Genomic DNA, 72,089 nt, shown 5'->3' on the forward strand with positions numbered 1-72,089 from the left:
TCCTCTCCACCTCCACATAATTTTGGAGGGATGTCACCTCCCACCACCGACTTAGCTCCTTTTTCCTTAATCTTTCCAGGGCATTTCCTTTTTGTTTCATCGATGTTTGGGCTGTAGATGCAGTATTTCCAGACTCATTCACCCCCACTCACAGTGGGTGTTTTCTTTTTGAAGATTTGTTCCGCCGAGGCTTCCCGCCCCTTTAAGAACTCCATTGCCCAGAATGCTGTTCAGTCTCCAGACTGTCTCCGTACCTGAGCGTGCTAAAGATCCCAGTGATATAGCGCGCCCTGGCAGTCCTGCACTCTCCGTACCTCCCTCTTGACTTCTGCTGTTTCTGCTCGGCTTGGCTCGGCTGAGAGTAGTGCGTCGAAATGCAAGGATCACATTGCTGATATATATATATCAGCAATGTGATCCTTGCATTTCGACGCACTACTCTCAGCGGGTGCTCTGCGTAGGGGCCGGATCCAGGCCCTGCGATCACTTTCTACAGCCAAAGACGCGGCACTCCAGGAGGGGGTATATTTCAAAAAGGTTTATTTAGACAAAAGCTCAACCAACGCGTTTCAGCCTTCACGGCCTTGCTCACGGTCAGTGAGTCCTTTCTCTTTGCACTAATTTATACACCCATATGGCCTTAATGAAGCATTATGGGTAATGCAGTGTGATTCAAATATAATAAAGTTTTCAATATATACAAAAAAGGAAACTATAGTGAATCACAAGAAAAATAATATGGAACAATCTAAGTAAAGTGTCAGGCAAGAGTATTTTTGTGATGACACATTCATTGTAATATTCCTAATATCGCGTATAGTACGCAATTATTTAATCACCAACATTAAAGTGAAAATATTAAGACAGGGGAAAGTGGCGGAGAGCATATATCGGGGAAAGGGGTGTTAGGGGATTCAAGAAAAAGAAAGTTTAAAGTTTGGAAGTGAAAGGTCAAAATGGAACAGAAACAGAAAACTAAGGTATCTATAATATATAAGCAAAAAATAGGGAAACAGGGAAGGCACTGTTTAAAACATGCCTATTCATTTCACTGCGCATAAGGGACAGGTTTCATCCTAATACACACAATCACTCTTATTTCAGTACCCTATCTTACAGTTAGCATTGTTTACTATGATGATGTTTGTTCTTAAATATTTTAAAGTACTTAGATACCATAGGGAAAGAAAATCTGAAAAGCAGGGGGGAAGAGAGAAGGGAAGGGGGGTGAACAAGTATAAAGGGAATAGAGAGGAGTAAAAAACATTCTAACACATGTGGGGACTCATGCTTAAAAACACTTAGAATACAGTGAAAACACCTACATACACTAGGGAACACTATGAGTTGGCATACCCCTGTGATTAGCATGACCTCCTCTGTAAGGCCCTAGTACATAATAGGATTAAAACTACCTCTAAGTGCAGAAAGGCCCGCCCCCTCCCTTCACCACTGTGCAAATGTGCCCCAAGGAGCGTTTTAAGTTGGGGGACTAAGTCCCCTTGAATCCCGAGGGTTTCTGGTGTCCAACTAGCCCACCAGGTACCTCCAGTATGCACCACAGAGCTGCATTGCAGAGAGGTGTAAAAAGGTGCATAGCCTGGACCACCTCTCTGCAATGCAGGACTTTGGCAGTTACTGGAGGTACCTAGTGGGTTAGCTGGCGCCCACGGGCCCTCAGGTTTGAAGGGGAATAAATTCCCCAACATAAAATACGCCACAGGGTGTGTATGTACACATGTCACCTCAGGCCTCGCCCCCTCCCTGTACCACTGTGCAAACACGCTCTATGGCACTTTTTAAGTTGGGGGATTAAGTCCCCTTGAATCCTGAGGGTCACTGGGGTCCAACTAGCCCACAAGGTACCTCCAGTAAGCGCCACAGAGATGCATTGCAGAGAGGTGTAAAAAGGGGCGCGGCCTGGACCACCTCTCTGCAACGCAGGCCTCTGGCACTTTCTGGAGGTACCTGATAGGCTAGTTGGCCCCTAGGGGTCCTCAGGATTGAAGGGGAATTAATTCCCCAACTTAAAACACGCCACAGGGCGTGTTTGCACACATGTCACCTCAGGCCCTGCCCTCTCCTTTTACCACTGTGCAAATGTGCCCCATGGCCCGTTTTAAGTTGGGGGATTAAGTCCCCTCTAATCCTGAGGGTCCCTGGGGTCCAACTAGCCCACCAGGTACCTCCAGCAACCACCACAAAGCTGCGTTGCAGAGATGTAAAAAGGAGGCGTGGCCTCTGACCACCTCTCTGCAACACAGATCCCTGGTGCATATTGGAGGTACCTGGTGGGCTAGTTGGCCCCCACAGACCCCCAGTATTCCAGTGGAATTACTTCCCCATCAGGGGGCGCGTTTGCAGAGTGCTGCTTTGAGGGGGTGCGGCCTCTGGCAGGATCCAGAGATTTTTTTAATTATCTTTTTTTGGAAGGGGGGCTGTGTGGCCCCTCTTCTTTTTATTTTTTGGGCCCTGGGTACCCAATCCCCCAGGGCCTGACCCCAATTAAAAAAAAGTATATATATATTAACGGGAAGGGGGCCGCATGGGCCCCCCTCCCATAGCCAATTCCGGGCTCTGGGGTCACCATCCCCCGGGGAATGGCCTAATTGTTTCTTTTATTATTTTGGAGGGAGGCTGCGTGCCCCCCTCCCTGGCCACTTCTGGCACCGGGGACCCCATCCCCGGGGCCTGGCCACCTCATTGGGGACCATGGAGGGGACCCCAATTCCCCAACAGTCCCTGCTGGCTCCCCGCGTCCTGCAGGAACTGGCTTTGCTTTTCCACATGGGGAGCTGCTGACATGCAGATCCCCGTGCAGTGTCCTGGGGTGGGCACCACAGGACACTGCATGAGCAGTGGGGGTGGCGATCCCCAGGACCATCACTGGCTCTAGAAGGGGGGCCGCGGCACTCCTCCCATTACATGCAGACACCCGGGGCCAGGGGTCCACCACGGACCCCCAAATTAGCACATTAGTGCCCTGGGAGGTGGTGGTCCCCGGGGCATGTTGGGGGGCTTCAGCCCCCCACACAGGTGTTTTTTTTTTAAAGCCCCGGGGCTGGCGGTCCCCAGGGCAGCGGGGGGGCATGTGCCCCCGCAAATTAAAAAAATAAAGCCCCAGGGTTGGCGGTACCCTATGCTTGGGGGCCCTTGAAGTCCCCACACATTTGAAAATTAGCCCCCCACACTTTTTTTTTCACTGGCCCCAGGACCTGGCCCACCCGGGGGCTAAATATTAAGGAAGCGCAGGAGCCCACGCTTCGTTTTTTTTTATTTTCTCGGCCAGATCCGCGGATCCTCCTCGGATTTTGCGAATTTTTTTTGTAATGCTTTTTTTGGCCCTGGGGGTCCTTGTGGGACCCCCTGAGCAGGCCTAGGGTGTTTCTATCCTGCCCCCTTTTCTTGTTTTGCGCGTTTCTTTTTCTCTTTTCTTGTGCCTCGGTTCCTGGTTTGAAGTGTTGACAGCCAATTAGAATACAGCGTGTGATCGGCAGGGTGCGCGGTTCCTCCGTGCCTCTATATATCAAACATTTTATTTTTTTATTTTCTCAGCAACTACTGAACAGATTTACACCATTGAAAAAAAAGAGTTCTTTCTGAGTCACAGGCTACCTTTATGCCAAATTTGGTGTAATTCCGTGCAGCAGTTAGAGCTGTAGCAGTGTCTAAAGTTTCCTATGGGAAATGCATTTTTCAAACTATATTTTTTTACTTTCTCAGAAACTACTGAAAGGATTTACACCATTGAACACAAAGAGTTATTTCTGAAACAAGGGCTACCTTTTTGCCAAATTTGGTGTAATTCCGTTCAGCAGTTTGGGCTGTAGCCGTATTTAAAGTTTCCTATGGGAATTAACATGGAGAAAACACGTTTTGGGACCCCCATTTTTTCCCAGCCCCTGCTTGCTGAATCACCCTGAAGCTTCAAAGATGGGAGCGGACTCGAGCGCCGCACTAATTTTGAAAGTTTCGTTAAGATTCGTCAACCTAGAGTCAGTAATCTTTGGCGGGGGGCACTATCAGACTCTCCCAGGAAAGAAAGGCAACATATTGTGAAAAACCCCTTCCTTCCACATTTGGATGGTGGAACCCATCCGCACCCCCCAGGAACCTGGCTGGGCTCTAGCGACTGGGATGTGAAGAGTAGAGGGCCAGTCCTGTGAAATCTGTGTAGAGTGAACGAAATGCCCTTGTTGGAAATAGCCAAACGGAGAGCCGTGGCGTGAGGGCGGTGAACACAGCAAGCATGGGGCTTGTGAAGATATGGCCCCTTTGAAGACCCTCACGGAAGGAGCCTGACAGGGATGGTGCATTGTGAGGAGGGCCTGTCTCTGAAGGTCCGTGTACAGAGAACCGAGACATGCCCTGGTGGGGGATGGCCAAATAGGGGTGATGACATGCAGGCAGGTTGCTCAGCAGAAAATGCCCTTTCCGAAGTGGACAGGGGCTCATGATTGAGCTAAGATCTCCAGCAGCCCTAAGTGATCACACTATGGAGTGTGGTTTGGCAAGAGGTATTGTAGAGGGATATGGGCCTACCTTATTATGGTCCATGTATAGAATTCGGGTGTCCTGGCGAGAGTGTAAAGTGCGCGCTTGGACAGGCTATAAAAAGGAAATCAGCTAATGACATGATTACGTATGGAATGTCAAAAGCTCCTGGGGTCATTGGAGTTGTAGGTTCATGTACAGATGGCTGTGTGAAAGAGGGAAGAAATCTGGCAGGAGTTAATGCATAGTTGGGGATCATCCAAAAACAGAATTGAGCTGAGCCAATAGTAAAATCTGGAATGCTGGCAGGAAGAAAGGGAACTGTCCAGAAAAGACCCAGACCTGGAATTTAAAGTTCCAGAGTGGAAGTAATGGTGCAAGAATAGGCCATCGGGTAGGTGACTCCGGAAGGGCTAGATGAGTGTAACCGGTTGTCTCAGAGGGGGTCCTATCAGTCTGTGGTTGACTGTGTGCCCTCCAGGTCCAACAATGTGCTGGGTGACATCATCTTCTAAGCGGGTACACCATGTTGTTGTGGGTGTGTAAGACTGGTGTAGATTGTATCTCTTAATGTCCCAAATTGGTCCAGGGAATGTCATCGTTCAGGCCCTGTTTGTAGCAGCAGAGCCTAAAGAATAACTGCTGTTCCCTGCGGAACATGACTGATTCATGGGTACCCACCGTAGGAAGGTAGTCAGGCTTGTCTATGACTACCCATTTGATTTCATCTTCTGTATGGCCAGCGTCTAGGTAGTGTTTTGTCAGCTTGGTGTTATATTTTTTACATCTTATTGAGCTGCAGTGTTCCACTATCCTCATCCTGATCTTGGAGGTAATCATCTCCACATAGATTTGTTTTCATGGGAACCTTAAAAGGTATATGACTCCTTCTGTATTGCTGTTGGTTATGGTACAAAGTTCCCATGGAATCATAAGGCCTAGGTCTATCTGGTGGTAGAGCTTGTGTAAGTGCAAACCGAGCAATATCCACAGGAATAGTGGCCTTTAGCGGGTGGGAGTGACCATAGAGTGTTCTGGTGTACCTTGCGGAAAGAATGAGGGGGTCTCTATTGGAGTGAAAATAGATGTTTAGGTGACAGTTTGTCCCCTGTGCTGAGGATGGGGAAGTTCTTGATTATTGCCTTGATTATTGGTGGTGTTGGTTAGGTGACTGTAAGTACTCACACAGACAATCCTGTCCATAGGGCATTTAGCAGGGGTACAAACTGTTACCTAAACCACTATTTGTACGCAAACGCAGCAGGAATACCCTAACCAAATGGCTGCCATAAGGAAAAATATAAATGTTTTAAAATTACAAATATTAGTATAAAAATGCTAGCACGTGTAGCACTATTGGTTAATTAGCCTGGGCAGGCTGACATGCAAGGCCCGACTCCCCGTACCGCACAATGGGTGCTACCCCAGAACACTTTTGGGCTTTTTTATAACAGTGCAGTAGTTTTAAAAGCACTGCAGAGTTCTTTGTATATCCAAAAGTTTTCAGGCAACAAAAAATATGCCAATATAACTCTGGTGGTTAATTTACCTGCTGGAGAGAGATCTGAGTTTTTAATCATCTAAATTAGCGCAGAGGGTTAATATGCCTGCTGCAAAAAGCATGTTCTATAGTAGTCACAGAACAGTATTGTTATGGGCATAGCTCAGTGGGTTACTGCTGTTGTCACAGAGATCCTTTTGTTACTGTGCAGTTCATAAGCTACGGTCGTAAACTAAGTAAGAAAGTTATGTTTTTTTCCCAGTCTTTCATTACCCTAATTTTGCTTAAAATGGTTTGTTTGTGTAGAAATACATTCTTATTAGTAAAGTCAACCCTAACCACTGTGTTACATTCTGATTCCCGGTTTTGTGCTTCCCCGGACCGAGCACTCTTAAGAAATGCCTACCAGTATGGATAACATGATTGCACCTTGCAGTCAGTCCTCTCTGTCTTATGTAACATCTTCTATACACTGATTTACACAGGCATAGTTCATTGTATGTGTGTGTGATGTAAAATGATCCGAGACCCTATACTGGTATTAGAGGTGCTGTAAAACAAATGAAATACATGTGAGTGAGGGGCTATGGAGAGATGAGAGGCACTGTTGAAGGGGGATAGTGAGGGAATCATTGAAGAGCCACAATAAAGATTGCCGTGTCCTGGTACACTGTAAGGTCATGCTTTAAAAACGAATACAATTGAATATGTGATGTAAAATGTGTTGTAGAATGCACCTTTTTGCCATTTTTCCTCATTTTCTTGGGAGGAGAACCCTCAATCCCCTTTGAAGTGGTCAGGGTCGCTCGCTGCGCTCGCTTGCTAAGCACCATATTTGGGCTGATCTGGCAAAATTTGCCAGAGCAAGCTTAGGTTCCCAGTCTGTCTCTGCTGACATGGGGCCACTTAGCATCTAGGCCTTTCCAGTTTATAGCTATACCATTTTATTTAAGCTAAAGGTCTTGTTAAGCTAGTATAAATTCAGAACTATAAGAATATGTCTGGATGAGGTACCAACCCTTACATGTAACAACAGTTGGCATGTGCAGTGTTTCCTAACCATAGTGCAAACAACAATTGACAAGTATTGACAAAGATAATCATTTGGGATTTTCGTAGTGCATGCACTACGACACAGGCACACATGCACAGATACTTTCATACCTGCAAACACAGCAATATTGACACAGGCTCACATTTCAATGCACAAACAGGCATTAATGCACACAGATCACACTCACGGTGAAGTGTAGTTCCTGAATCCCTGATAGACTCTGGCCCTGGGAATAATAAACACTATAGTTGTGGCATAGGACTGAGGTCAGTATGCCTCTATTGAGTACATTAAACGTAATTACTTGTGTGTGACAGCTAACTCAAAGGTCACTAGAAAGTTCTCGAATAAACAAGAAGGGATTAGTTTCTGACAACCTCATAAATATGACAACTTTGTTTCCCTTAGAATCGGAACAGTCTCAGAATCGTGGAAACAATAGATAACAGTTTCACTCCGTCAATCGGGCATGCTTCGTTTCTACAGAGTTTACACAGAAATAGGTAGACGGGCATTTCAATAAAAAGGGTTTATTGAAAAGTCTTATTTCTCATGCAAGAGATATGAACTGCTACAATCGAAAGACAGAATGCGAAGTATAATACGTACAGTGTTAGCAGTAAGATAAAATAATACGGCAATAGCATGGTTTGTAGCTATGACATATATTCATAAAAATACATACATAAATAACAGAGGCTAAAATGTGAATACTCGTATGGTGCTTCTAGCTGGTTCTACCACAGTGTACCTAACCTAAGTGTAGTACGAGGTAAGAAGTAGGTGCTGTTTTTCTATAGTCTAGTTTAGCTATAGTTAGGAATGGTGTTGCCAAGATTTGCCAAAAGTCCCTCTAGGTTCTAGTCTGCTCCAAACCTTAGAATGAGAGAGGTTGGAATCTCTTTCCGGGTCTCGATCTCTAACAACCTGCAAGGGGAGTCAGAAACACTGGAGCCGGATTCTCTGCAAGGAGGATGACAGCGTCTGGTCAGTGTGTCAGTCGGGGACTCAAATTCCTTCCGAACTTGCCGTGGCGAGCCGTGCAAGTATGCAGCCGTGACTTACCATGGCAAGTGAAGGTATATTTATATCTTGAATGTGTTTAGGAATACCAGTATTGACGTAAAAGTCAGGCAGAGGAACGTCATGAATGTACCCCTAAGGAATAGATGTTCATGCGTAATAAATTAGTTCTTGTAGAAATCAATAATCCAAGCAAGCGGTGGTCCTAAAGGCTTAAGAGTCTGATTTTCCAAGAACTCGTTATGAGGTGGATGGATGGGTGTAGGGGGCCATGCCTGTATTTAGTAAGCATGGATAATGGCTAAATAAGGATTGGATTTCTATGCCTAAATAAGGGCAATGTGAATTGTGCCTATATAAGGGCATAAGTCGGGCAACCTATATACGGTATCGAAATCAACACACAACAACAGTACCCATGCAGATAGGCAATCAGTCATACATGCATAATACATAATGTAAAAAAGTACCTTAACGCTACCATAGTCTCTTGCTGCATTGCGCTCTTTCTGATTCTGGGCACAGGCTCCCAGAATGCACAGTGGCCAATCCTGACGCTGCATGAAAGCAGCATCAGGATTGGACTCAGTACCAGCAACTTGAGCTCCCGGGCAGACTGGGACCCTGTGCCTGCTCTCTCTAGCCCCAGCAACACAGCTGGGGCTAGAGAGAGCTTTATGCACATGAGGTGTTTGTCCGGCATGAGACGGCTGGCCAAACACCTCATGTGCAGTGAATGGAGTGCCCCCCCACTCCCCCACCAGCAGTGTCATCCCCTAGACCCGCCCCGAAGACTTGTCAGAGTCCTGAAGATGGGTGTAGGGGATTAAAATAAAACACTAATAAAACGCATTTAAAACCCGTTTTATTATTGTTTTATTTACTGGTGGTGGTGGTGGTGGGGGCGGCGCTCCTTCACTCTAATGCACCAGCCACCACTGGGAGCCTAATGGAGAAGAAGGCAGGTATAAGGAGAAGGGGACGGGTTGATGAGGATTAGAAGATGTAAGGGCCAATATCAAGGGGGATAAGGACGCCTCGCTGGAGCCTGGAGTTTGAGAAAGAATGCTGTGTCGGTAGCTCTGTGCTCTCCTTTTTGTTTCCGCACAGGATATGCATACCCAGCATGCCGAGGCAAACATCCAGTCCTCAATACCACTATGTGTTGTCACTATGGGTTGCTTATATTAACATTTATACAGGTGCAGCAAGAATGGTGCTTGATACTGGCACCCTCTAACCCTCCTCCAGATGACGCTTCTCTGTAGCACCCCTGGGGCCCAGTCGAGCGGAATTGCCAGCTCTGGTTTCTGTTCCCAGTTCACCCCTGGTTCACCTTTTCTCTATCGTCATACATATTCTATGCCATTATTTGTGGATATCTGGTGGGTTGCAAAAGTCCAAGCAATGAACAAAGATGCTTTTAAAAGCTGTATTTATTTTGACACATTTACTGCGCTTCAAAAACTGAGGTCAAATGTCAGCCTAGGTCGTCTGCTGCTTACTGGGAGAGCGAAAGGTAAGTATGTAGGATTTCATTTTTTCAAAGCAGGCAACCAAATGTAAATACTAGTAAGTGAATTGTTTGTGCACATTCAACTGTTAGAAAAACAAAGATGAAGTACATTTTTTGTAATTCTGAAGTGCGCTTGAATCAGAGACTTTAGTAGGATTCAAACATATCTAAACACTTTGGTAATGTACAAATAATAAATATTCACTAAAGCCAGATTTCCACACATTATAATGTGTCAATATAGTTTTATGAGTAAAACTGTATGTCTGTGAAACTTTATTGTCCATTTTAATGGAAACGGTGCTTTCTGTAAATGACTGTACGCTACCACATGATGTGTTCGTCACATTTAAAATTGGCTGCCGTATGTCATATTTTAGTTAGGTGGGTTGCGAAAGATTGTTGCACTAAAAAGTGGGCCATGGTTCTAAAGCGCTTGAGAAGCACTGTTCTTTAAACAGCCATCAACTCCTCTTCAATGATATAAAAATAAACAAGAACTGATATCTGCTTGATGCATAATGTTTTTCTCTAGGTACAGGTGCATATAGCTGTCAAAATAATTTAAATCATCAAGCCAATTTATTGTAAGTTGGAATTAATTTTCATAAATTATCTTACATTACATCTGTTACAGCAGATTTCATTATATACCTCATGCCAGTAGACTAAATCTAAGCATCCAGAAATATGCCCGGGACAAATATGCACAAGTGTAAAAAGCAGTGTGCAGCACAATTCTTGGTAAATGACTTGATCCTGTAGACTCTTAGGCCAGACTCTAACCCATAGTATATAATGCTCACATTCACATTTCTTTCAATGGACTGTTTTTGCTTTAACATTTAAACAGCAGACTAGATAGGAACCCATAAAATAAGAGAATTAATCAGCAGTGATTATGACGTGCTACGGAGATAGTTCATAATATCGTTCATCGCCTAGTATCACAGTGAACAACTGAAATTTGCACGGAATATATCTGCTTTTTGTGCTAAATATACTTATACAGATAGTTTGTGTTTTTGACGCTGTCTCGGATTTCAATGAATGAATATGCACGGTTGCTTCTTCTGGACTCTGAAGGATACAAGATCTCACATTTGAAGCATATAAGAAAAGGTATTAGGTCACTGTAAATCTAGTAATTTGAAATACTGCCATTCTGAAGGAACCATTATAAGAAAGAAATAAAGTTTTGACAACTGTTATTTTTAGGCCCTTTATATAAATAATTCTAAAAAAGAATGTAACACAATAAAGGGGCAGGGTACTGAAAAGGTTGACGGTTATTGTCAGAATGTGATGAAGGTTAGGTTAAGGACTAGATCTGTTATTGGGTTTACTGCTAATAAAAGAGTAAGAGTAAGGTTAAGACTTTGGGATCGTAATAGAGTAAGCTATAGGGTGTTGAGATGGGTGAGGGAGTTAAAATGCATTTTCTTTCTTTAAATTGCATTGTATTGCGCCCCGCCAGCCGATATAGCCACTACAGTTGAACTGCCAGAAGGTAGGTTTCATAGGCGGGGGCTTCGACCCTGCCCATGCCACTTGGCAGCTGCAGTTTGGGCCATATACATCGATGTTTACATCCAAACATTGATGGTTCCTTTTTCATCTGGGAAGGCGATGTTGATACTCTCAATACATTTACTAGTTAGATCAATCTGTGAGATGACAATCGCAAATTTACCCCAAATATATGTAGAACTCAATCTGAGTTTTGGATATTTGGAATTATGATGATAATGGACAACTTCAAGTGTCTCTTTACACTAAGCTGACTCCACGGAACACCTGGTTGCACTTTGAAAATTTTCCTCCCCGTTGCTAAAGTCAGGGAATTCCTTTTGGCCAATTCCTTCGGATTCGAAGGAATTGCAGCACTATACAAGAATATGACAGAAATGTGTCTACATTGAAAGAAAACTTTCTTAAGAGGATATATTCCAGAAGACTGGTGCGGTATTTGTATAAGAGGGCCAAGTATTGCCATTGTAAGAACATATTTGACAAGCATAAAGAGAATCAAGATAAGCTGGTTTGTGTTGTCAGGCATTCTAATGTTAACAACAAGGTCGGATAGGTGATCAATGCTCAGTGACACATCTTGAACAACAGTGACGATGGCCTGACGTTACCCAAACCTGCTTTTGCATAAAGACGCAATAGGAATTTGAGGGACAGGTTGTTCAGAGGTAGACCCAACAATCAGTCTTAGTTTGGCCAGATGACCATTACGGGTGATATTCCCATTAAAGGAAACCATCACTGTGGCCATTTTGTGTGACAGTGCTATCACCAAGGATGACATAACATACAGCAAGATTAAAGTCAAGCTCAAAATTTTGACAAACTGTAAAAGTAGCAACATTATATACTTTATCATTTGCCCATGTAATTTGGGCTGTGTTGCCATGACAGGAAGAGAGATCAGAAACAGGTTCAGTGAACATAAATAGGCCATACGCAACAAACAACGCACAGGCCCCATTGGTGGATCACTGTCTTGAGCTTGGACACACAGATAAGGATTTAAAATTGACTGTATTGAAGAAAATAGTTAATATCCACAATAGGGACAACACTGCCTATAGGGAGAAAAGAGAAGTCTTCTGGATTTTTTTATTTGGACTCTGTCAAGAAGGGCCTCAATGATAGAGTACAATGGGAAAATGCATTGTAGGTGCTTTCCAGACTGATTCTGCTATGATATCATTTGTTCTAGGTAGCCCATGCATTAGTGCAACCCTTTCCCTAATATTGTCTGTTTCATGCCATACAGAACTTTCTTTTCTGGGCTATGAGTCTCTATTTGTTTAGAAGCTGTTATTAATGTTTCCTTTTCCTTTCTTGTTTATTAATAGGGACGAATAGGGATTATCTATTTTCCCACAGCCTGAGCCCCTGTTGTATTGACATAAAGCGTATAACTAGTTTCTGTCTTATTCATCATCAGGTCTTTATTGCTCCAAGAACCCCAACATGTTTGCCATCTAACCAGGCTCTGGTTCTCTCTGAGATCCCCTTAGTTGGGGGTTGGAAGTTGTCTCCTTTTATTCAAGGTCATCTATTTCTGAGACCTATGCCCAGTGTTTCAGCCCTTAATTGATATGTGCAGGTATTCTTGTGTTGCACAGATTATGGTATCCAAAGGAAACTTGTTCCATTAGTACACCTTTTTAAGATGGCCATCAATTCTTAGAATGTACTCAGCTACAGGTGTTCTGTATTTGTTTCCATCAGGGAAGGTCTCTCACTCTGATTAGGCATGGAGGTGGCTAGGTAGTGCTTAAAGGTTGTATCAGTCTCTCACTTGTCCATCTTGTGCTCTTGATTGCAGCACAAGAGTCTGCCAGACTGCGGCAGTATCTTGCTGAGGAGTTTATGCAATTTGGACATCCTCAAATTAGGTAAGTCGTGCAAAGGCTCTGTCGTTCTTCTTCTTATGCCTCAATGTGGGATGTATGCAAATTCCATTCCTTGATGTGGTGATTCCCTGACGAGTATTTGGGTGTTTTAAAGTCCTGATGCGAAACATGCATGATCTACGTCCCTGTTCTTATTGATTACGGGACTAATAATTGTGTTTACTTTCCCTTTCCAGTGGGAACCACTTTTAATGTATATTTCTCCACTCTGTGGCCCTTGCAAGGAAACCTTCCACGTTTAGCTAGAGGGAAGGCGAATACGGAAAGCCTAATAGGTATATCTTTACCTATTCTATTAGTTCTTTGTAACTTTGAGGACTCCTTGTGTTTGAGGTTCCAAATAATCAAGATTTGTGATTTTTTTCTGTTGTTGGTCTGATTTACTAGGAACTAGTTGGAAGTCCTGGGACCAGACCAGAGATATTCATCGTTTTTCCAAACCAGCCATTTGACTATCCCTGTGAGATTTTACATATTCATATACTGCACATGAAGGGGCCATAAGGCATCTTAGTGATATCTGGACACATGAACTTTATGTGTCATACACTGGCTTGGATGTGGATAGGCTGTACTGGTAGGCGCTTGAATTGGTGATGGTTGATTATATAATTTATGTTTCACTTTATTTTTTGGTGCACTTTTGGGTGTATGGATTTAGGTTTTGAAGAAAGGGTGAGTACAAGGTGACTCTTTTTTCTCTGCACATTCCTCTGTTGTGGGTGAATTTTCTGAGGTATCTAGATATGCATAGTGAACCTTTCTTACTTTTCCTAGTTATTAAACTATTTTTTTTTATTTCTAGTGAACAAGCAGGCGGCTGCCCACTCTTTTTCTCTCCCCTTGTTGTTGTTTTATCTTGGTTTGAATCTCCAGTTTGTGCCCTAAAGAAGGTGTGTAGTCAGCTGGCCACTTTACACCGAAACACGCGTTGGAACCTGCGCTTCTGTATCTCTGACATGGGAATGGAATGCAATTAACCAAGATGACATAACTTATTGTATGTTAAAAAGTGTATAAATATATGCCTTACAGAAACATGTAAATGTTTTTCAGACCGAATAGTATTTCAAAATGTATAATGATTAACTTCTTTCTATGCATTGCAATATGAGGTAATTTATAGGATGTTGTGTAAGGTATGAGTGGTATGTATGAAGTTTATGAGTGTGATGGATGGGTTTTTAGTTTATCGGGTGAGATGGTTCCCTTTTGCTAAATCATTATGCTTAAATCATTATGTTCTAAAACATTGATTATGAATTTATAAATAAAGCCAAGGATTTTATTTATTATCAATAAAAAAGTTGGTGCATTATTAATATTTATGTTTGACTCTTCATATAGAGCTTGTGTTTAAAGGGGGTTGTTTTGCTCCTTTTTGTGCCTCTCAGTAACAGTTCTCGGGGACAACTCCTGGTCATAGTTGGTACACATTAGATTTAGCCTAATTGATGTGGAGGCCTACCACACAGACAAACTCGTCCAATGTGGTGGTGAAGGTGGTGAGAGTGGAGTGTGTGTCTCAGATGTAAAGTAATAAAGGGACACCACAGGTAGACTATTGGCCAGACTTGCCCTTAGTGAGCGGCTCCATCACCATCAAGAACAGGAGGGGGGACAGTGGGCATCCCTGTCTAGTCTATCTGCCCACTGAAAAGGCTGGCGATAGTAGTCTTCCTAGCCTCATCCTGGAAGTGGGTTTTGTATAAAGTTGTTTAATGTATTGTAAGAGATGGCTGCCTACCCCAATGAGAGTCAGAAATAGGAAGAGGTGGTCCTAAATCATAGTGTCAAATGCGTTTTCAAGGTCTAGAATCAAGCAGGCTGCATTTAGAAATCGATCAGAGACCTGCTCCTGTACTTACAAAAGATAGCAATTGTTTAGGGAGGTGCTACGGCTAGGCACGGAGCCATTCTAGTTGGGGTAAATGAGAGTGGGGAGGTACTGTGCATACCTGTAGGCTAGGACTTTAACCAGTATTTACCCTGGATTTGATTACAGCTTTTACGGAAATTATTCTAAAGAACAATATTTTTCTTTTTAACAGAGAATACTATTGCCAAATTTAAAGGGACCAGTATTGGCACAACCTACTGACGGAGCTTGGCCTATCAGTATGTGGGTGCTTTTGAGCAAAAAACAATTTTTTCGAAAATGTATTACACTGGTCATGCTTCATTTACAATGTGTTTTTTATTTGGCAAGGCAGTAAGAATGACCTAGAGACCTTCATACAATGGATGATGAGTCAGAGGTACTGTGATTTTTTTGGACATCAAAATAGTAGCTAAAGAGGGAATTTTGGAAGTGGAATTGTTCACAAAATTGACAGATCGAAATACCATTCTTCATTATACCAGCAATCACCCTAACTGCCAAAAAGACAGTTTCTGTGTTGGAGAAGAAACTGTACAAATAGGAACAACCTTGAAATCATACAGTAATCTTAAAAGAGAAACTGATGGATAGAGGATACCCAAAGAGAATAATAAAACAGGCCTACAAGAAGGCAAAATATTTTAATAGGGACAGTGTGGAAAATTAGTGCGTTTTGGTGAACATTATCTGCGCCATCTTGCCACTTCCCCTGATGCCACACTTTGTCGTACGTGCCCGCCATTTTAAGATGTCCCGATCAGAACAAACCCTTTTGCATGCCGCTGGCCCCTGACATAGCCCTTTGCCTTCACTAAGCCTGCACGCTGACCACCCCCTGCTTGCACCTGCCTTGAGTCATAAACCCCTCTTCGGCGCTGCTCTGCCCCCGGCCCTCATCCTGTTCCCAGCGCGACACCTCCCTGCTTTCCTTTCATGATCTCCGGCCCTTAGATGCAAACCCCCTTTTTCCCCGTGAGCCCGTTTTGTCCTCCCCGTTCCCAAGCCGACACCCAGCTCTGCCGATACCACCCTTGCCCCTCCCCGTACAATAGAAAGCTTCCCCCATCAAAGAATCCCCGGGTTGATCAAAGCCCCCCCACCCCATGAGATCCGATCAGACTCCCCACATTCCGTGAATCGGCGGATTATCCAGCTGCGCGATGCTCATCACCTGTTGTGACTAGGGTGGGGACTTTAACTGTAAATGTGTGTGGGAACGGGCCCAAAGGGGAGTTCCGAGAATGTCTTTTCCGCACATCAAAGCTTTAAACATGTATGTGTAATCTGCAATAAAGTCATAAATGTGGATATAAGAGGCCAGGCCTCCGGGATGCAGTTAGAGCACCTCAGAACGATACCTTCTGTCCGTTTCGTTGTGTTCTCCTCCGGAGAGAATAAAAAAACCTTGTTTCCTGCTTTCCAGTCTCCAGCGCCTGCCTCTTCATTGATTTAAATAACTAGAGGGTCACAGAGGCAATACCGCCGGGCAAATATCGATTGTCCCCGACCCGAATGAACTTTTTACAATTGGCGTCCCAAGCGTGGGGCCCATCAGCGACTCGTGGATCCAGTGGGAGAGGTCCCGACGACAGAGTGAACGACTGCAACGATCGGGAGAGCTCTTGCCCAATAGACCCTCGTCTGGCAGCCGATCATCCGAACTTCACTAGTTCCGAACAGACCTCTCTCGAGTGATCTACGGTCCTGACTGGGAACCATCAGGAGTGCCGTGAGAAAGACGAGAAAAAAGAGGACGATCGGGCGCTGGATTCGGAAGACAGGAAACTGTCCACATGGTCCGGGTAAGGTCGTGTTGCCACGACAAATTGCGAAAGAATTTGTTTTGATTGCTTGATTGTTCAAAATACTAGTATTGCCTTGTTTATTTTTATTTAGAGATTCACTGTCTGCAAACGGAGAAGCAACAGGCTCTCTCTCCCTTTGCAAGCAGTGGAGGATAAGTAGGGTAGCAGCCGTGCTTGTTCTTTTTCTCCCCCACTCAATAATTGCTTGAAACTGAACTGTTGTTCACAAACTATTGTTTCCTGGAGATTCTCTGTCTGCAAGCAGGGAAGAGACCATCCTTTTTGCAGATAGTGAAAAGGGTAGGTAACGCAGATCTTTGCGGTCCTACTCATTCTCCCCATTGTTATTTTGTTGGTCTTTTGGTTTTTTTTGGATCCATGAGGTATTCACTGCCTGCAAACAACGTAGAATAGAAATATTCTGTCTAGTCTTTGCACCTAGTGATAAGATAGGCAGTGCTGACTTTTTAGTCCCTCGTTACGAGCCGTCATGTCTGTCTTCTCCCCATTGATAAATAGCCTGTTTAGCCCGGACCGGGTGTTAGAGGTGGACCATATGGCTCCACTAGAAGGCACCCCTAATAAGGACATGTTCATAAACTATGGGTTAGTCACCATAGCTTATAATAAATTATGGCACAGGTATACCGAAGATAGCCAAGACAAACAGTGGCCACTGGCAGGATCCTTTGACCTTGATAAAATAGAAACGTTAGAAATAGCCCTTCGAAATAATAAAACAACGCCAATTATGCTCGACAGTCTCGGTATGTGGCGCAGAGAGGCTACGAGACGACAGAGAAAAGACGAGGATAAACCAAGTAGGGAAATATACCGACAGGACAACCCCAGGACACCGCTACCCACAACTTATCCCCCGACACTATACAAAGGACGACCAGACTTAGGGTCAGACCAATGCGCTTTTTGTAGGTATGTCGGACACTGGAAAGCCCAATGCCCGACTCTACTGAGCGTGAGTAAAGGCAAAGGGCCGACAAGAACGACAGACCGACAGTACGAGAAAAGGCGCGAGACAGAGAAGAACCCGACTTACATAGACGGACCAGACAGAACTACCACGTTTGATTATGCCCGATGGCACAGATTTCGCCAGGAAAATCTCAGCGGCATGATCAAGCTCTCCTAGGTCGGCCAATGTCAAGACGGGAACCCAGCCTCGTTTAAAATTCACAGACGGAAAGAGATAATTATGACCAATAACTGTTTTTATATTTGTCTTGGGTCTTTGTATGTCGTACTTGTACTGTCCCCCGTCTGAGTTCGTGTATATGTAATGTACAAATCTGCGTCACCCCTCTACACGTGTCTCCGTGTTACTCGACCCCTGTAGCAGAAACTTAGCATAAAAGCAACCTGGAAAGAAAGAAATGATAAAACAAAATCCGTAGAACATTAATAAACTTGAACTTTTAATTTAACACAACAAACAAGGAATAATGACGATAAACTGTAGAAAATGGAAGTCAAACAGAACATTCGCCCCCCCCCCCATTCTGGAACCTTCCAAAGTAGGGCAGGGTTACGGCTACGCCCAACCAACGGCAACCCATATAAGGCGAGCCCCGCCGCCAACTCTTGGTCAGGAAATCTTAACGTATGGGGGAGCCGGAGGAGAGGCAGGAGCCCGCAGCCTGGGCATTTGCAGGTAGTCCCGCCACATGTCTCCTTGACCGGCCGCAACGGGCCTGGAAAGACTAAGGTAGTCCCGCCACATGTCAAGAGGAGAGCGAGGCGCCTCTTCCTTTTCTCTTCCGTCACAGCCGCAGCAGTCCTGGACGGCGGGATGTCCTGCACGTACCTCCACAACAATTTGTCCAAGTTGGGCTGGGAGGGAGAGGCGACGCGGACGAGCCTCCCCCACCTCCACCGGTAGGAGGTTTCCCAGCCCCCAGCCCGGCGCCGAACACCCCCAGTCAGGCGATGGTGCCCATACTTCCACAGCACCGGACACACCATGGTGGCACCCCAGTACTTGCGCAGCACCGAACACACAATGGTGGCACCCCAGTATTTGCGCAGCACCGAACGTACAATGGTGGCACTTGGGGAACACCGGATGTGGAGAGGCCTTCATGCGGGGCGATGAAAAGGAGCGGCATGGAGTGCACTGGGAGAAGGAGACGATGTGAACGAGTCTCCCTCGCCCCCCAGGTGGGGGCATCACAGCTGCACCCCAGCTGAACGTCCCGCTCTCACAAAACAGGGACCTCTTCCTTTCACTCCGAAGGGTCTCTTTCATTCTGACAAACTCGACGAGAGTGGCCCCTGTAGGGCCTCAAAATGGCGTCTGGATCCGCTGGAAGGCGGGCCCCGGCCACTAGAGTAACTTTGGCCAGCCATACAACTCGAACATTTGTCCCATGGAGCACGAGCCCCCATCTCCGACAGCATCTCCGCAGCCTTGAAGATCATACAAAGGTCCCCGGCGGAGCCTTCGGCCTCTGCAGGTTTCCGGTAAGGGACGGCTGCTTCGATCGCCAACGAAACAAACATGACATTGCCACACCTTCTGTTAGCGTGAATTCTAGAACTGCCGAAAAGGACTCTGGTCCAAACTGCCAGTAATGGAAACATTTCCCCCTGATGCTGCTTCCGGACTGTGCCGGCCCCGCCCAAAATGGCGCTGGTATCAATCGGAACTTACGAACACCTCGTGGTGTTCCTTCGCACTAATATAAACTTGATGTTCTGAGATTTTTTGTGATCCTTTGTACACTTGGCTAGAAAAGACAAGGAGAGCTCACTCGACGAACAGTATGAAAAGATCCCCGTTACAAATGTTGATTACGAATATACAATGTATTATATTTTTATAACTAATGTAAACCTCATTTACGATGCATACGTACGGTATGCATATAGGAAATCTGATTACAACTGTTATGATTATGTTTCTAAATTATGAAAATATATGCCCCCAAACCCCCAGCCAATTAATAGACGTTTTAGTCTCTTACAAATGAATGAGTAAAACTTTCCGATGTTTTTACTGTTGCAAACGACACCCCCCCCACTGTACGCACTTTAGCCATTGCCACGACCGACCAAATACGACCACACCCTCCTAATCCATATGCTGAAATGAATTTGCAAAATAAAGTCTTTGAAACTATGAACGGGTATTGCATGCTTTATTTTAAAACAATATGGGATGGGTAGGAAAGTTCTTTTTCTGTGCACCCTACTCTGCTCTCTCTTTTAGGTTAAAGGAAGATGGTTGCCCAGCCCTGGAGGACGGATCGGATCGACAACACGACACTCCGTCTTAAAAGTACGCGACTGACTCATGAACTCTCGCGTAGAGGAAGACCGTGACTTCCAAGGATGGGTAAAACGAATGGTGTAAATGAGGGAATGTAAAAGGAGGGTGAAATGAAATAATGTAAATATTGTAAAGTACAACGTTCCGAAGTAGCAGGGACCCAAGAACCGAAGAACTTTAGAACGCCACGGCGTTGAAAGAGGTTTAAGGATCCCGATAGTGAGATATATCCTTTGACTAGATACCTCGCACTAGGCACCTCTGGTTTCCTTCTTATGTTTCCCCGCACACGCCCTACATGAACACACTACCGCCCCCCCGACTCCGAAAACTATATCCCCGGGGACCCTGCCCCAAGGAGGAAAGACGAGTAAGAGGTAAGTAAAAGACTTATGAATCCATGTATTTGAATGCGCGCGAATGCTGTCTCCCCCACCCCCCCCCCTTTTTTCCTCCCTCTGCAGGTTACATCAGAGATTACGGCCAAGGTGTGGCGAAGATCTGAGACCTAGCCATGTCTAAATACACGAAACGGACTAGCGCCGCAGGGTGGTGTCTAAGCACGCCTGCAAACTACTCACGTATCGAACAAACCCGAAAAATTAGCACAACCTGATAAAAAGTGATCACCCTTAAACCAGACCGGACGAATGAACCCACGTTATGTATGATGCGAAACTGTGAGGGAATGTGTGTGTGTGTGACTGAGGCGTTGACCCAACTGATCAAAGGACCGAGAATGCGAGAAAGTGCGACAAAATGGTACCTCCTTTTTCTTCTTTCCTTTTCTCAAAGCACGTCCCCTCTACCCTGTCTAATGCTCAAACTGCATGATTACAAGATTCTAACGCGGACTCGTGAATACCCTTTACTGTGTAATGCACTAAATAGCCTTTCTTGAATGCACTGCCGCCCTCTCTGTTGCACGTGTACTATTTAGCCTGCCGTTGCACTCTTTCTCTCTCTCTCTCTCTCTCTCTCTCTCTCTCTCTCTCCCTCTCTCTCTCTCTCTCTCTCTCTCTCTCTCTCTCTCTCTCTCTCTCTCTCTCTCTCTCTCTCTCTCTCGCTCTCTCTCTCTATTTTTGCACTACCACTCCCCCGAGTGGTTAGCCCCGAAATTGGCAGATTGCCACCCCTAGCACACCACCTAATTGGCTTCAAATACCGTCAGTATTTGCACAAACGCTTGTCTTTAATACAATCACCCTGAGGCCGCGTCATTACCTCTCCTTTTCCGATAGAAGTCAATGAACCCAGGTTGGGCCGTAAGGGAAAGGACAGGTAAGACGACAGAGGTTCCCTAATCTGGCCCGAAATGAGGGAACTACATGTCAACGGCTCCTATAGTATAAAACAAGGACCTCAGAATACGCGACCCTCCCCTCCCCGAAACGCCGCAATACCCAAACCAGAAAAACGATCACCCCCGTTACCTCCCCTGTCTATGTCCCTGGTTGTTTCCCATAAAACCCCTGTCCTTCCTAGTTAAGTAACCGGGCTGTAAAAAGTTACGTAGGACCCAGAATGATGTTTTACGAGGTTAACAGACTAGACCAAGGTAAAGAAATCGTCAAAATGAACCCCGCAGTAGTTGAAAAACAGGATGCACCGATAGAAAGGAAATGTTTAGCCATGTTCGTCTCTCAGCAAAATACCTGTGTAGTACCATGTTGACGACTCACTGTACCCTTTTGTAAATGTGAAACTCTAGGGAACGGCATATCTTTGCCAGATTTGTCTCCCGAAGGTGGGATACCATCAGATGAACTGTCATGCCTGTAATAAATGTTTATGAAGGAAAGTCATAGTAAATCCAGCAGGTCCGCCACCGGTCATTCATATGCCAGTTGTGAACGTTAAAAATAACGGACATTTTCATTCTTTGCCTGGAGCTGGGAGAGAAATAGACTTTTTGATTATCTTCATCCGCAAATTTTTTCTAAAAGACTGTCTTTTCAAACTTGTTTAAGGGTACTGCCGTTGGAGGAGAGAAGGACCGGATGTGGGAGCACGAGGCCTGACTGCAGACTAAGGGACACCTGCGACATTAGCCAAGGCGAGGCCACGACTGAAAAGAGCTGCAGGATGAGGCACTGTTTTCGACAGCATGAAAAGAAAGGGTCGACCTGATGCCCCTGCTCGACGTCCAGTGCCTGTCGACAAGTCCCCGCTCTCTGAATTCCGTCACACGCCCGCCTATTTGAAGTCTCTCGTTCCCCTGGTTTGTTCCTAATTTGGCCTTGCTCCATCCCCCTTTTTTCCTCTGACCTACCCTATGGACTGTTTTGAACGCTCTTCTCCCATCGGAACTTTCTGACAATCACCTCAAAGGACACAGGGCGAAAAGGACCTTTCCGACCAGAAACGCGAGGAAAGGGGTCGTGCCCTGCAACGCGGAACTTAGAACAGAGCTGGACTTGTAGCTCCACCGCCGGTGCTCAACAGCGCCAACGAAAGACCACAAAGAACAATGAGAACTCGTAAACTTCGAACATTTGACATCCTCAATCACCGTTTTTTGCCTCATTTCTCTCCCAGCCGCCATTGTATTGATCCTGCTCCAAACCGAATCCGAAATATGTATTAACCTGCCAGTTCACGTTATGATATGTACTTGCTGCTCGCCGTTTTTTGTATTTCATTCCTATGACTTTCCTGCTGAACAAATTTATCAAAGTTTATCAAATAGGTGCACCTCCTAAAAGCTAGAAACCTCAAAATGTATTGTTTACAACTCTTTTTCTAGGGTTCCTACCGGTCTTCTTTCTCATGCCCACCACAATAGACCCGAGTAGAAAATGAACCAGCAAGATGTCTTGAATATGTTAAAGGAGGGACTGTGGAAAATTAGTGCGTTTTGGTGAACATTATCTGCGCCATCTTGCCACTTCCCCTGATGCCACACTTTGTCGTACGCGCCCGCCATTTTAAGATGTCCCGATCAGAACAAACCCTTTTGCATGCCGCTGGCCCCTGACATAGCCCTTTGCCTTCACTAAGCCTGCACGCTGACCACCCCCTGCTTGCACCTGCCTTGAGTCATAAACCCCTCTTCGGCGCTGCTCTGCCCCCGGCCCTCATCCTGTTCCCAGCGCGACACCTCCCTGCTTTCCTTTCATGATCTCCGGCCCTTAGATGCAAACCCCCTTTTTCCCCGTGAGCCCGTTTTGTCCTCCCCGTTCCCAAGCCGACACCCAGCTCTGCCGATACCACCCTTGCCCCTCCCCGTACAATAGAAAGCTTCCCCCATCAAAGAATCCCCGGGTTGATCAAAGCCCCCCCCACCCCATGAGATCCGATCAGACTCCCCACATTCCGTGAATCGGCGGATTATCCAGCTGCGCGATGCTCATCACCTGTTGTGACTAGGGTGGGGACTTTAACTGTAAATGTGTGTGGGAACGGGCCCAAAGGGGAGTTCCGAGAATGTCTTTTCCGCACATCAAAGCTTTAAACATGTATGTGTAATCTGCAATAAAGTCATAAATGTGGATATAAGAGGCCAGGCCTCCGGGATGCAGTTAGAGCACCTCAGAACGATACCTTCTGTCCGTTTCGTTGTGTTCTCCTCCGGAGAGAATAAAAAAACCTTGTTTCCTGCTTTCCAGTCTCCAGCGCCTGCCTCTTCATTGATTTAAATAACTAGAGGGTCACAGAGGCAATACCGCCGGGCAAATATCGATTGTCCCCGACCCGAATGAACTTTTTACAGACAGCCTCTTTGAGACAGATAAAAAAGAAAAAGATAAAAAGGAGAGAATAGTGGTCATTACCAACTTCTCAAGTATGAGTAATAAAATTAAAAAATTGATAAATAGAAGTTGACCTCTTCTAGAAGATAAGGATTGAAATAGAATGGAGAAGCCGCTTTTTGCATTTTGGAGAAATAGAACTATTACAAATTGTATGGTTCATACTTATAGAGATCTGAAAGAACCACAACAAAGAGGAATCTTTGACAATAAAAAAATTTGTGGGCAACTTTCCATGTAGCACATGTATGAACTATAGTTCAATGATATATGGAAAAGAGATAGAAATGAACGGTGTGAAGCATGTTTTTAACACTATGGTCAATTGTATTACAAAGAAAGCAATTTGTCTAATTGTATGTCTGTGCAATAAAGGCTATGTAGGCGAAACTGGAGGAGAAGTAAGAACACGATTGAACGAGCATAGATCCGTCATTAGAATTGGTAAGAAAAATGCCCCACTCACAGAACACTGGCTACAGCACAAGCATAAAGTCTATGATATAAATGGTGTGTTTTTTAAAAGATCATTGGCACAAAGAGAGGAGGCAATTTAGGGATAAAAAGAAAGAAAAGAGAACTATTCTATATGAGTAAGTTTAAAACCTATATGTACGGCCTTCGAGTGTATGGATCTTTACTAGAAATGGTATATAATACATACTGAAAGGAGGTAGTATACTTTATTGATGAAAAGAATATGTTAATTCATCGGGGCCCCCTCAAGTAAACAATTAGATGATGTTAATAAGAACTAATGAGTAATTTACTTCGATTAATTATTGAATGCTCTATGGAGGGAGTGTAAATATATAATACCATTGCCATAACATAAGGGCACTATAAAGAATCAATGTTACTTGTAGAGAATATTTTCGATCTGATTTAGATATATATTTAGATCCTTGATATGGTTATATGCATTTTGATACATTTTTAAGAGAGGAAGATGGCTGCCACGCTATAGTGAATAAGAAAATATATGGTAGGCTAAATGCACTTGAATATATTGCTGATAGAGACAGATGGCCACCATGCTGCAGACATAAAAAAAAAAAGTATAAGTGACCTATTGGTCATTAGATGCAGGTATGAGAGAATATCGTCACAATATGGAAGCTGTTTATTGTTAAACATCCTGGCACGAACACATTATATAGTATGGCCATTTATGTTTATAAATCGAAACAAATAGTGGAACATTGCGAACAGTGACTTGCCTGATTTAAATATGGTGGGGCGTTTGGTACAGATGCATATTTGACGTATGATGTGTCTATAAAAGTGGAACAGTCCTGTTTATCCGGTTTAACATTTGGAATACTCGATCAGGAAGACGAGTACACCTTATTCCAGTAAGTGGGGTAGATTTTTGCACTTACAATGGGGCTCCGCAATGCAATTTAAGCGGGAATTGGAAAGCTTCACTAATTAGTTAAAAAATGGTTTTAACAAAGGTTCTCTAAGTGTCTGTCTAGATCGGTGCATACAAACTCGGGTAAGGGCTGGATATGACTAGCCTCTCAAATTCATTTTGAAGCTAGCACTAAAGGGGCAGCATTAACGGTGCGACTATAGTATTAAACTATAATAAACAAACCCATAAGACTGTATAAGGAAATTGTATTAAAACGTCATGTACCTAGAAAGTTATAAAGGTTTTACAAAAAAATGTGTTTCTGCATTTTTAATAGAATTGAGAGGGCAGAAGGGAGATATGACGACCAACAGAATACCGAAATTTAAGAGTACGGGTCCAGCAAACAAGACAACTAATCTCAGGCGTAGTACAGCCATGATCTAATGATGGGCTGCACACCATGTCTGATTGGATTATTAGACTGGTAAGCAGTAAAACTGGAAGTTAAAGGTTGATTTAAGTGATGATAAATCCCAACTTATGACAATAGCATGTAATACTTACCGATGTGTAGATATGAAATTATATACGAACCTTAAAGAAAGGAAGGATTAACAACACCACTACAGCAATCTACATTCCCCTGACTGACGCCTCACTGTTTGGAACAGATATTTATAGTAAGTCTATGTGATTAACAAAGGGAATGGCCGTATATGAATAAATAGGTATGAGTTTGTGGCCCCATAAACAACAGGATAAGGGTATATTCACCTGAGGGGCTATCAAATATTAAAAATATAAATAATTTAAAGAGACATCTCTCTCAAAGGTCTGAATATGATATTACCCCCAGGTCCCTTATGTCCTCGTCCCATTCATTAACATATGGAGATAACCATCTCCCGACAGAAAAAAAGAGCAGAGGCATGCTGGGACCCTAATACTGCCCCTCCCACCGGGAGTACATAAGCAGTACTTACCCAGCATCCCGTCTGTTCTTTTTTTCTGTCTTCGACAGAATGGACTGATGGTATGCTGTGATGTTGCTGCCCCTGCTCCTGCTGGCTGGGGTGGCGTGCAGGTTCTTCTCTGCTCCCCCTGCCTGGCTTCGCGGGCAGGGGTGCTGTTTCCTGGTGTGTCTGCCTCCCGGTCTGCCTGGCTTGCTGGGAGGCATGGCTTCTTCCTGGCCGGTGTTCTGGATTTTGACAGGCCCTATGCGGCTGGTGCGCCGTCTCCCGAAATGCTTCCGGGTCGCTGTGCGCGTCTCCTCGAGCTTGGCCGGGTGGGAGACGCGCTGCGCCGGATGTTTGGAGGCGCAGCGCTGGATGGATTCCGGGGCTGGCTGTGTGAGTGGGGGCCTTGTTCGTGATGCTCCGGCCCCCGCTATGGGTGAGTCCCGCTTTGCGGTGTTGACTCTCTCTGTGCCCTACGTGACGGATTCCTATGAGTATGCTAGACTGACTGTCGGTTTTAGGTGGAGATATGTCATGCTACTGGGTTTCGTACCCCACTTTATTTTTGAGACGTTTGCATTGGATATTCCGATGTAATAGGGGCAATCTCATTTTGTATTGTGGTTCACCGCTTTTGCAGCCACAATCCAAGATCCGCATGGCAAAAGTCTGGAGATGCCGGGGATTGAACCCGGGGCCTCATTCATGCAAAGCATGCGCTCTACCACTGAGCTACTTCCCCATGTCTGCCGAGTTAGCCGAGGGTTCGAGCCTCGGGGTCGCCTGTGATTCTGGGTGCATCACTTCTACTATGCTACTGGATGTGAGGCGCATACATTGGTCATGTTTTGCACCTTTGTATTTGTGTTATTGGTGTTGTTACTGCTTTTCCTTCTGATGTGTTGCTGTGTCTTGAGGTGCCCTCTGGGCGGTGCACTCCTTTCCTTTCTTCCCGGAGTTTCTTTTTTGTCCTGGAGCGGGAGTTCGTTCCTTGTTCTCCATGGCCATGGAATTCGATTTCTGTTTCCGCGGTCGGTGTGTCCTCCGGTGGCTGGCTTTCGTACCCTGCTTGCCGTGGGGAAGGTTCCTTCCTCTGGACTTTTCTGGCCGCTGATTTTAACCCATGGCCCTTTACTTTACCTGGCCCTTCTGGTTGTTGGGCTGCGGGAGCTCCTGGGGATGCCGGGGTTTGAACCCGGGACCTCATGCTTGCATGCGCTCTGCCTCTGAGCTACATCCCAGTCGGTGCCCTCCCGGCTTCCCTGCATGCTGGTGCTGGGCTGCTGCCTTTTCCTTGGGCTGCCTGGTTCCGGGGCTGGTGGGGTGCGTGGCTCCTTGTTCTATCTTCGGTCAGTTCGTGCTGCGTGTCAGGGTCCTTCTCTTCTGGGTTGGCATTTGGCTTCGGCTTCTAATGCTCCCCTCTGCCGGCTTTGCTTGGGGTGCTTCCTACTGGGGCTGGTCTGCTCCTCGTGGGTGGTTTTCGGCGGTCTCTTGCTTGTGCCGCTCCTCTCGGGGTGCGTCCTGTCAGGGCTGCTGTCCCCCTCCTTCTTGGTTCGCTTTTTGCAGGCTCCTCTCCCTTCCGCTGCTCCTGGCGTTCGTTGCCTGGTTCGGTGCGCCTTTGGTTGGGGCTGGGCTTCTCTGTTCTGCTGGTTGCCGGGTCTCTGCCCCCCCCACCCTTGTGGTGTGTGGTTGGGGAAGGGGGTCCAGTGTTTTCCCGGGTGCTCTCTTGCCGTGGTCTGCGGGGTGGGTATGTTTCTGCTTCCCCCGCAGGCCTTCTTCCTTTGGGTCGCTGCCTTCGGGTGGGGTCCTTTCTCCTGGCCTTGCGTACTTTTGCGTTTTGTCCCGGATGTTGTTTAGGGTTTCTCCTCTTGGTTGGGCTTGTTTGCTGCTCCTCTGCGATGTTGGCGTTCTCCCTTCTTTTTGATGGCCTGCCTCTGGTTGGCGTCGGTTCCTGACGCTCCTGTGGTTCGCTGGTTCCTTTTTTTTTGCTGGCTCTGTCTGTGCTTGCTCCTGGAGTTCCCTGTGTTGTTGGGTTCTTTCGGCCTGCTTGCTTCCGCCTTGCCCGCTGCTGCTCTTGTGTCGGGCCGCCTCTTGCTTCCTCCGCCGCGGCCTGTTGGGGTTGCACTTTTCTTTCCCCCTTCTTCTGGTTCCTTTGCAGCTCCCGGCCCCCGGATGATGGTGGGTCGGTGTTTTGGCTGGGGGGGGTCCTGTTGACTCCCCTGGGTTCCTGTTTGCCTGCGGCGGGTTTCCCCGCTTTCTTTCTGCCCCTCTGCACCTCCTTCTTGCGGTGTCTCCTGGGTGACTGCCATTGCCTGGCATTGGTTTTGCTGCTTCTGCCCCCTTTTTTCCGGGTTGCCTTGCCTCCGCTGCGAGCTGCCTGTTGTGTTGTGGCGTGTGCTCCACTTGCGATGCTCCTCCGCTTCCTGGCTTCGGCTTGGTTGGTCGGGGTTTGGTCTGCGGGGGCTTCTGGTTCCTGGAGTTTTTTTCTCCCATCCCTTGGGGGGGTGCCTGGTCCCTGTTTGGATTTCGGGTGTCCTTCCTGGTGCTCTCGGGGGTGTTCTGCCTGCGCCTGGGTGGTTAGTGCTGCCTTGGCTGTGGCTGTTCTGTTCTCCTTTGCTTCGGTAGCCTGTGCCTTCGGGTGTTGCCCCGGGTCCTTTTTTGGTCTTGGTTGCTTCTGGGGTCTGGCTGCTTCTGTTCCTTGCTCCTGCTCTGGCTCTCCCTGTGCTTGCCTTTTGGCTTGCTTTGGGTGTTTTCCTGCCTGCTCCTCCTGGTGCTGCCTGGGTTCCTGACTGGTTTGTTCCCGGTTGGGGGCCTCCTGTGGATATGGCTTCTCTGTCGGGGGTTGTGGGGAGCCTGCTCTTCTTGCCATGGTGCTTCCTCCCCCCGGGTTGTCTTTCCGGTGGTGTTTTGCCTTCTGGGCACTAGTGTTCATGCCACTGCTGTTTGGGCCTGGCTGTCTTTTGCTGTTGCTGCGCCCTTGGCGGGGCTCCTGTTTTCCCCCTCTACGGGTCTCCTGTTCTCCCGGTTGGTGGCCCGGAGCCGTGCTGCCTTTCTGCGCTGGCTGGGTGTCTGCTGGGGCTTTCTGCTCTTGCGTGTTGGCCTTCTTTTGGGCTCTGCGTCCTTGCCTGGGCTTTCTTTGTGTTCTGGCGGGGCGCTCTGCTGTTGTGCCGACACCCTGGTGGGTCCTTCGGGGCTTTTTTCCTGCTGGTGGTTCTTGGTGGTCTTCTTTCGCCTGTGTTGGGGCATTTGTGGGGTCCTTTGGCTCCGGTGGTCTGCGGGCTTCCTGCTTGTTCTGGTTGTCCTCGGGCTGTGCCTCCTGGGCTTCCTGGCTGTTTTTCTAGCTCTGGGGGTGTTCTGCTGTGCGTTTCCTGGTTTTGGTGTCCTGGTTCGCTTCTGCCTCCCTTGTTTCTCCGGCCTTGGTTCCCGTTGTGGGGCTGTTGGGTGCCCTCCCCCCCCTCTCTGGGTGGGGTGTGGTTTCGTGGTGCTCTTGCCTCAGTGGAGTTCTCCCTCCTGGCTGCGGGTTGTCTGGGGTCTTCTGCTTGTTGGCCCTCTGCTTCCTCTGGCTTCCGCTTTGGCGGTTTTCTCTGTTCTTTTCCGCCCTTCTGTGTGGTTCAGGCGGTGGTGTGCTGGGGGTTCCCGGTTCCTCCCTGCCCTTTGCTGTGCCGTGTGCGCTGCGTGGGCTCGTTCCCGGGTTTTGATTGGGCCTACTGGTCCTCCTGTGTGGTGGGGTTGCTTGGCTCTGGTCCTGGCTTCCTGGTTCCTTTGGCGTTTGTTGCCCTGGTTTCTGCTGGTTTCTGGGCTCCTCTCTGGCCTTGCGGGTGTCGGGCCTTGTGGGTTTTTAGTCTGGGTGCTGTGCGCCCTGTGGCTGTTTTTTGGTTGCTGCTGCCTGTGCTGCTTGCTTGGCCTGGGTGTGGGGTACCTGTGCGGTCCTCTGCCGTGTTGGCGCCTGCTTTTCTTCTGCCCTCTGTGCCTGGTGTGGGGGGCTGCTGGGTGCTCCCCGGTTGCTCTGGCCTCCGGTCCTGCTTGTTTCCCTTAATTTTGGGGTTGGGGGTTTTCTTGGGGCTGTGGCCGGTGGCTCTGTCCTCGCCCTGGTTGGCTTGTTCGTTCTTCCGGTCTTGTTGGCCTTTCCTTTGTTGATCGGCTTTCGGCTGGTGCTTCTGGGGGCATTTCTGGCCTGTGCTCTTTGTGCTGGCCTTCTCTTCCCCTGCTGTTCTGGGTTCGGTGGCCTTCCTGGTTGGTTGGTGGCCTCCTGCCCTGTGGGGCTTTTTGGCCTTCTGTGTTTTCGTGTGTTTTTTTCCCCTTCCCTGTCTTTCTGTTTGGTTGGGGTTTTGCTCGTGCCTGGCTCTTGCTCGGGGGCCGGGTCGTTCGGTTTTGTGGTGTGGGCCGGTTTCCGGCCTTTGCTTCCTCGCCCCCTTTTTGGTCTGTGCCTTTGTGGCTGGTGTGTCCTGTGGGCCTTTCTCTTTGGGTCTGTGCTGGGCGGCCTTCTCTCAGGGGTTTCTTGGCCGTGTCCTTTGGGTCTTGGTTTCGGTTGCCCTGTCTCGGGTTTCTCTGGTTGGCGGCCTCCTTGTTGGGGGTACTTGCCTTCTGTTTTGGTTTGTCTCCAGTCCTTGTTTGGCTCCTGCTGTCCTGTTTTGGGTGGCGGACCGGTTGTTTCCTGCGGTTCCCGTTTCCTCCTTCTCGGTGCTCCCTTGGGTTGCTGCTTTGTTGTGGTTTCCTGGGTGTGCTTGGGGGAGCGGAAGGCCGGTTTTCTGCTTTGGTATTCTCCATACGTTAATGAATATGACGAGGACATAAGGGACCTGGGGGTAATGTTACATTACTTACCGGTAATCTTCATTACCCCAGGTCCCGTTGTCCTCGTCCCATTCATGCGCCCCTCCCTCCCTCCCGGGCGGCCGGCCTTCCTGTCTGGGCTTGGTTGTACAGACGGGATGCTGGGTAAGTACTGCTTATGTACTCCCGGTGGGAGGGCAGTATTAGGGTCCCAGCATGCCTCTGCTCTTTTTTCTGTCGGGAGATGGTTATCTCCATATGTTAATGAATGGGACGAGGACAACGGGACCTGGGGTAATGAAGATTACCGGTAAGTAATGTAACATAAACAGCTTAAGGGGTGATTAGATACATATCCATGTATGGGATAATTGTACATACCCATATAATCCAATGTTAATAAAGATAGGACAAAATAAATCTGGTCTTATCGTGGAGTGATTTGTTATAATAATTTAGGATTACATGAATTCTTTGTGAATGGTTTTAGTGACTTGTATTGATAGAGTTGAGCCTATTTTTTTGTAAACGTAAGTGACCTTAAATTAGTTCTTAAGGTTGCAATAAGGTTGCAATAAGTTTCTATTCTATTTAGTTTTTTTTTAAAGAAAACATCAATGCTTTTTGTTCTGAAAAAGGTGGAGTATACCAACTGTGATCCACCGAAATGCAGTGTCGACTTCTTGATATATTCTTATCAAAAACTATTTTAGTTTTTTTGTTAAATGAAATTTATGTATTGGTAAATTTTAAGGAAAGTATTAATTTTGTAGGAGAATATTTTATGTCTACAAAGTAATGACGTTATATTTAAACAATCAGGCAATACTGTCATAAAGGATAACATCGAAGGTATATAGGTAAAAAAACATTAGTGATTTGTCCATATGCAGTAGGGGTTGCTAAACCCTCCTTTGTGAACACAGATGTATGTTATGAATTGCTAACATTGTTTTTATTGGATTATATTGGATCATAAAACTAGCACTTTTAATAAAGGATAGATATTTTTGCAATTAACAGGCCTCATTGTATGATTGATAGAATAAAAGAGCAATGTTGATTATAGGGTGTGTGTAAGGTTGTAGGAAATAATGGATACAAGTGAGATAAGAGGGACCTTTTTCTTGTGATTGTGGGCACTGGAGGAGTGGCAGATGGGACCGGTCCAGATGGAGGTATAGTAAGCAATTATAGACATCATCCTAGATCTATGTGATGTGTCTTTTTTGCACAGTATCTCAGACAATGTATCCCATAACAGTATTTGATGTGTTTGGGGCGTAGATGCTCGCTAGTAGAAGCTATGAGCCATCCAGGTGGCCCTCCACGAGCATGAGCCTTCCCTCTTTATCTATGTATGTGTCTAGAACTTGGAAGGGCACCCCCAGGTGTATCGAGATCATTTCATCCTATAAGTGTAGGTGGAGTAGGTTGTGGCAAGAATCATCCCCCTCTAGGGCTTTCATAGTTGTTGCAGTTCTGGGGCAGTAGTGTGGGCCTCCTGAAGGAAGCGAATACTTGCGTGTTTCCATTTAAGGTAGGAGTAAAACATGTATTGTTTCCGTGCTGTGTGCATGCCATGTACATTCAGTATGAGGAATCTAGTGAGTGCATGCTGGGCCAAGGAGAGGCTAGGGAGTTAGGGTATCCAGAGCCATATTGTGCATTTGGGGAGCCTGCTTCTTTCACCTCAACTGTGACATACTAAAGTTCCCAGGGGAGCAGTCCTTTAATACCTGGCCCAGGTGTAAAGTGGAGATATGCAGTGACATGAGAACAACAATTGCAGGAGCCTACAGCAAACTATGGTACACCAAAACCAGTCAATACAAATTACCATAGAATAGGGAGGGGTTGTGGTAGTAAGGTGGTGATCAGTGCCCACAGGCAGAGCTATCTAGCATATTCATGTCACTGGAGTTGCTCGGCTTATCAGTTGGTGTGAATAGTGCTGGGTAGGCTACGGCAGGAGGAGTGGGAAGGGGAGAAAGCAGGGTAGAAGGATCATATGGAAGTTCCAAGTCCCAGAAATGGGTGTGCTCGATGATCTGGCTACAGAGTGATGAGTTGTGGGTAAAGTGGATTATGTGGACATATCTCAAATGAGTGACCTCAGGATGAGTACATGACGGGGGTCAGGTTGGTCATATCAATCCATTACGATGTCTGTGCTGTCACCATCAGGGGAATTTGAGAGCCCTGGAGGAGCCCTCTGATGTGTCAGAATCCTTGCCTATAGTAAAGATGTGGGATTTCCCTTCACTGTCCATGATCTCAGCTCCATCACCAAGGGATGCAGCCACCTGGAGAGCACAGTGTCTACCTGCAATGATCTCCTCCAAAACTGGGGAGGGACCTACTTACAGTCATTTCCTTCTTTTGCATATGGGTTGTGGATGGTGGAAGGTTATTGCCTCTGGATCTTTCCTTGCAGCCGTGGGGTACTTCTCTGCCCTGTCATAGGTCTCTCTTAAAGGTCAGAGAAGATAATGAAGGTGCCATCAATTAAGATCTTTAGGTGGGCTCAGAACAGGAGGGAATATTGAAGGTTTAATTGTCACAGGCGTTTCTTCATTCCCAGAAAGGTAGTCCTCAGCAGCTGTCCAACCTGGGTGCAATCTAGAGAAAGCATAACTATTTTGACCTAGATTTACAGTGGTCCTTTCACCCTGGCTGCCTTCAGCAAGGCATAATGGTCTTTGAAGTGAAGCAGTTTCCCAAGCATCTGCCATGCTGGGGATCCTGGAGGGGGCTGTCGAGCTGTGACATTTAGGGCTCTCTCCAGGGAGAAGAAAGGAGTATGATCAGAGGGGTTAACAATGGAGAAGGAACCAGTTCTCTTGGAAAGACAGAGGGTCCCGGTCCTTCTTGATACCTTGAGGCAGACCGAGGATTCAGACATTGCTCCTGCAGAAGTGCCCTCCACATCGTCCGATGTTCCTCCAGGACCTGGACACACCTCTGCAGGCCTTGGATGCAGCATTGGTTTTCCACTGCTTGCGGTTGAAGTGAGGCCAGCGCATTTTCCCCATCTGCCACTCTTTTCAGTGGTCGTTCCCAAGGATCCTTATCGTGGTCATGAGGGAGCCTAGCTTGGACTCAATGAAGGCTGGGAGCTCTCTATCACTGCCGAAACCATGTCCAGCTTATCTGCGGAAGGGTGTGTGTGTTAATATGGAGTCTCTGAAGCTAGAGTCTCGTATACTGAGGTCAGGGGAGTGGTAGATTACAACAGTGATGAGGGTGCGTTGGAGAGTAGCATGTCCATGTCTGCAGGTACTGGCATGGCGGGGAGTATAGGAGGGGGCAAGCTAAGACCAGCAACTCGAGGCAATTGAGTGTAACTCTTTTCGTGAGCCGGGATGACTGGTGGGCAGTCCAGATCTGAATGTTGCAATAAAGGTGCCTTTGGTAGTCTCTCAGGCTAATTTTCTGTGTCTGGTGTACAGTCTGTGGCTCAGGGATGGACCAGGGCAGGCCTTTGCATGTCTTCTCCATGCAGTGAAGCTGAGGGTCACAACCGAGAATTCAGGCGTCGAGTGGAGGCACAGCAAGCAGAGAAATCTGAAGTGGCTGGGACAAGAGGGGCCTGTCGGTCCTCCACAAATCTCTGGGGTCTGGGGAGCTTACACCCCAATAGCTCGGTAAGGAGGATGGGCTAGAGCTGCTTCCCTGCCACCAGAGCGCACCAGGTGGGGCAATATTGGTTGGTGTTGTCTTGACTGCTCTTTGCTCAAGAGACTTCACAGCTCTGATGCGTGTGATCAGCGTTTACTGATGGGGCTCGGAGGCATCGAAGGTGGCGTCTTGGTCAGGCGTGGCCGGCACAGGTAAGATCAGTGGGGTGGGGGCAGGGTGGGGGTGGGGAAGTTAATAGACAACGGGATAGGTAAAACTAAATAAAAAAACAAAATAAAATCACTTACCTTGCGCTTGCCCCAACTCGGAGATGCGGGGAGAGCAATGTAAGTGGTTTAAGTAATTGTTTTATTTATTTTTACCTAGCCCATTGTCTGTTGACTTTACCCCACCTCGCCCCGCCGCCCCACTGCTCTTAAATGTGACTGCCGTGCCAGGTCACGGTGCCCCTGTCCTCAAGTTATAGACTTCCAGCTCAACTCCGCCGGCCCCCATACAGCAGGCTGAGTGTTGTCAGGTCAGGAATGGCGGGGCATCTATGACTCCAAGGCTGGTTCCTGTGTCCATGGCCCCATAAACCTCTGGAACACATGGGGCTGTGTGTGGTCCTCTCCAGGCGTGTGGTTCCTGGCAGCGTTGTAGGTGAGGCAATGGCGTGGAACGGGAACATCTGAGGGCTAGAGGCCTCAGTCTGCAGGGATATGGCCTATGTCAGCGGGTGACTATGGCTGACATTTTTGCTTTTGACTGGACTGATTTAGATCGGGACAGTGCCAGCTGGGTCCCTCCATGAGCCTGCAGGCATGTGGGTGCAGTTTTGGGATGACAGCAAGACCCAGCCCCAAGATGTTTGACAATATTGATAGCCTATGTCCCGAGCTCTCGCTCTGAGCAGCCACCATCACTGACAGCCAGGCCACGCCATCCTAAAGTGCATTTTAAAACATTATATTCTTAATGTACAGAATAGAACATAACAACAGTTACTAAAAGTAGTAAGTACAAGTGTATCAATTACTGCTTGAATCAGGACATCTAATCAACAAATATTAAAAAGAATATAGATATTTTTTAAATAGAACTCCCCTCAACATTACATTTCCAACCTTGACACACATGACAAAAGGCAACAAAAACGAATAAAGGAGTAACACAGATTGATAAATAGAGCAGGGAGGCGAAGAATTCATACTTAAGTAGAAATATCACCAAAACCACTTTATATGTGATGATATTTACAAAGAGTTCTGAAACAACAAAAATGTTGTAATAACATAATGAATTATAGGAGGCAACGTGAACTGAGAGTTTAGTTTTGAAGATTCTGCATTGTGTGTTATTCATAATAGTATTATTTAATTTAAATATTTTTAATTCCAAGTTTGATCCACAAGAAGCATGAGCGACAAAATGTCAGAACAAGGCAAACTTGAGCATTTGCAACCAAATCTTTAAAGTCAAACAAGGAAATCTCAAAACAAAAATTGGTACTAGTTTGCAGTGATGGCGGCTGGTGTAAAATATATATTTTAAATAGATCTTTGAACTACTTTAGAAATCAGGTTGAATAATTGCAAATAAACGGCCCGTGACAGTGGCAATTTGAGAGATTCTTCATGGACAGTGTGGCTGTTTGCATGTACGAATGTCTGGAGTCAATAGATTTTTTTCCATTCATTTTAGTCAATTAAACATGAAGATAATATCACTCAACAATTCAAATCATTCATCCAATGCAAAATGCTCATATACATCCAATAAACCCAGGAGTTGGTCTTCACTAACAATCTCTCAGTCCAGTCTATGGGGCATATTCTCAAGAATGTGTGATAACCATTGCAAAAGTAACTTTACGCAACTTCCAATATTGCAGTCTATTGCGGGAAAGTACGCCGTGTTAACAAAGCATTCTCAACACTTACAGTGAATGAGTTTTGTGAAACTCAGGTATTTACCTTCTCTAGCTGTCCTTATAGTTCTCTCAGTTATGAGCATGGCCTGGTCCTCATACTTTTTCTCCTTGTTTTCATCTTCCAGATGTCCCCTATTCCCTTGGTCCTGACAAGACCCCTTACCTATAGTCGGGTCGAAACGCTGTTGACGCTTTATGGAAGCGAACCACAGAAACAGCGCCTACGATTGTGTATAGTCGCTGAAACATTCCTTTGTCCTTATCATTGTATGGTCGCTTCCCTTTAGAATATACATTTTTTGGAAACCTTGTAAATATTCTTTCACTTATTGTCACTCAACTGTTTTTTGTTTTATGGTTCTTGATAAAACACGTGGGACACTCCGCACTGTTTGAAACCTATTGTGTACAATTTATATGTGAGTCACTTTTTTGAAAACAATACAAATTCAATTATGATATGAACCCTGGTGTCATGGGCCTTATCTTTCTCCAACATCCTCTTTGAACCCTCAGCTGATATCGCCATTGTGCTTTGTACTTATTAATGAATTTATATATTACCCCACTGGAACCGTTGATTTTGAAGTATTAGCAGGGCAGGGTGGTGCATGGAGTTAAAAGTGCAGTGATCAGCTTGTAGTGCAGAAGTGTGTGGGTGCAGATTGTTGATGTGGTATGGCATTGCAGGGCTAAGGTGTACAATAGACTTTGGGGACTGATATTGAAGTGGATGATTATAGTATGTTAATTAAGCATGGGCGGATTTTGCGGATTCGCAATCCGCGAATTTGCGGATTTGCCTATTTGCGGAATGCGACAATACGCAAAATCCGCGAATTCTCGCGGATTTGCGTATTTTTTTTGGGGTGTGTGTTCGCACGGGTTTCTGCAAGTTCGCGAGGGTTTTGTACAATTTCGCAAATTGCGAACTTACTTGTCGGGTCGCCAGTTTTGCGAACTTGTTGTTTCTACGTGCCCAGCCTGTTTGCAAGGCTTTCTTCATCACTGCCACCCTCTGTCACCACTGGCACTCTCTTTGGTCACCCATGTCACCCTCTGTGTCATCACAGCACCCTCTGGTTCCCCAGTGTACATTATTGGAGCAAAGCAAAGCACTGCCATCCTCTGTCAACACTGGCACTCTGGTTCACCCATGCCACCCTCTGGCTGGCACACCCATGCCACCCTCGGTGTCATCACAGCACCCTCTGATTGACCAGTGAGTGTACATTATTGTGGCAAAGCCAAGCACACCTGCTAAGTGCTTTAAGTTTTGCAAACAACAACACCTGCCCTGCCCCAACTGACATTATTGAAGGCTGGCACCTGCTTGTCTGCTCCCTTTCCTTTTTGTTGCAATAACAGGATGCAATGGCATACTTGTAACTATTCTGTGACTGTCAGAGCAGGGTCACACAATAGTTGCAAGTAGGCAACCGGATTCTGGAGGGCCCCTTCAGGAAGCACTACAGGTAAATGGTTACAAATGATGAGCTTGAACTTTTGCACCTGCTCCTTGGTTTTGCTTTTGCAAAACTCGTTTTTCGGTAATTTCGCCCTATTCACGAGGCGCGGCGTCGTGCAAAATCGACCGTGGAAGCCGCGAACTCGTGCGAGTTACCCCAAGGTTGAGTATGGGCGCCGCCATTTTGTTTGCGTGACGTATTTCCGTTTCCGCCCGCTATGTGTAATCCCGCGCAATGAGCGCCTTGCGAATGCAAGTTCGCACGAGTTCGCGAGAGAAATCGCGTGCGAACTTACTTACACGCACGTGTTCGGTCCGCCATCTTGTTTTTCATTCATTCCTATGTGTCTGGGCATGGTGTTTCTATCCTCTGTATATCTTTGCCATCCTTTGCTTGTTTTAATATTTTTTTGATCTATTTAACTTTTTTTCTATCCCTCTAGTTTTCTAGGTCTATATTTTTGTGTTTTAGGCTACTTTTGTTTACTTTTCAACTACTTTTTTAAACTTTTATTTCCTTCTTCCCTACTCTTATTCTTTTTCATTTTGTCTCCTTACTGCTAACACCTGCCCAGAACATGGTGAAGACAGCTGTCAAGCTGCCCAAGACGGGCACCGCAGCCTGTGCCCGGCTCCCGTGTGGCCGTTTGAGGGCGGAAATGGTGGTGCCCAGGGAGATCTTCAGCCCTGAGGAGGTGGGCTCACTCGTTTTTTATGTGCAGCGCCGTCTCCCCAGGACCATCGCGGCAGGCAGCAGGATCGCTGCTGGTTATACCAACAGCCAGGAGCGACGGAAGCGGTGGGGCAGGTGTACTTTTTTACAAACAGCAATAATGCTGCTGATTACATTGATAGGAGAGGTAAATTAATATTTCAAAATCTTCTGTGCATTTCAGGTGCACTGTTCTCCTTCTCTGTGGCGGTGCCACTGCTTATTTGTTTTCTATTTTGTGTTCATTTAATTGGGCTGAGTAATGTATGAGTGTACTTTACAGAACTGCGTAATGCTAGACACAAAGGGGCAGATTTACAAGCCCCTTGCACCATGTTTACGCTGCCTTACCTGACGCACAGCGACGTAAACGTGGCGAATCCATGCGAGTCATGTACAACGAGATGCATCTAAGGAGATGCGCCACGTTAAGGCCTGGGCCTGCGCCACAATGGGTGCGTTCCCACGCAGGGGGGGGGTGAGGGGTGGGGGGTGGCGGTCAGGCAGCTGTGCGCCTCGCAAAAGTGCCTGCGTGAAATCTACAAGATTTAACGCAGGCACTTCCGCGACGCTGCTACGTCAATTCTTTATGCCTGCTTGCTTGAAGCAGGCGTAAGGACTGATGCGGTATGTTGAGTATTGGGCAGCCCTGAGCATTGCTATAGTTGCATCGCGCCTGCGACGCGACTCTAGAGATGCGCCCCTCTTTCGTCACGAGATGCGTCACGCATCTGCCTATCCTTGCGCCAGGGTTTGCCGCATTGTAATTGCGGCGCATCTGCCGTGACGCAAGGTTAGTTTTGCGTTACGCATTTGTTCTGGTGCACATCTGGAGGTGTCCAGCTCAGAACTCGTAAGTATGCCCCTAAGTGTCAGATTAGCAATTACCTGCGCATCCCTGCAAAGTGTGCGGTACGCCAGCACCACCCATGGTGAGCCGTATTTACAATGCTGTGAAACAGTGAAGGTATCGGATCCTACAACTGCCCAACCCGGATCTCAACAATAGGGAAAACAGAACAGGGTGGTTGGACAGGATTATTCACACAACAATTCCTTAGTCACACAGTCAATCTGTACCATGTGACCCCTGGATTAGTAGACCTACAGACTGCTAGTCGTTTGGAGTGAGTGAGCAACAAAGATCCCTCTGAGGCTGGATTAATTTCCCCATTGAACGGGCCAACCTCGCCTGCCGGCCTGAATTGAGGTCAGTGACCGGTCGCTCGCTTCCCTTTGGTCCCTAGACTCAGACCAACGCGCAATAATAATGTGAGCTGCTTTGACCCTCGAATGCTCTTGAAGCCTGACACCACGCCCAAAGTTCTGCTCTGCGTTAACTGCAGGTGTGACCACGAATCACGACATACCTACACTACGGCAATCTCTTGTGCCCTCGTGCAGAATCTTTCTCCCAGTCCCTGTCCTGAAGAGAACCTCGAACATTGAGGTTCGAAACGCGTCGACAATACCACCCTGTGGCTACAACTAAGGGTGCCGCTAGGATGTAAATCATACTTCCACTCTGTACCCTAGCTTCGTAACCCTGAAAAACATTATACCACAGGCCCTTGTAGACAGGCAGGCTTGTTTTCAATCTCAATCCCGCCTGTCACCTGGTTCTTCAATTCCTAGGACTGGTGCCCGTTTTCTGTTTATGGACTAATTTTTGCACTGTATATAATTGCAATTCATTTGGACTATTGTATATGTTATTGTTTTCTTTGGTGTGTCAAATCATTTTTGTTTAATTCATTGTTGCAAATTTGTAAATGTGTACATTTGTAGATACTGTATATATGAACCGTTTGATCTGACAGTGGTTCTGTTTGTGTCTGTTTTCCAAAATTTGTTGACAAATGTATAAAAAAGAAAAATAAATTTGTTTGGAATACTAATCCAGGGGTCACATGGTACAGATTGACTGTGTGACTAAGGAATTGTTGTGTGAATAATCCTGTCCAACCACCCTGTTCTGTTTTCCGTATTTACAATGCGGCACACCATGGTCCCAAAACGTCACCGAAGCGTTACGCATCGGTGCCGTAAAGGCGGCTCATTGATGGAGTTACGTTGCAACGATGGAGCAGCTCCAGCAATGCTGCGTCAAGCCGTAAGTCTGCTTCATGCAGGCGCAGGGTTTCAGTGACGCATCATTGTCCTAAATGACTGATTGAAATTTTATATATTCCCCATAGCCACTTTTAGCATGCGTTCCTGCGCAGGAACGCCCTCCCTTGCGCTGGAACGCTCCCTTATGGCGCAGGGCTTTAGAATGGGATGCATCTCCCATATGCGTCATTTTGTTAATATACGCCACACCATGGCGCTTCTCTTGTTGTGGCGCTGCGTCACAAAAGTGACGCAAGAATGGAGCAAAAGAGCTGCAAGGGGCTTGTAAATCTGCCCCTAGAGTAGAGGTTCAGGTGCAGTCCTTCCTTTGTAGCCCTCTTTTTGGCTGAAATAGTTGGTTCTTGTTCTTTCTAAATGTTTGATTTGGTTGACAAGGACATCGACAAGCAGCAATCATCAATGTTTTATGTTCATTCTTTCATGTTTTACGTCAGGTCCGCCCAGGGGCAAGCGGACAGAAAAAGCGGATGCAGTGGCTCCAAAGGAGGAGGATGCAGGCTAGGGCGGCGAGTGCTCCTTTGCTGGCCCCAGTAAGTTTTCATTTAAATATAGAGGACCTATTGTTGTCCAAGCGTTCCTAATTTAATTTTTTCGAAATAGTGTTTAGATAGGAGCAAAATCAATAATACTGTTGCAGGGACAATTCTCCACAAACCTAACTATGGACACCAAAGACCAGAGTAATAATATTTCAGAGTGGCGTGTTTGGCACACTGTATAAACCTGGTAGTGTCAGCGGCACGGACTCCTCCTTGCAAAAATTGCAAAACCTTTCGCTCAGTCACTCTAGTCTGGAGGACCAAAAACCACAGAGTCTATTCAAGTTTAAAAGCTTTATTAAAAGTTAAAGTAAACACATATATTAAAATAAAGTTAGTTGGAAATGGAAAAGTGCTTGGTGCTGACTTGATGAGTAATGGAACACATTTCTTGTGGTCGAGCCGAGCTTTCACCTGGTTTGAAGTTGATGTTGCTCTTGTCCTTAGAAGTCCAGTTTCTGTCTGTTCAGAGAAAAATGATGTGTGTTAAAATTAATCAAGCATTCATCAATTATGACAAAAAAATGCAGCAAGACAACAGCCTTCCCTGGAAGGAGGGACATTTTTACTTTAGACTAGAGTAGACAGTCAATTACTTTTTCTGTTGTTTTCACATTCTTCATTCATAGACCAAATACTAGTGAGTGGTGTAATCTAACATTCTTAAATCTACTTTGTAGGTGGAACATCTGGTGGCGGGGCCAGCTCAGATGTGGTAATAGTGATCGACTCCGAGGATCACTCTGGGGAGGAGGCGGCGCAAGAGGACCAAGAAGTACAGACTGTGAGGAAGGAGACAGTGGTAGTGGCGGGTACAGGTAAGCTGGATCATGGTACTATCTGACTCTTAGATAGCATATGATGTGTATCTACAGAGAGTAGACGGTCACTGGATGAACTACGAACATACTATGAAATGTTTCCCGGGGGGGTGCAACATCATCACCATCTCCTGAGTCCTACTCCTGACATGATTGATAGTGTGGTTTGTGGCCAAGGGCCGCACCGAAGGGGGCAGGGTCAGTGGGGGAGGGGGGTGGATCTAGAGCAACAACAAAAAATATGACCATGAAATTGAAATCATGCCCCTGCAGCGGATGCCTTCGTCCACTGAGCCACCAGACCTGGCATACACATTACACACATCTTTCTTTCTCTCTCCCCCTCCCTCTCTCTCTGTCTCCCTCCCTCATCCTCCCTCTGTCACCCTCTGGCTCCCTCCCTCTCTCTCTCTCTCCTTCTGTCTTCCTCTCTCTCTGTCTCTGCCTCTATCTGTCTGTCGGTCCCAGCCTGCTGTAATTAGCATATTGTAATTTGTCACTGGGCCAGCACTGGATGGACCTGCGATCCAGGGGGGGGCAATCGCGCCCTCTCTTGCCCATCCCTTCGGACGCCCATGATATTGGCCTGAATAGTTTCTTTTGTACTGCGCTGGCTAGTTGCTAGTTGTACTGTGACACAACTTCCTGCTGAATCATTTTGTGTTAATCATATTCTTAAAGAGCATTGGTTACAGATTATGTCTTTCTTTCTTCATATAGTTGGTCATACTAAAACAAAACCAACAAGGAGTATGCAGGCTGTACTGGCCCGGCAACGGAGTCTGGATGCAACTGTTGCCCAATATCGGCGGCTGGTGGAACTGGAGGGGACGACACGCAGTCCAGTACTTCCAACGTGACATCTGCATCCTCCTCCGTGACCCCACGTTCTGCCGGTCAGCGCAGTGCTCCAGCCAAACGGAGCCGTGCTGGCAGACGCCACCGCCGAGCAGCAAAGGCTGCACCTCACAGTACTGTAAAGGCTCGCTTGCGCCGAGCAATCCGCAGAGTGTCTGACCTGGAGGCGGAGGTCCGGAAATGGAAAGAGTACCAAATTTGGTGGAGGGCCTCCGTTTAGATCACGCCACCCTCCGGGAGCAATACGATGCCCTGGCCCTAAGGCATGATGCCCTGGAGGCCGGAGTTAACAACACCATGCATCCCTAGAGTGTCCCTTGCCCCTTTTTTAGAGACTTTTGGGGGGTGGGAATTGGGAGTTGGGTTTTTTGGGGACTTTTGAGGGACTATTTATTTGTTGGGGTTAGGGAGGGTCTTGCGGGAGATTATTTTGTTAGGGATATAAAAATATACTTTTTCAAACTTTATCTGAGCATATCTTTTTTTTTACTACTTTTGAGCCTGGTGGGTGGTGGTTTTGCAGTAAGTTCGTTTTACTGAACACTGTCATCGTGTTGGTTCACGTGTAATTGGCCAAATGTTTTCCAAAGTAAATGCCTGTCACAGAGTTTGTTAATTGAGGAGTCCTAGGACTTTACTACTAGTACCACTGTCACTCTCTCGCCTCTCCTAATACTCCATTATACTACCTCCCATCCAAACGCTTATCTTACCTGTAATTTAGATCGTGTATGGAGGCGGTTGGTCAATGGATGATCCAGAACTCTCTGAAACTGAATGGGGAGAAGACGGAGGTGATGGTGTTTGGGGGGAAAGAAAACATCTGGTCAGCCAATTGGTAGCCCGACTCACTTGGAACATGCCCTTCCCCCACATCTTCTGCTAAGAATCTCGGGGTGCTAATAGACCCTGCCCTTGACTTAGGCAGCCAGGTGAGCAGAACCATTTCCACCTGTTGGGGCCTGATTCACACCCTACGAAGGATCAGGAAATATCTCTCTTTCCAGGCAAGAAAACAAATAGCTGTTGCTCTCATCGGCTCGCGTCTGGACTACTGTAATGCGCTGTATGCTGGACTTAATAAAGGACAGCTGCAGCGCTTACAGGTAGTCCAAAACGCCATAGCCAGATTTGTCCTGGACATTCCCAGACGCTCCTCGGCCACTGCAGCCAGGAAAACGCTGCACTGGCTGCCGGTAGAACACCGAATCCGGTTTAAAGTTCTATGTATGACCTACAGAGCCATCGCCAAAAAGAGCGACACTGGAATAGGATCCATCATCTCCCACTATGTCCCCCGAAGGAACTTGCGTTCCTCTGGGAAACTGCTTCTGGCAGCCCCCCGTGTACGAAGAGCCAAATGGGGTGGCAGAGCCTTCTCCACTCTTGCTCCTAAGTGGTGGAATGAACTTCCTCCGGATCTGAGATCTCTCCCGTCCTTACAGAACTTCCGTACTGCTTTAAAAACCCTTCTCTTTCAGCAAGCATATGTGTAGGGCTTCATGTCTTTTTCCTGATCATTCTCTGATCATTTTTGCTAGGCGCCTTGATACCTGCGGGTTATTGTTTTGCGCTCTATAAATCTCTTTTCATTCATTCATTCAATTTGTGTTTGAGGGCTGGCTCCACCTGGAATTCACAGTGTCCTAAAGCGTTCTGCAGCAGGGCCTCAACTGGAGTTTCCCGGCGTGGATTTTCTGCAAAACAAAAGCAATCAACATTAGAAATATGGCTGCGGTGCTCACAGACCCCAAAATCCTAGAAGCCCCACAGACAGCACCCCTAAGACAGGCAAGCGAGCAATAATAACGCCTAAACGTTCACGTGTAATAGGCCAAATGTTTTCCAAAGTAAATGCCTGTTACAGAGTTTGTTAATTGAGGAGTCCTAGGACTTTACTACTAGTACCACTGTCACTCTCTCGCCTCTCCTAATACTCCATTATACTACCTCCCATCCAAACGCTTATCTTACCTGTAATTTGTGTTTGAGGGCTGGCTCCACCTGGAATTCACAGTGTCCTAAAGCGTTCTGCAGCAGGGCCCCAACTGGAGTTTCCCGGCGTGGATTGTCTGCAAAACAAAAGCAATCAACATTAGAAATATGGCAGCGGTGCTCACAGACCCCAAAATCCTAGAAGCCCCACAGACAGCACCCCTAAGACAGGCAAGCGAGCAATAATAACTCCTAAACGTTCACGTGTAATAGGCCAAATGTTTTCCAAAGTAAATGCCTAACCAATTTCATCCCTTAATAGACCTTGCCAGCAATGGCCCAGCCAAGACCCGTAAACCCAAACGCAAAAAAGTCACACTTAGCAAAATGTATTTAAATGAGGACTCACTACTTCCAGACAGTCCCTCTTTAGGGGACTCGTCAACGTAAGTTTCTTCATTGTGCAGAATCCAGGCATCAGCATTACGGGAAATGGATAGGGTGAGTCTGGAGGAGGAGGATAGACGACCAGGACTGAGTTCTTGTCAACTAACTGTTGTGAACCTGAGGAATGCTGTGGCATCAAAATCAAGACAGTTCTGTTGATGGGCTTGTTGTTTGATTGGGTAATTACAGTTTTGTTGTGAATGTGATGAAGCACTTGCTAAAAAAAGAAAGACAGACACACAGGAATAAAAGTGAATAAGGACTAATATTAAAGTTAATGGATCATTGACTCATTTTCAGAACTCGCTGTCAGGGAAGCAGAGCTCGTCCTCAAACTCTGCAAATTGAGTCGGTAGTACTTCTGGTAACTGAGGAGAACTTTCCTCAGGTAGGTCGGTGTCCTCGTCTTCTTCCTGCGTGCATTCTCGTACTTTGTAATCTGGTGGTATGAAGTGCTGGTTCATCTTTATCATGGTGAGCCGCTCCACATTTGCGGGCAAGAGGCGGGACCTTTTGGAAGTCACAATGCCACCAGCAGAACTAAAAACACGTTCTGAAGACACGCTTGCGAGTGGGCAAGACAAGTAATTGATAGCCAGGTTGGTGAGCTCTCGCCATATGTTTCTTTTCCCATGCCAATACGCCAATGGGTCCTCAGTAATATTGACCGCTGTTGAGTCATCCAGATAGGCCTGCACCATTGAAAGAATGTCCTCCCGGATTCCTGTACTTTGCACTTCTGTGTCCTTTCTGGGACAAGGAAACCCTAGCTCACTTAGCCAATCCGCTTCAGACATATCGCCTGGGCCTGGTGCAGATGATACGGTTGCTGGTGTGGTTAACGGCTCAGAGGAAAAGTCACTCACTTCTGCCCACAGACACAGATGCAGTAGTGTTTTTTTGGGACGCCTGATGGCCTGCTGATTCACTAGTAGTACTGTCTTCTACAGTTTCCTTCCGCTCTCTTTCAAAACGAATGGCTGACTGAACTAGCCAACCTTTGTACTCTGTAACATCTGATGTTTCAAAAGGAATTATTACTTTGCCAAACAATGGCTTTTTGTAACGTGGATCCACAATAGTAGCACAAATGTAGTGCTGTTGTTTCTTGATATTTACAAGCCGTTTATTGCTAACTAGGCGTTGTAATAATCTCTGCGCCAACTCATATGCTTCATTCTTTCCAGCATCTTTTAATTCTGAAGACACCACCTTGACTTGGTGCTCGAGCTTCAGCAACAATGGGATAGCTTTGCTCAAAGAACAGTCCTCCCTGCTGACGTCACGCGTGAAGACCTCAAAAGGACGAAGCATGTCTGTCAGGCTTTTAACTAGCTGCCATTGCTCCACCGCTAGCATCATTTCTGTCGTATCACCACCCAGGTTGTAGAAATACTCATTGACTACTGGAAACAGCTCATGCAGACGCTCAAGCATGTAGAAGGTTGAGTTCCAACGTGTTGCCACCTCCTGGATAAGTGCTTTCACTGGCATTCTACGTACATTTTGCTGGCGCCTCAGCTCCTTCCGGGCCTTAAAAGAATGGTTGAAATGTGTGCATATTCTTCTGCAGATGGTCAGTATTTTGTCGACTGCAAGTTCTTTTTTCAAGAACTTTTGCACGACAAGGTTCATACAGTGCGCCAAACACGGCACTCTAAAATAGTAACCGTTCTCCATGGCCTTAACTACATTGCTGCCATTATCAGTAGAAACATAACCAACCTTGCAATTTCTTGGGGGCAGCCATTGCGAGACCTTTTTGTTAAAGTCATCCAAAATGTTGGCTGCAGTATGACTTTTCTCCATGCCAAACCGGGCTAATGTTGCATGTTTACGAGCACCCTTAAAAATCTCGGCCAAGTCACCACCTGCATTTATCTGTTTTGCAACCCCTGAAAAAGAGACCCAGTGTGCAGTGATGCACATGTAATCAAGGGCTTGGCAACTGGTCCACATGTCTGTTGTCAGGTGTATAGTGTGAACAGCACTCTTCTGCAAAGCTGCCCCAACCAACTCAAGCACCTCTTTATGTAGTGCTGGAACAGCAACCCTGGCAAAATAGAACCGGCTAGGAACCTTCCATTTAGGGGCCAGTGTTGCCACGAGTTCAAGAAAACCCACACCTTCGACAAACGAAAAAGGGAGAAGGTCCACCGCTAGCATTTTAGCCAGCTTAGTGTTATACAGGCGTACAATTGGGTGGTTGCGTTTAAATTGCGCATCTGAGGAGAACATGGCTGAAATGGTGCGCTGGACAAATTTACTGGATGATGCTGATGCCTTCTTCGACCCACTTGTGCTCAGTGTTGACATTTTCCGCATTGGTGTGTCTCCCAGACTCTCAGTGTGCCTCCTATGTGTTCCGGAGGGTGTGGTGCTGCCAGGGGTACTGGGTGCAACCGGACAAATGTCTGACGCTTCTTCTACCTCCCCGCCATCTTCAGATGAAACACCTAGTATGGGTATAATTTGGCCACTTGCCCTTTGGGATTGCTTTCCCTTGATGTTTGCTAGGTGCGCAAACCATACGACAGCGTGCCTTCTTTGAAGATGACCTATCTGGCCTCCGGTTCCATAGTTGGTACCAGTCTTACCACGGCTAACTCTAGTCTTACAAATGCAACAAACGGCTATGTTATCATACTTTGCATGGACACTAAAAAAGTTCCAAACTGGGGACTGGAAACTTCTGGTTTTGCCGCACGAGATGATACTGCCAATGCCAGATGAAGCAGGGGTGGATGAGCCTTGCAGACATCTACTGGGTTGTGCAATTATTGCAGCAACCCTACTTGAGGGAGTCGAGCTGGATGGAGTCCCCCTCTGGGGAGAAAATATGGGAGCTGTAGGTTTTGTTGAACTTGTTGTACTACTTGACTGCGTTGGTGGTGCTACCAGTGCCACGTCGCCAGGGTCACGCTCAGCATGACGTCGGGATAGGGTATAAATGTGTGTCTGCTGCATGGCCGGTGTGGCTGGAATGACGTGTGTGATGACTAGGTCATTGCTGTCATCCTGTTCATCAACATCAGAATGAACCACTTCATCAAGTCCGGCGTTCGGATCCATAAGTATGAGCTTTCCGGGGCCCTTCCTTTTAACTTTTGATACCTTTCGCAGCGAGTGGTGTGCCTCCCTCTCAGACGTCGGAGATGGTTGCCAATCTAGATCTAGATCATCTGATGAGGCGGGGATTGAAGAGGAACTTCTACACACACTCCTTGATCTTTTCCTTGCTGGGGAGCTGGGGGAAAATGAATCATCAGGAGGAGTGCCTTCGTCTTCCTGACATGATACCCCGGCTCCAAAGTCAATTTCCTCCTGTGCCCCTACTCCTGGAAGAAGAACCATTGTGGGCACTTGCACCGCTCCATGCGCCGCTACATGGGCCTCTTCACTGACCTCTACTTGCAACTCTCCATGGACCTCTCCTTCTCGGCCTTCTCCTTCTCGGCCTTCTCCTTCTCGGCCTTCTCCTTCTCGGCCTTCTACTTCTCGGCCTTCTCTTTCTCGACCTTCTCCTTCTCGACCTTCTCGACCTTCTCCTTCTCGACCAGCTCCTTCTCGACCTTCTCCTTCTCGGACAGCTCCTTCTCGGCCAGCTCCTTCTCGGCCAGCTCCTTCTCGGCCAGCTCCTTCTCGGACAGCTCCTTCTCGGACAGCTCCTTGCGCATGTACTTGTGCTTGTACTAGTAGCCCATGCAGTTGTTGTTGCGGCTTTGGTTGTTGAATAGTACTTGTGAGATGAGTTACAACCTGTGTTGATGGTGTGCTGCTACTTTCTTGCGATGAGCCAACATCACTGGTCGTTGGTGATTGAACCACTAAACAGGCTACCTGTGCAGCACTCATGGTGGACTTTTGTTTTTTCCACAAAAACTTAGTGGTCGAGCCACCAGTCTCCTTGGTAAGTGGTGCCACTTGCTTCTTCTTCTCCTTAGTAGAGACATCTTTCTTGCAAGAGGAGCTACGGGCACCTCTTTTTGGAGCCATCTTCTTCAGATGTCGGAACAGCAGGCCGCAGCAGGACTTCTTCCTGGCACTGATGCTCAACGATGATGCGGAGTTATTGGCTTTGTGCACCTAAAAGCAAACGAAGACAGAGGAACATCAGTAAATATATGTTGCATATGTAGCGCTTCAATAAATAGTTTGCAAGTAGGCATTTATGAATACACACGTGCACACCACACAATATGGAAATTTCAAAATTAAGAATTGCTAAATTTTTGGGAAACAGGAATTTAACATTGATCCAAGATAGCACACACACAGAGGGTTATAGTTTCATGTACCACTGACTCCCCCTGGGCACAATGGGTGAAAGCAAGGCAAAATGGGTGCAGGCCTATGGCACAAAGCTCACTGTCTGCCTTCAAAATGGCCGCTTGACCCCCATCCACATGGCCAGGACCATGCCTCAAAATGGCCCCCACCAACATAGCCAGCCCCTAACCCCTACTCCAAAAAGTCAAAAAACACAACACCAATCAAATCACCACAATCCAATGCCATCCATCAAGTTTCAGAAGGTTTATGCTGCCTGCTGGTGGTTTTCTGGTGCGAAATTGCAATTTTTGCAATTGCGCGAGTGCGAGATTGTTGCTTCACGACGCGAACGTGGCGAATAACCAGCAAAATCCGCGAACAGACGGATTCTGGGCCCCCTGGGTATGATAAAATCACAGCACACTGGGTGCAGGCCTATGGCACAAAGCACACAAACTGGCTTAAAAATGGCCTCTAGACCCCCACCCACACGGGACCAGGCAATGAACTGGCCCCTTCCCACATAGCAAGCCCCCAACACCACCCCAAAAAGTCGTAAAACACACAAAAATCACAACAATCCAATGCCATCCATGCCCTGGCCAGAATAATGTTAAAATTAAAGAAAACAGTTGTATCATGCATGCACCCATAACTAAGCCTGGTAGTTTTCAATTCATGTGCAGAATTGTAATTTTTACAATTTCGCGAGTGCGAGATTGTTGCTGCGCGGGACGCGAGCAGTGCGAACACAGGCAAATTTTTTTTTAAAAATCCGATTTTCAGGTAATCCGCAGGAGTTCGAGGCCCCCTGGGCATAATGAAAGCAATCAGAGCAGACTGGTGGGCATAGGGCACAAAACACACTGCCTGACTTCAAAATGGCCGATTGACCCCATCCACATGGCCAGGACCTGCAGGACCATGCCTCAAAATGGCCTCCCACACATAGCCAGCCCCCAAACCCACCCCAAAAATCGAAAAACACACACAAAAATCACCACAAACAAACAACATCAACTTATCAACTTACTTGTAAATCAAATTTCTAATCAAAAAGTAATCCAAAAGGCCTCAAAGCCAAATCTCCAGCAGCATCCACAAAAAGTAATCCTTCCCAGTCAAGATCGAATTCAAAGTGGCCAGGAAATGGACTAAGCAATGGGAGGAGCTTGCTGGACAGGAAGAGGAAGTTGGAGACTGGTCACTTCCTTCACCCCTCCCCAATTGTAATTTTTGTAATTTCGCGAGTGCGAGATTGTTGCTGCCCGCGCCGCGGCCCGCGAGCAGTGCGAACACAAGCAAAAAATCCACCACGCGCGGATTTGCGTATTTTCGCCACATCCGCGAGAGTTCGCGGATTGCGGATTTACCGAAAATCCGAAAAATCCGCGAGCGGAACGGATTTTGCGCCAATGCTTAATGTTAATATGCTTCCAATATGGTGCTGTGCTAGTGTGGCAAGTACTACTGATGTATGTTAGTGTGATGTTGAAGGTGCTAGTATGGAGCTTTAAGTGATAATCAATTTGGGTAATTTGATAATATGTTTCTGGGGCAGATGTATAGTGAAGTGATAGCCTTGTGCTGGAAGGTGGTAGGCCAGTCACAGTGGGTCAACGCCCAGTGGTTTGAACTGACAGTTTGGTGATAAAACTGGTAGTGCTGTGGTGAGTTTTAGTATGGTTATGTGGGATGTAACAGGGTGGTGTGGTAGCATTTTATGGTAGGAATAATGGATGTAGTGAAGTATGGGGGGGTGGCTGTATGATGGAGTTGGGTAGTAGCGTGGTGCTTAGGGTGACTGTATATTAGTTGGGATGGTACCAAAGAGGTAGTGGGTTCCAGAGTGCTGTGAATTGGTAGTGGGTGGCAACAGCGTCATGGCATTTGCTTGTGTGGAGTTGTGAAGTGTTCACTGCTTTGGAGAAGGGCAGTACTGCAGTGGTACAGGAGTGCTGTGTATCTAAACTGTGCAGATGTGTAGAAGTTATGCAGAGTGGGCAGAAGTATAGTGATGGTGGGCAGTATGTGGTGGGGTGGCTTTGGTATTGTTATAGTGGAAAGAGAAAAGATCAGGTGGGGGCTTGTAGAGAATTTGTTGGGAGGACATGCAGAGAAGGAGTAGTAGAAAGGTCACGAGAAAACACAAGGTAACTTAGCGTCTATATAAAAGAAATGCCAATAACGGAACTACTTAGAATCACATGCCCCCATCAAATGGTCTGTGGTGGAATTGTACACCATTGAAAGTCTGTGTCTCTATTGGGTTTTGCACCATGTAGGGTCCATGCAACCAGCATCGCCTGCGCAGGTTTTACCCTTGGTTCTGAACGGGAAAGCAGCTGAACCTCTCAGGGTCTGTAACTCTGAGGGCTCTGATGTCTGAATCTTTCAGTGTCCAACATTTAGGGGTTTCAACCTTTGAATCTGCACATGTGAAGCTTCGCATCTCGAAGTTCTGCATTTACCTCCTGAGGCCGCACAGTTTGTTACTTGTCGGCAAAGATCCCCAAGTCCCTTGATGCTGTCACCATCTTTGCTGCTGCTTTTCCTGCATGCCACGGTTCTGTGATCCATGTTGCCCAGTTTTTCCCAGAGCGGCTCCTGGTATCTCTCCAGTAGCCCTAATTGCTCTTTCCCCATGGACCAGTGTTTATTCAACCCCAGGGTCAGCTCTCCACAGTGCCTCTCTTGGGAGCTCCATTATTCAGAGGATCTGCCTCTCCATAGGCCAAAGTTGCTCCTCACACTCCTTGTCAGAGACAAGATCATGTGGAGCTCCAAACATCTATAACGCATGTGTCGGAGAGAAGAGCTATGGTTTTCTTGTAGTACTCATTAGCATGGGTGTCCATAAATTCTACCTCTGGCAGTTGGCAGAGTTTTTGCAGACTCCACGCTCCAAGTAGAGTTGCAAACCTCTGTGACCTCTGCTAGTTGAGCAGAGTTAACTCCCACGCCTACTCCTGACTAGAGTCCTGGCACTTATTGTTTTAAAAATTAAATACGGCAGACGGTGCACAAAAAGGACACACAGGCTTGTTGCACCCCCAGGGCACAATGTATATTACGGCTCCTGGTGGCTGAATTTCAAAATGGGAAATTCAGATAAACTGGAATCAATACAAGCTTCCCTGTTTGTCAAAAGTGTGATCATAGGCACATATTTTTTTACAGAGCCTCTTTTTTCTGTATTATCACATATTTGCACACTTCTAAATATTTAGTTCAGGATGTGTGCAGGACAAGCACCCATTACATTTGATTTAATAGACTGGAATGCTGCTCCATCTATAATATGAATCTAGGCCCCTTTTTTGGTTTACATGACTACTGACTTGACTCTTAGGGGCATATTTCAAGCCCCTATCGCCAGCACAATGTCACTTTTTCTGACTTCGTAAGTTACTCAAAATGAGTAAGTAAGTGCCTTCTGTGCATACCAAAATGAGTAAGTGGCTTCTGTGAATATCAAAATGGTGGTAAGTTTAGGATTTTGTCTTAAGTTAGTTCTGTGAGTCGGGCCCCAAGATCTTACATGTAGATATTATATAGAATTTGGAACAGGATTTAGTCTTTGAGATATCTGCTACACATTGGCAATGAGCTACTTCTTGAAGGTTATAATTAAATGAACTTTGCATGTTTGGATAAGTTGCAAAACAACCACTTCAGAACTATTCTTCGAGTGTCAATGTCTGGACATCTGATAAATGGTGCTGAAGATCATTGATTTCCAGCCATCATAACATGCATTGACCAGGTGCCACAATGACCCTTAGACAGTTAGGAAAATGTCAAACTGTTGTATTGTGTTAACTTCCTTTTGTGCAAATACTGGAAAATGTGCACAAAATATGTGGACCACACTTGCATGCCTAATATAGTCATAGGCTTTTTGTGTATTATTAGGTTATGTCTGTGTTTTTAATGTTTTGTTTTGACATTCCGACTCCTGTTTTGAATACATAATGCTTACTATTTCTCATTAACTTATTATTATGATTATTGTTACGTTTTTCACTTGGCTAGCCCCTTTTGGCTCCCTCTCTTTTATCTTCTTTTTCTATGATGCTTATCCTGTTATGCCAGTTACAACTGCCGTGTTTGTTTTTTATCCTATGAAAAAAAGCGTTTAAAGGTGATGAGCCAATGTTTCTTAATTTGCTAGTGTCCATTTATGGAAAAGGATGAGCCTTACTTGGTACACTATATGATCCACATCCTAGGAGAATTTTCGACAGACAGGAGGAGAGAAATGATATAAAATGATTTTTGAATTGCGAAATGCCAAAATATATTAGGTTGGTCTGAATGCCTAGGGTGCAGTGAAGATGAACAAATTGGCCATTAAGGGAGCCCCTGCCGTCCTAGTTTAAAAGGAGGCCAAACATACTGACACGATGCAATTTTGAGGAACTTGCTTAAGTCACCCGGGTAGAATCTTAATAACTTTAAGGACACCATGATTAAACAGAATCAGTCTTGAGAAAATGTGTTATTTATGCACTGAAGCACTTTTGGAATCTCAGTAAATGCAGACAGGAGGACAACAAAGGAAGGACTGTTCACTTAGATAAGAACTAAATGCCCTGAGCAATGATTTTGCTGCGTTCGTGTATCATTTATTGGAGAGTAACAGTGCAGGAACTAATGAGATTGTGCGTCATTATTCGTGCAGGAGATTAAATAACAAATTTCCTACGGATATGGAAAGGGAAGATTGCCTCACATTATAAGACCCAGAACATTTCTAAATGCCCCCAAATTGTGACATTGTGGTCTCCACTTGGTAAGAATGAAGTGGATGGCAATTAAAAAGGAAAGTCAATAATGAATGCTATTAGCTTCTGATTCTTAGGACCAAGTACTCCAATAGAAGAGCCTGAGTTCAAGGATATCCCGGTTTCCCTTTTGGTCGGAAATTGACCTAGAAGTAGTGTTTGAAGTGTAGTGTCATGGGATGCAGCTACCATGTGGAGAGGTTTACAGGATGTGGCAGTCAAAGGCGTTCCAATGACTGTTGTATGGCAGCCTGGAACTATCCAGTGTATGGCAAATATGTGCATATGATGCTGTTGACAAATGTCTGGAATAGATACTCAGATGAGAAAGGATACAAGGGTGCCAGGAACCGGCATCCACCTGCCAAGGATAATTTGCTGGAGAATGTGGGCTTCATTAGAGAGAGATAGCTGTCTGCTAACGAGTAGGGATAGAATCATTCTAGATAGGACGATAATGCCGATGAGCAGAAGCCATCTTTGAGAAACGTTTCTTTCTTTTATCATATGTGGGTCTTGGCACATGTCAGAGCCAGTGTCTGAGCCTACTGCGGTGAGGCCTTGGCCAAGCATGTCCAAGGTAGCCGCTCCTGATGCTAGGAAACCTGACCTGGACCTTATGGCTCACACTGCAGCCCTTGAGGGACTTTTTCTTTTGATTGAGCTGAAAACGGAAGTATGCACCTTCTAAGAAACTTAGTCAGAAATTACATTGTAATCTCTTGCCTTGAAGAACTAAGGGACAGAGTAGCAGCCAAGGAGAATGGTGAAAGGCCACAATACATCGGGGTACTTAGGCATCATACCAAAATGTACCTAAAGTGGCTTCCTCTTTAGAAAGCTACCACCCATGTGTTAACCAGGACACGGAGCATTTACAAAAGTTGGTTTTCCTGTGGAAATGTTAAGTCCTTATCAACATGAAGGAAAGCTACTTGGGATCAACCAGGAATTACCAATAAACCAAAGGTTTAAAGAGTTTTATTAATGTCGTGAAGCATCTGATTAGGTTGAAACTCTTATTTGCATTGGACTTGTCTCGGGTCTCCTCTTTGTTTATATCTAAAGCGCTCTTACCCCTCGCTGGCCTGGTTCACACTATATAAAACTGGAAACAAATAGATAACGGAGGTATCACAAAAAAGAAAAAAATTAGAACATTTGAGCGTCTGTTCGAGAGCCCTGTCAGAAGTCCCCTCAGGATAGTGAGCAAACAAAGGTGGGAAAATATTCCAGAAAGCTCTCACATTACGTTGTGGACTGCATGGTGTGTTTTAGTCCAACTAAGTGACGCCATTTACATTGGAAAGGGACTAACAAAAAGCTAAACTTTCATAAAGTCATTATATAGATTATAATGAGAAATAAAAAACAGTTCTGCTGTACACTTAATGCATAAATTAAAGATGTACAAGTTTATATTAGCTGTATCATCATGTTACCTCTGTCACAAATAAGTTCAACGCGTCCAGGCAAGCTACTTTTCAAGGGGGCTCCAGGGTCGTACTGTGTATCAGCTAAATATGCTGCTGTCGCTGCCCACTTACTTTACCTCTGTGGGCCATTGTTCACTTGACTGAATGTTATATGATGCACAGGAAGCCCATAAGACTCATTCAGTGACAGTGAAGAATCACAGCAGTCAGTACAGATTTATTCTCAGGATTCCTTAGGGAAATTCTGGAACCTACCAGTGAAAGTAACCTTATTTGTACTTTCCAAACAAACACTAATTAATTTTCTATCTGCCGCTTGTGGAAATCAAAATCCTGAACTATCCAAACATTGCTGCATGGCTAGACGTCTCTTGAGATGGAATGATTGATTTTGCAGTCAATAATTTTCCCGTCCTGTAGCGGGGACCTTGGTTTTAGTTAAACTCGTGATAAAGTAGGTATGTCTTAGAACTGACTGTAGTAATAATGGAGATGTTTGGACTTTGAGATAGATATACTTGTAAACGCCTGTATCTAAAATCTTTTGGCGGAAACTAGAGTACAAAGGCTTATGTCCTAATATCTACTAAGTTGTAATAAACCCACATTTTGGTTCAGCAAGTAATCCCTCTTTGCCAGTATTTGCAAATAGATTTGTCAATGTGAATAGCAGTCTTACAGCTGATAAAGAAGGTAGTACTTATTCTTAAAACAGAACTTCACATACACTACGAACGAATAAAGTGAACAGGATGACATATTAAAATAACAAAAATAAACAGCTTTCCAAAGGATTTGGAGGCACAGTTTGTTAAATGTGTTTTACCCTTACAAAGCCTGTGCTGTGCAAAGTAAGCAGATTTTTCACGAGTGAAACCCCACATTTGGGTGTTTTACATGGCTTTCCGATGTGCAAATTATTCCACCACCTTGATTTATTGCTTTGTGGATCACTCTGTGTTATACCTGGCATCCTTGGAGTGGCTTTCCCCTGTTTTTTTGCCCTTATCTCCTGTGTTTTCACTGTGTGTTAGACTTTGTTTTTGCTGGTCTAGATGCTTTGGGCACTTTGCCACTGCTGTTCAGTGCCAAAGTGCAAGTGCTTGTTGTCATGGATTAGTGTTTCCATAATTGGCTTATTTGGTTTACTGTTAAGTCCCTAGTACAGTGCACTGTGTGTGTCCAGGGCTCTGTAAACCAAATGCTGCTAGTGGGCTTGCAGCACCAACAGCCTTGAAAATGGGTCTCAGGGCTGCCATTGCTGTGCCTGTTAGCAGTCTAGTACTGCTATTTCGACCTGGAAAGTTCACCAACCTGCCAGGCCCTAACCTTAACTTTTCGTACATGTGAGTCACCCCTAAGGTAGTCCCAAGATAAACCCACAAGCAAAGAGAGGCACACATTAAATAGCATTTAAAAATGCAGTTGAATGACGACGTTTTCAGAGACTTAAGTGTGAAAAATTCTTCTTTCTTTATTCTTTTCACAAGTTGTTCGATACAGTAGTCACATTTTTTAGGGGTATTGAAACCGCACATGTGCCGAATGGCTGCTGTTCTCTGAAAGCTCAGGACGCTCGTCAGTATACTCCGAGCTTCGGCTGTCTTTGTCAAAAACGAGAGAAACAACGATCCGATTGTCGTGTTCCTCCGATCCGATACTCAGAGTATACTGACGAGCGTCCTGAGCTTTCTGAGAACAACAGCCTTTCGGCACATGTGCGGTTTCAATACCCCTCAAACATTGGACTGCTCTCCAATAGACGAAATTGAAAGAATTTTCTATGAATATTGAATAAATGAAGATTGGTTATCCAGCCATGAGACTTTGCAAGAAAGTATCTGTTATTTAGCCCTGAGGAAGCCCCTTGTGGGTGAAACGCGTTGGCTGTGTGTATCAACCAACTTGTGAAAAGAATAAAGATAGAAGAATTTTCCACACTCAAGTCTCTGAAAATGAAGTCATCCGACTACATATTTAAATGCTATTTAATGCGTGCCTCTCTTTGCTTGTGGGTTTAGTAGTGTTCTAGGTCTTGGTGCAGTGGACCTATAAAGGTGGGCACGGTTTTGCCTAAAATTTCATGTTCAGATACATACAGTGACTATAGGTTGAGTGCGGTTGCAATTATTTCCCTCGCTGCCATTGCTTTGTTTAATAGGCCCAAGATAACCCTGAGGGCAGGCTGCATTGTATGTGAAAGGTAGGACATGTACTGGTGTGTTGGACATGTCCTGATAATGAACTACAGTGAATTTCATTTTTCACAACTGAAAGGCAATCTGTCCCATAGGACCGAATGGGAGTTTATTTATGACATCTTATAAATATACCTTCCCATTGGACTAGATAGGAAGGTGAAGTTTAGTGTGCCGGAACTCAGAATCTAAAGATGCATCTTTTAGTAAGGCTGATTTTTATATTCAGTGTTTGAAAATACCACTTTTAGAAAGTAGGTATTTTGTTGCTTAGCCATCCAGTGTGCCTCTGCTAGGTTTGTGTATTGACTGACTGGCTTTGGAGTGACAGTGGTTGGGGATGTGCATTAACGGTAGACAGCCACTGGGGGAGGGGGGTTTGAGGTGTGTCCGGCCTTTCCTGGATGAGTCTTTTATTTTTTTATTTATTATTTATTTGATTTTTTTATTTGCAGAGTTTTATATAGCGCGAACTAGACCCGAACCGAATCAGGTATCAGAGCGCTTTACATATCACCAGTTATTTTACATGAGGATACACCTATTATTTTTTTTATTTTTATTACAAACTGGGAGATTAAGTGATTTGCCCAGGATCACAGGATGTTTGGCGTCGTTACTGAGACTCGAACCCAGTTCCTCCAGGTCCGAGGTCGAGCGCCCTAGCCGATAGGCCAACTCCTGGGCTGAATAGACATGGGCTGCATTTAGAGTAAGGGCAAGAGATTTCCTTCCACCTGAATTGGCCTGGTCTGCCTTAAACAATGCTTTCTCCACCTCCTGATGGGAAGCTGTACCAGAGAGGACAGAACTGGTTTGGACTGAGCACAGCGCTCTCTGAACCCAGAGAACAAAGAGAAATGGACTATAAATGTTGGGGCCAGACCCCTGAACTTTAGACTACTTCTGGAACTCAAGAGGAACCTCTGCCAAGGAGAAGAGCTGGGAAAACGGAAGGAAAAGTACTGACACTTTACTGTGATCTTTATGGGGATGGCCTGCAGTGTCTGTTTCTGCTAAGTGGAGGACAAATACTTTGCTGTGTGCTGTGTTCTGACCTGCCTAGAGGTGTCTGTTGCTGTATCGGGCCTCTTTAGGTTGTTCCTGCTGTTGGGGGCTGGAAAAGAAATGTAACTTCAAGAAGCGCAATGCATCTGCACCTTTTTTCGACGCATTGCCGAAGAAATCAATGCAGCGCCTGCCTGCGGCTCGAGAAATGGATGCACGCCAAATCCCGAGCACCAATCTCCGAAGTTCAAGATCCCTGCACCGATTCCAACGCAGGCCCTGCAGTGCGGCTGTAAGAACCAATGCAACGTGGTACCATGGCTGGAGAGATCAACGTAGCATTGTCGCCTCCACCGCATTGAGAACTGACGCTTCCCATGATCATCACGCACCACACCTGAGCACCACATCTGTAAGAACACCTGGGCCTCAGTAAGAAACCGATGCATCACCTCCCCGCGCAGTTAAAAACTGATGCATCACCTCCCCTTCAGTAAGGAACCAATGCATCACTGACCATACATGGCAGTAAGGCACAGCCACAATACCTCCCCTGGAGTAAGGAAATGATGCATCACCTTCCCTGGGTGTAGGGAACGGACCCATCGCCTTTTTACTGTATGACTGTATGTGTACACAAATGCTTTACACACTGCCTCTGAGATAAGCCTATCACCTCGTGCCAAGCTACCAAGGGGGTGAGCAGGGGTTATTATAGAAGTGTATCCCCAGACCCTGACTAGGAAGAAGGGTCCCTACTTGGACAATGGTGCAAACCTTTGCCAACTAGAGACCCCCATTTCTAACACCTGGTTTTGGACTTTTTACTGTATGTGAGTCTCACTGCATTTTTCTCACCCGCGGTAATCAAATGTGCACACAAGTGAGGGCTGTGCATGGGAGACTGCTGTTGTGTGCAGCATGGTAACTGTGCACAGGTAGCTTGGGGCAGAGGGGACTCTGCAGGATTAGATATTGATATGGAATAGGCCACATGATATTTGTGTACAGTCACAGGGAAAGTCAGTTGGATTAACTGTTTTGTCTGTAGTGACACTTTATTACACAGATAGGGAGAGTACTGCCTTTGCATTACTTTGGCCTACATACACCAGAGACATACTGAAATGGGGTGTAATCTGTGCGAGAAAATCAAATCTGCAAGTTCCCAAAAATTATCTGTACAATCTGTGGGTCATCCAGAATTGTCATATTTCTCTGGCTCAGCTCAGGATCAGAGCCCAGGCCTTTTGCCACAATGCTGTTCCAGGTTAATTACATTTCGCTCCATCAGCAGTAACAAAGTCCTCCCTACTCAAGGGAAGCAGTTAACAGTGCTTCACTCAGCTTCTACGGGGGAAGGGGATGGAGCTAAATGATCTGCCTCAATCAATCAGCTATCATGCTGTACCAGGGAAGGGCCTGACCAAGCTCACTAAACAAAGGAGGGAGCCCAGATCTCTGGTGCCAACAAAGGAGAGGGTTCCCCTTTGAAAGTTTAGGGAGGAAGACCCTGGCAGTGATGTCAGTGAGGGGTGGAACTGAGGCCCCTAGAGGAGATGTGAGCAGTGACTCCTGTATGATGTCATTTTTAACTGACCCAGCATGCTGTGCAGAAGGGTTGGGACAGGATGGAAGAGGTGAAATGGCACACTAGGATTGGCCGGGGGTGTCTGGCTTCTGGAACCTTCCACTCTCATTTAAAAGGTCTTGGACAAGCGGGAGACACTGTCTCACCTGGGGATTTCTCTGCACTTTGCTGCTGGATCCTGGGGCCGCCACAAACAACTGGAATGAAACACCCCCTGATGCCCACAAAGGTATAATACAAAATGACAACAAAATGAATGTGTTCCTATGTAACGCAACTGATGCTCATGTAAAGCGTTCTGATACCTGATACCTTTGGTTCATATTTGTGCTATATAAAACTGCAAAATAACAAATAAATAAGGACTCTGCCCCATTTGAACACAGGGCCAGTGGGTCTCCCCAAGGTCCAGTGAGGCTGGCCACTTTACACCTCCTGATGACCAGTTAGCAGGAAGCCCTGGACTTTTGCACCCAGAGATAGAGACCAAGAGGACGGCTGTAGCAGGGAGCCAAGGGAGAACCAGCTTGTTGGGTACTACACCCCTTTGGAGGTTAGGGTGTCTGCTACAACTGCCCCTGTTGGCGGTTGTCCCTCCAGGAGTAAAAATGTGCCCAAGATCATCACAATCCACCCAAAGGGGACCAAATTATGGAATTTTAAAGACTGGCAACCTTCGACCTTTGTTTTGCTGTAAAGCATGTGGGGCTCCACAGCCACTCTTTGAATTGCCCCAGGGTGGGCCACGGCCTGGAAGTCGGCTCTAAATGTATTTCCTCAGGGAGGGGATGAGTGTGTGTGGACACCTCCATGGCTTCATCCCCTGGGCTGTTTTTGCTGGAAAGAAGCCAGGACCACATACCTGACCTCCGAAACTAAGGCGGGTTTGGGAGCGCTGATGCACCCTCCTCCCCCAGTGATGATGGCCTCATACCCGCTCCCCATTACTGTGTCTCTGAGGAGAGAAGCTACTGGCTCCCATGGCCACACTTGCAGGTGTGGGATGCATGGGAGCCAGTTGGGCAGTGAGAGATGGCCTTCAACCTTAGGAAGGAAATGTGGGTGCCCAGGTTGGACTGGGTACTCCCAACCCCCTAAAAAAGGCCCAAAAAGAAAAAGCAGCCCCACGGCAAAGGAAATAAGCAGTACTCTTGCCAGGGCAGCGGTACAGCTGCTCATATCACATTCACTGCTCCTGCTGGTTTGCCTCATAATGCCCTGCTGACTTTTCAACCTGCCTGATTTACTCTACTATTGGTGTCCCCAAGATGGCAGGGGCACCATCAATGGGACTAAGGAAGCATGGGGGTACAGGAGTGCAGCAGCTCCCCCCTAAACTTTTTTTTACATCAAACTGGCCCCATGTTTGTGGGGTTGTGAAATTCAGGACCCTCCTGGACTTCATCAATATTTTAAAGCACTCTCAAGGCTTGATCTTTGGCTCTATAGCTGAAGGTTCTGGACCCTCTTGGGGCTGGTTATATGGTTGCAATGTTGTGCCTGAAAATGTTTAAAGGAGATACATGTACTGAAGCACCTTTTAGGTGCTAAGTTTATGGTTGTAGGTTTTGTAATCAAAATGCAACACCCTCTAGAGGTGTTTTTAAGGTTGCATTTTAATGGATGGGAAGTTTAAAAGAAGCACCCAGATACATGTTTTGATCATTTTAATATGCTTTATTGAGATAATAATGTTGACAATCATTTTTGATCACAGTGAATGTTTTATTAACAGTATTAATTGTATTTACACATGATTATTATTAATATTGATTATTGCGTTTACGTACAAAATGATATCTTTAACATGTGGTTTGATGATCTTGAACCTTTGACCAAGCTAGCAGACTTACCTTGTATTGTTGCATGGCCCATTTAGGGTCAGTGGTGATCATGCGAATGTCATCTGCCTATGTACATATTTGTAAATTAGTGCGTAGTATTTTGTAGTGTGTGTATAATAAATGTTCTTTTCTGACTTAACAGTCATTTATAGGATGTTTATTGTGTACCATTGAATGGTGATTACTAGTCCACACCTCACCTGAGTAGGCTTTGAACTGTTCTGCTTCGCCCCTCTGAGTGAATCAAGCACTACAACGAGATGCTTGGTTCCCAGTAAGGCAAATTGACGATCTATTACTTGTGCAGGTCTCACTGCAAATAACCCATGTTCCTGCACAGATACATTTGTGTCTTCCGGTGTCAACATTGGTATTTACCTCCTTACCTCTTCTGTTTGCTTGCAATTATCAAGGAATCGAACATTTTTTATTTAATATGTACTTATTGTAAGACAGCTCCTTCATTAAAAGTGATTTTAAAAATGTATGCAAAAAGAAACGGAACATGCAATTGTGCATTTCCCTTTCTGTGGGACTGCACCAACTGTGGGATTGCTCAGAAAGAATGGAAAGCTTCAAGACAGCCCTTATAATGCAAAAACAATTCACAAAGACTAAGCTTTCTGTACAGGACATCTATCTACTGTTAAAGATGCAGCTGCAGCCATTGGCAGCATGCTGCAGCCATGGACAGTTGTATTCTCCTCCTGATGCCCATTTCACAAGGTGCAACTTTTTAAGTCTCACCAACAGACAGATTAAGGCCTATTGTATACAGTACAAGTTCCTAGAGTGGGCTTTGTGTCAGGCCATTGCTTATCATTGGTTGCTTTTGTTTTGTCAATCTCATTTGCTTGTTTCTTATTTGAAGACTTACCTTCCTTCTTTTCTTTTTGCCACTTCACTGGAGCATAGCTTCTTTACCACCCTTCCATGACTCACATCAGGGAACTACTTTTTATTTTTTCTTTGAATACTCCAAGGGACTGCATGCATGCCTTTAATAATTCTCTCCTAATCTGCGTCTCCCAGCGTGTCTGTAAAAGCACAGCAATAGATATATAGTTGACAGAGTTAGATTAAAGAGCAGACTTTATCAGGATGATTCTGTATTATCACCTGCAGTCCATATATTGATCAAAGACCAGGCCTTGGCTGGCACACAAAGGCAGTATTTATGGTGTGGTGGAGGAGCAGACTCCTGCAAATTGGCTCTCAAGTAACCCTGGGGGCGTAGGACTATGCTACGCTCGCGGAGCGTGCGTAGTTTGCACTACTATGCGCTACACGATTTGCACATAGCACTGTGCAAAAATGTGTCACGTAGCGGGCATTTTTTGCTTGCTCGCGGTCCTCAATGTCGAGTTGACGAGCGAGCAAAATCAACATCCCGGCGAGACTTTTTCCTCGTTCGTGATCAGCAACATCAAGTTGCCGATCACGAGCGTGGAAAATATACCTCCTGGTGAGATTCTCAACGCGGGGAGGTCAGGTTTCTCATTGCGAGTGGTTGCGTATGCTCGCAACTGCTTGCGATGAGAAACTACCAGTCCACGTTGAGAAAGCTGCCGCTCGAGTAAAAATCTACTCGAGCGGCAGAAAATGACAACTTGCAAGATGCCATTTACAATGATTGCACAGTGCGGACAAGCATCCGGCACTGTGCAATCAGTGCGAACAGCATTTTCCCACAGCACTACTCAGTTCGCGTAGCTACGCGTAGCTCACGTAGCTCACGTAGTGCGAAGTACACTTTGCGTAGCTACGCGTAGCACTACTACTCAAACTGCGCCCAAGGTTATTCTCGAGTGCTTCTGCAGAGGACTAAATGGTTAGAGCATCTGTTTCAGCTCCAAGCCCTGCTAACATAAAATTAAGCTTTGGCAAGGGATGACTGTTAATGAGATAGGGTTTCTCAGTCATGGTGAAAGAACACTTTAGGCTATCCTGGACTGGTACTTCCAGCGGAGTGGCAAAAATGTGTAAGCTGTATCACAGATGTGATGCAATACCAGCAGTAGGACACCTACTGTCTGATTATAGTTCTTGCCCAAGAATTTCAAAAGTTGTCAACATCCAAATGTACATCCATTATTGTGGTATAATAGATACTTTTTGTAAAGTGAAATCAAACTGTCAGTGCACCTGACAGTTTACAATGTTTTTGAACTGAAATACTTTAATAATATATAATTTATTCATGGATGGAGAAATACATGTTTTGTTTATTTCTACGATTTCTAGAAGCCCCTGAATAATTTTTTCATCTATATAATCATTCATTGCATAGAAAAGTGTGACAGTTTAGTACTGTTTTGTACATCAACATATCTCCCAGTTGTTGCTCATTCCATGAGTTATGTTGACACATTTCTTTGTACGAGGCATAGTTATTTTTGGGTTGTGACTGAGGAGGCTTGTATCTTCTTTTGGATATCACTCTGCCTGGTAGATCAAGTACATTGGTATTATAAATCTGCATATTTTGCAATGATATTCAGAGTACTTAAGCTGCCTGATATGCTGTTTCAGACAATCAACAACATTCTGGAATGATATATTCATTGGATTAGATGTATACTGTCTAATCAATATCCTCAGAGCAAAAGGGAAACCAGATGAAAATACCAACACAGTCTAATTAACTCTGGTATTAACTGTTTCTAATGGTCTTATATTGAGAGCTTCTGATGCTGGAGATGGCATTTACATCAAGACAGAAAACAGAGACCTAGTAGAGGCATTTATAACTTAATCTGACCCCCTTCAAAACAATACATTTTGTAAAAGACTTTGAAGGCACAAGTTCATCATTTTCATTACATAACTTCTTTTTATTTCCCTGATTACAGGAACAGTTGGTGATTTACCCGTGGGTGGTTGAATATATTGAGAGACAAATGTATATTTTACTACAGTTTCTTTAGCAGAAAGAAAATCCAAGCTCACATTCAAAAGCCAAACTCTCCTTGTTACCATACTTACCTGCTCCAACTCTGTTTCATTACATCACTTCATCAACATACTGGCCTGGTTCAAGTCCTCACTTTAACTCTCCTCGTCAGCATACTTGCCTCATTCAACTCCTCCTCCTTAACTTCTCTTTGTAACTATGCTCACCTGGTACAGTTCTACTCATCTGGTACAGTTCTACTTCCTTAACTCCCTCTTTCTAACTCCTCCTGGTCCAACTCCTTCTACCTAGCTCTCATTATCAGTATGCTTGTCTGGTCCAACTCGTCTCCTAAACTCTCCTTCATACATAATTACTTGTCTCAATTCCAACTCCTTAAATCTCCTTGTCCGCATGCTTTACTGGCCCAACTCCTCCTCTTAACTCCTCTTTGCAACTTAATTGCTGGTTCAATTCCACCTTCTTAACTTTCCTTCTCAACACACTTTCTAGTCCAACTCCTCCTCCTTAACTATCCTTGTCAACATACTTGCTTGCTACAACTTAACCTCCCAATCTCTCCTTGTTAACATACTTGCCTAGTCCAACTCATTCTCCTTAACTCTCCTCATCAGCATACTTGCCTGGTCCAAATCTCCCTCCTTAACTCTCCTCATCAATATACTTGTCTGCTCTAACTCTGTCTCCTTAACTCTCCTTGTCACTTTACATGCCTGGTTCTGTTCCTCCTCCTGAACTCTCATTGTCAAAAAACTTCACATGTCCCACTCCTCCTGATGCACAAGAAAGAACCTCCAAGCACAGTTCTAGCTATAAGAGATATTTTCGCATCCAGTCATTCCTTAATCTGCTCTTGGGAGCCATTCCTTTCACTGTGTATGCTCTTTGCTGCTTGTATGGCCATCCAGCACTGAGGATGAGATACCACGGAATTGAGGCTGTACTTACACCTCCACAGAAATGTACCTATATATACTCTACCACACAACAACACAGAAAGCACATCAATTATATTTCTTACAAATGGCCCGAATACAGATCTCTTTCCACTCACAGGTCCCATTCAGTTCAATATGCATACTCCACACAAAATTTTGCATTGCTGACTCTGCCTTGGCAGACCCTGATCACTTCAGGGCATTCTATAATAAACATGTCCATCTGCCCCCTTGCACAAAAAATGCAAACAGACCTGCCCACCTCATTTGAAATCCACACCCCTACTTAACTTTCTATAAATAATGATCTCACCTAATATTTATCAAAACTTGAAGATGCATTTAGTCAAAACCCAACACAGGTTCCTCTTGGAGAGGACACTCACTATGACCTAAACATATGCAATGAAATATGTTTCATTGATAAAAGACATCTCTATGCCATGGTGTTGAAAAAGCAATACCATTCAACTGTAAGAAATGCGATTATTTTTCAGGGTGGGCAGCTACTCACTTCAAGGAATAATCACAACTCTAAACAGAGTGAACTCCTAAAGTCACTAAATTAACCTGAGCTCAACCCTCTGGTAGCTATGGCACAGAGTAGGCAGGCTTAATTTATGACTATCTGAAAAGTATTTTGGCAATGCCAAAACAATATACCTCAAAATTCCAAACAATAGTAATCCTAATCCAAATAAGAAAATTGGTTAAAATGTAATAAAGAAAAGGAGCAATCGGCAGTAGGGTAAACGGACGTTGCACTACCTTGCTATACACAAAAATCCTACTGAATCACTCAAATTGTAGTTGCCCACCTCTTTGGTCCACTGCCACAGGACCATAAACATTAAATCCAAAAAATAGAAATAGTTCACAAATACTCCTTCAAAAAAGAGTGCGCTGTGATATGCGACACTTCATACAACTGATTATTTCTCAAACGGCCCTCATCTGACGCCGAGTCTGTGAACCCGCCGACAGCCAATCTTGAGATTCCGTCTGAATGTCCAGATTGGCTGTCGGTGGGTGGACAGACTCGGCATCGGATGAGGGTCATTTGAGGAATAATACGTTGTATGAAGTGTCGCATATTACAGCGCACTCTTTTTTTAAGGAGTATTTGTGAACTATTTCTATTTTTTAAGGACTTCAACAGCTCCAAGATATGGAGTTTTAAGTATTTGTGAACTATTTCTCGAGAAGCGTGCAACCTTTAATTGAATTTTTCGCGTGAGTTCATCTATCTGTGACGGATGACATACCTGTTTAAGAAGCTTATATAAATAACTGAATTGAGATATTCGAGATCACCATTACACTGGTTGGCTCAACTTCATGCCCCGAGGAAGCCCTAGATAAGGGCAAAACGCGTTGGCTCTTTGATTTGATCATCTTGAATCAAGAATATTTCAAGGAGACATTAAAGAAATCTTTCTTGGCATCAACGAAGGACACTGTTACTTCTTTAGTATTGTGTAGCATTTTGAAATATACTTGCTTTGTTGCCTCTCTATTTGCTTGTTTTTTTAAAATTTAATGATAAAAATGACACAAAAAATTCCAAAACTTCAATAAGATGAATCAGAGATATGAATTTTTAAAGGTTTAAGTAGCGCCAAGAAAATTTAAAATACTAACAATAGTCAATAGTCATGGTAGACTAGGCTCAAGGTGCAATTTCAGACAGACTGTGATGGAGCCTAATTCAGATACACCAAATGTATTGGGCCTTGTGAAAGTATCAAAGTCACAAAGGTGAGAAAAAGTTTCTAAGTCCCATTTGCCTAGAGCAAACGTTTTCAAAAGATTCTGACTTTCTTCTGGTGCCCAAACAACCACAGGAGTATTCTTCCAAATGTCCCCAGCAGGGGATAAGCCAGACAATTATAATACCCCCAGCTTGAACTACACCTCTAAACATATTGACTGTCAATGTGAGCAAACCTGACTCTACTTAGGAGGTTTCCCTTCACCCTTTCACCTTCCTCCCATCCATTTGTCCATCAATCATTTTACAGTTTTAGCCGGGGCAGCTGGCAGGTAGATATATTGGTGTGGTAGCCAAATGGGTGTTGAGATTGGGTACATGAATGCTGGCAAGGCGAGTGGCTATGAGTAAAGGAGAATAAAGTCACTTACCATGCTTGCTGCACAACCAACATCCTCCTTGCTCCAGTCCTTCGGCTCCAAGTGCTCCTGCTCCAGCTGATTCCATTAAACAGTCGTGGAGCTCCTCTCATGCTGTTAATTAGTATGAGAGAAGTGCCAGAATTGGATGGAGCAGGCTGGCTGGAAGCTCCTTCAGGCCCTGGAAGCCTGTGCTTGATCTCCACCTAGCTGTCTAAGACAGCTGGGTGGGGAGCTACAGAGTGTTCATATCACTTTAGCCAGCGCAAGAGAGCAGGCCAAATTGAAATGAGTACTTTGGAGCATCCAGCTAGTTCTTCAAGTTATTCATGCTGCCAATCAGCAGAGGAGGACACGCCCCCATTTTTTCCCAGCTGCGTGCAGGCTTGCGGCTGTAGCGCGCTGTGTGAAAAATAAAATGGCAACGAAATAATTTAAGTGCCATTTTATTTTTCATGTTTAGTGCAGCTGCAGCAGGCGGAGAGAAAACTCCCCCACCCTCATATAGAAACTGCTTTTTAGCTAGTTATCAGTTCTTCTGTCAATTCCTTCACCATTCCATTCATTCATTCATTCTTCCTTCCACCCAAATATCTATCCATCACTTTCAATCAGTTCACAATTCCAACCACTCACCTTTCTAATGATCCATCCATCTATTCTCCCTTTCATACACCCTTTCCCTCTTTCATACCTGTCTATTCTTCTTCCTTCCATCCATCTGCCCTTTTCACCAAGCAATTCTTTTACTCTTCAATCCTTCTTTTTGAATTTCCACTCCATTCTTTCACCTCATCCTTTCACCCTTTGATCCATTAAATCATTCACCCTTTCTTTCACCCTTCCATCCTACCTTTGACCTCTTCTTTCTCATATCCCTTTCAGCCCCTTTCTTCCTTCTATCTAATGGTCTTTCTTTCTTCTTTCCATCTTTACTTCTTTTAAATCTCACCCTTCTTTTTCTTTCTTACCTTTCTCTCTTAGGCACACTTCAACTTTTTCTCCCTGTTATACCTGGCACCATTTACATGATTTTTCCGCTAACATTTTGCCTCCCAATCCACCCATTTTACTTACTTTGTTTTTGCTGGCATTAGGACTCTGCACACTTTATCAGTGCTAACCAGTGCTAAAGTGCTTCTGCTTTCTCCTTAAAACAAGGTAGAATTGGCGTATACCCAATTGCCATATTTAATTTACTGTTAAGTGCCTAGTAAAATGGTATTCTATGTGAAGCACTGATTGTACCACCCCCTTAAGTAGCCCTTTCAAACAAGTCTCAGTCCTGCCATTGCAGCCCGTGTGCGCAGTTTTAAACTGCCATTGGGGCCTGGCAAAATAAACCTTTTGCCAGGTCCAAATCCTCATTTCTAATACATATAAGTCACCCCTAGGATAGGCCCTGGACAGCCCAGAGGGCATGGTGAAGTGTATTTAAAAAGTCTGACGTGTACTTTTATGTTTTACATGCCCTGTTAGTGAAAAACTCATTTGTTTTTCACTTCGGCAAGGCCGACCTCTCCCATAGGATAACATTAGAATTACCTTTTTACATTTAATAAACTGTAACTTCCAAATGGGGACAGTTAACCAGTGCATGTTTGGTGTCTCTGGTATTGTAATGAAAAATCGTCTCTTATCGTAAAGTTGGATTTTAAATTGCAATTCTGAAGTTGCCACATTTGCAAAGTTGGCATTTTCCTGCCTTTTGACATTCAGCACCTGTAGCCTATCTCTATGTCACATGACTAAGTGAAGCTAACTGTTGGGCTTTGTGTATTCCTCCTAGCCACACTCAATAGGGAGCTTAAGTGTGCCTGGATGGGCATCACTGGTAGGATCAGAGGACGGAGCTGGGCACAGGCCTACTTACACTTGAATAGGTATTGTCCTACCTCCACACAAATGGCTGCATACCCCCTGTAGTTAGTCTGGAGCCAGGGCAGGGCAGAAACCCCTACTTTCTTCTCCCACTTCAAAGGAAACCCCAAACAACATTTGTTCTCAGGCACTTCTAGACCTGTAGAAACCCAGCCAGGATGGACAGCTGTGCGACTGGATGGACTGCCACTCTGTCTGTCTGCTGCACTGCTGGACTACTGCCCTGCTGAACTGCTGTCATCCTGGATTTTTGCCCTGCATCCCTCCTGCCTGCACCAGAGGGCAGGACCTGTCAGACCTGCATCTGAACCCTGGACACCAAGGGCTAATGCACTGGCTTACTTTGCAGAGCCACATGGACATAGCAGGCTCCCAACCACCTGAACCAGCACCCAGATTCAGCTGGAGAATTCCCCTGATCCCCAAGTGGTGCCTCTCAAGTCCCGGCCCCTTAATGAAGTTATTGGGCTCTTTAAACCATGAGTGGGTCTAGTGGCACCAAAACCTTGTTGCTCACACAGCCTGCCAACGCAAAGTTCCATCAATCTGACTCTTCATGTTACACCATTGGCTGCTTGATGAGAGCACCACCGCAAAGCTCTGGCCCACCTGCTTGAGAAGACTATTTGATCTTTACACTACAGCAACGATCGTTAGCGACGACAGGAATTGCTCTCCATGCTACATTGACGACCATTGGCATGTGGCTAAGCTAGGTCCGTGGAGAAACACTACCATTTTACATGCGCACGTTTTCCTAAGTTGCCTTCTCCTTCACACAATGACTTTTGCGCGCATGAGGGTGCAGGATTAGTTTCCATTTGTTTACAAATTCCACTACGCAAGTACAATATCATGACACATTCAACATGGAGTACAAGGTCTGAACTTGCATTGTGCAAATGTGATTGCTTGCTGTTCGTCCATGCATTGACACAGTTCGATAGATCATAAACAATGGTTGCCTGACAAAGGTCTCAACTCAGGAGCAAGGATAATTTTTGTTATAAATAAACAAGATTTTCTGGGTTGGGGCAGAGGAACACTTGCTGTCATCGCGAGGTCACTACGCGCTGAAACCTCAGCCCACGTGCTTGCTGATCCCTTTGCGGGGAGGGATGTCCACACTGTCAAGATGGGGGCCTACATACTTTATACACACTGTATAAGCTACCCCAAAGTTGTAGTCACTTATGTGACGAAATCGTATCCCTACAAGCACTATATAGATGGAGTTCTGGCCATCTCAAACATTGTGAAGAACTGTCCTCACACACCACCAGATGTCATGCTTCATCCTAGGCAGTCCTCGCTCTCTAAACAGGTTTGATAGAGAGCGGGCCTACACCTAAAGACAAGGAGGCTCTTCTAATCATTTAAGTGGGGCCCGTGCAAAAAGTGATTTAAAAACCAATGCACTACTCCAAATCCCATTTAATCATAGGGTATTTCTTGGCATTAAAAGCTGGAATGTGGGGTTTAGGGGAACTATTACCCCATCACCACTATTGTCTTCAACATGTTTCTGCCATTGACTCCATTCAGGGAGAAGGAGTGGTTCCCTGACTAATGTGTAATTATATTCTTCAACTTTAAATGGCAGCTGGTTGTTTTGATTGTACAATTAAATTACTATAGGCCTCAGCCATCTTGGAGTAAGTACTGTTATCTTGTATAGGTACTTTGGAAAAGTAGTCAGCAGGGTTCTGATCCTTCCCTAGATGATGCACAATGGTATAATTATACTCTTGTAACCGTAGTTCCTATCGTTCAATGCGTGGGGGCATTTT

The 72,089-nt window shown here is 45.6% G+C and overlaps 1 non-coding gene across 1 annotated transcript; it reads right to left on the reverse strand.

The window, feature by feature from the left end:
• Nucleotides 1–26,730: 26,730 nt before the first annotated feature.
• On the reverse strand, nt 26,731–26,802 carry TRNAA-UGC (transfer RNA alanine (anticodon UGC)). The gene has a single exon. It is a non-coding gene; the product is annotated as a tRNA-Ala (tRNA).
• Nucleotides 26,803–72,089: the final 45,287 nt, after the last annotated feature.

The sequence above is a fragment of the Lissotriton helveticus genome, chromosome 7 (assembly GCF_964261635.1).
Source record: "Lissotriton helveticus chromosome 7, aLisHel1.1, whole genome shotgun sequence".
Lineage (NCBI taxonomy): Eukaryota > Metazoa > Chordata > Amphibia > Caudata > Salamandridae > Lissotriton > Lissotriton helveticus.